Source organism: Anabrus simplex, chromosome 4 (assembly GCF_040414725.1).
Source record: "Anabrus simplex isolate iqAnaSimp1 chromosome 4, ASM4041472v1, whole genome shotgun sequence".
NCBI lineage: Eukaryota > Metazoa > Arthropoda > Insecta > Orthoptera > Tettigoniidae > Anabrus > Anabrus simplex.
The window spans coordinates 88239791-88311879 of record NC_090268.1 but is presented as its reverse complement, the minus strand read 5'-3'; positions in this window follow the sequence as shown (position 1 = coordinate 88311879).

Genomic DNA, 72089 nt, shown 5'->3' with positions numbered 1-72089 from the left:
GTTTAAAATCATGCCCATCGATTCTGGTAGCGACCAGAAACCTAGGGAAGCTGGATCCCATTCCTTCACGCTGCGCATTTTCCCGGGGAGTTGAACCTCTCAGGGAAGCAAAAGTTAAAGACTTAGGTGGGGGACCACCTTGAGAGGGGCGACTTCGTTTGGAAGCCATGCCCGAAAACTTCCTCCCCGAATGCCATCCACTCATATCAGGCGTCTCTCTAGCCGAACCAAGCAGCCAAGGCAATACCCACCTGGTCATAGCAGGTACTGCCCGGTGTCCGATGTTGAACGATGCCTAATACGGGATGTCTGAGGGAATGAGCATTAGGACTCCCTTCCTCCAGTCACCCGCAATAGCATGTACCTCTTAGCGTGTACAGAGCACTAAATATAGAGAAGGAAAGATATAACAATAATAATATGTCCTTCTGGCATTCGGCTGTGCGGGGACCTGTGTTGTCAGTTGGATACTACTGCCAATGTACATGGCGCTCCCACCCGCAATGTTCCTGGGTGGGCAATTGCGGGCTTTTGGGTGTAATCGCACACGTAAGAGGCCAATCTCCGGGCAGCACGCACATCAAAATTTTGAAATGATCTTCATCTGACCCTCTGAAAAATAACAAATATAAAGAGGGGACCATGGCTACATGACCCTTTAGTCGCCTCCCATCCACAGGAGGTCCAACACATTATACCAAACCGAATTCCATATCTCCGCCTAGGTCGCCCCTTTTAGTCGACTCATGCGACAGGCAGGGGATACCGAGGGTGTATTCTACATGTGCGTCCCCCACCGGCAGGGGATAGTGTGTTTGTTCTGCGAGAGATATTTTATATCCCTCAAGTCCGCTGTCAAGCCGGTTAGGACCCCCCTATCCACCACCTGGGTCGCGCCACTTGGGAGTATCACCTCTCCCCCTGCTACGACAGCGTAGTAGGTTCGTGGGTGAACGATCGTGAGAATGAAGAGGTGAAGAGCAGTGTGATCAGAGGTATTTGTAAAAGTGTAGAGAAAACGTAGAATTCTAAGAGACCTTGGCTGTATATATTTCGTATGTGAATTGTAATTTGGTGTCGCATTTTAAACCTAAACTTAGCGAATGGCTGCGTGGTGTGAGTCACGTAGCTGTCAGCTTGAATGCGGGAGATAGTGGTTTCGAACTCCACTATCGGTAGCTCTGAAGGTGGTTTTCATTGATTTTCCCATTTTCACACAAGGGAAATACTGAAATTTTACCTTAATTAAGGCCACGGTCACTTCCATCCCGTTCCTAACCTTTTCCCGTCCCATCGTCGCCGTAAGACTTGTTTGTGTCGGTGTGACGTAAAGCAAATTTTAAATGAAATTACGTCCATTGTTACGTAACTAGCCCTTTCAGACCGGGTACGCACAATTGTGCGGGTTCGTATTTTCGTTATCCCTGACCGTATTTGATGTTTTTTCGGCGCTACACCGGACTGCAGTGATTGTGCAGGACACGTGGCGTGTATTTCAATTGATTTTAGTATGCGCTTGACCGCCAGGGCGAAGGAAGAAGATTTTAAAAAGCACAGTTGATCGGCGAGATGGCAGGAAGCAGTAGTGCCGAAAGTAAGTATTTATTTACTGCGTTTATATTAATCTAGAAGCTTTACTGAATACCGGAATATATTCAATGAAGTGTGTACATTGGTTAGTGAACGTAAATTTTGAAGCTACACCATCGTACGTGATACAACGAGGTTTTGAATTTTGATACGCACAATTGTGTGGGTCCTGTTTTTCGGATGTTAGTTTTTATTTTGTAAAATGAACTATTAATATGTGTATTGAGGAGCATTTTAGTCAGTTCTTGACGTACAAACAAAAATTCACACCTCCAGTTTTCTTTCCGGTCTGAAAGGGCTAGGGTGATATGCTTAATGAGCAGATAGATACGTCAGTAGAGATGATGATGATGCTTGCTGTTTTAAGGGTCCTAACATCTGGGTCATCGACCCCTAATGGAACAAAGTGAGACAGAATGGAAGGACATTTTAAAAGTCAAAAATCATACACTGACCAGAATTTAAAACGTGATGATGAAGAATGAAACGATGAATATGAATTTAAAAGAATCATTGGATCCGACCCGCAATTCCACTTATTTCCAGAAACTATTATTAAACAATAGTATTATTGATCAAGGGACCGCTTGTAAAGCACAATCCTAAATCGATGATTGTTGTCTAATGTGGGCCAAACTCTAGGTCCACGGCCCCTCATTATGGTACTAGAAAGAAGAACCATGGTATTTGTCATCTTGTGGTACTAATCAAAACTAGCGTAGACTCACTGTGTTCCACACATTATGTTACTACTCACAAGCATTGTACGTCGCACAGGTAACGCAAACCCATGGTGTTCCTCACGTGGTGGGTACTAACCACATGCAACGCCCGGACCCGTGGTGTTTCTCACATAATGGTACCAACCACAGGCAACGCCCGGACACGTGGTTTTTCTCACATAATGGTACTAACCACAGGTACTGTAAACACACAGTGAACCACTCTATGCTGCTACTAATAACTAACCTATCGTGTACCTAACATAGTGGCACTACTCGCAAGTAAATGCGACTCATGGTCTTTCCAGTGTGATGCTACTAAGCACAAGTAGGTTCATTGTTCTACTACAATCATCCCTTTGTCGCCCCTTTTTGTAGCCTCTTACGAAAGGCAGGGAATACCGTGGGTGTATTCTTCATTTGCACCCACCACCCACAGGGGTTGTCGGTAGAGAATATTTATGTGGGGTTATGGTCAGGTAGCTGCACTTTTCTAGATTGAGGATAAATTTCCAAGTACGGCACCAGTTCGAGAGGACGTTGAGTGTTAAGTCTAGAAGAGCTGCATCTGCTGGATTCGTGATCACTCTAATGTGTGTAATAACATAGAATACTAGGATATGTTTCATTCTTTCTTGGTATGCACTCTCAGGATTCCGAAGTAACCGAGTGAATTGGCCGTGCGTTTAGTGTCGCATAGGTGTGAACTTGCATTCGGGAGATAATGGGTTCGAATTCCACCGTCAGCAGCCCTGAACGTGGTTTACCGTGGTTTCCCATTTTTCACACCAGGAAAATTCCTGGGCTGCGCCATAATTAAGGTCTCGGCCGCTACCTTCCCAATTCTAACCCCTTCCCATCCTCGCGTCGCCAAAAACCTTCGATGTGTTAGTGTGACGTTCAACCGTAACAAAAAGAATCCAAATTAGGGGATGTTCTGTTATTGTAAGTTCTCAATATCACAAAATTACAAACGCCTAGTAAACGAAGTATTATGAGGAATATTTAGGAGTGCGGCAAATAAACTAAACTGAAAAATTAGAGAAGTTGTCCGACTCCTTGGCTGAATGGTCAGCGTTGAGGCCTTCGGTTCGGAAGGTCCCGTGTTCGATTCCCGGCCGGGTCGAGGTATTTAATCGCGTGTAATTAATTCTTCTGGCTCGAGCACTGGGTGTTTGTGTTTGTCCCAACACTCTCTTCTTCATATTCACACACCACACCACACTACCAACCACCATAGGAACACGCAATAGTGATTATATCCCCCATATAGGGTTGGCGTCAGAAAGAGCATCCGGCCGTCAAACAGGGTCAAATCCACATGTGCGACACGGTTCGCACCCGCGACACCACAAGGTTTGTGAAAAACGGTAGGAGGAGAATAGGAAGAAGAAGAAGAAGCAGGAGAAGAAGAAGAAGAAGAAGAAGAAGAAGAAGAAAGGAAAATTACAGAATCTATTAGTTTTAGTCAGTATACTTCACAAATACGTACGACCGTTCATTGTACATGAAATTTTATTACGTGATGATAATAATAATAATAATAATAATAATAATAATAATAATAATAATAATAATGTCATTTGTTTTACGTCCCACTAACTAAGTTTGCGGTTTTCGGAGACGCCGAGGTGCCGGAATTTTGTCCCACAGGAGTTCTTTTACGTGCCAGTAAATCTACCTACACGAGGCAGGCGTTTTTGAGCACCTTCAAATGCCACCGGACTGAGCCAGTATCGAACCTGCCAAGTTAGAGTCAGAAGGCCAACGCCTCAACGGTCTGAGCCACTCAGCCCTGCATGTTATTATGTTAGGCTGGTAACATATATAATAACCATATTTTCTAGTATTGAAGAGGTCTACAGCTTAGATTCCCAAAGATTATTGTAAGGAACATTGACATGTGGGTTTAATGGACTGATGACCCTAACATCATCAACATCAACAATACAATCTATCTATAAGACTACGGGCCGAATTCATAGATATGACTTATACATAAGTGCCCCTTATAAGCCAGGTTTCATTTCATATTACCTATTTAAGTGTCCCACTTATTGCTATAAGTGGACCTCCCACACACTCTTAAGTGACTCACTTACGTTGCAGCAAGATGGAGGATAATGTTTTTACTGAATATGTTGCATTTCATTCACAGAATGCTTTCCGTGCACACAGTAGAGATGGAAAATCCTGTCAAAATGTAATGTAACCAACAATTTAAAGAAGGTTTCGTTTTAGTAAAGTGAGAGTTATGAATATTCATGTTTCTTTGATTGAGAGATTGAACATAACCTCTGGAGGACTCACTACCGAACCATTAATGAGGATATTGTTTTGATATTTTATGCCACCTCTTAATTTCAGGTTACACTAGCCTGAAAAATAAAACTTTTTTGGTGCGGTAAAAACAAAACTAGGTGGGTTTTATGAATTTATTAACGCAGAATTCGGGAAAAAATTAGTTTTGGCGAATCACGTCTGGTTTGGTGGCAATTGTACAAAATATTATTTTGTTCTTACGTAAAATTGTTGATACTTAGTATTGATTAAATTTGGTGTATTAATGTAAATTTCTGCTTGCAAAACGTAATCATATTTTTCATGCACTGAATACACATAAATGCTGCTTTGTAACCAAGTAGATAGTATGTATTATATTTTTAATGTATATTGAAATTCGTGAAACTGAAGCATAAAGCACCTATTTAGTTTCGACTGTACAGTTGATTTTAAATTAATATAACCGCACCTTGAATAAAAATTACATGGTTAAACATACATAGTTTTGTTACTTACATTATGTGCACGTTAGACTCACACCTCCGTCTTTTCCCGTTTTCCGTGGAAATTCCGGGTTTTTGAAGTTCTTGAATGATCTCTAGAAGGGTCGTCTCGTGCAATCGACAACAGTAATCGACCATCATATTCACATCCCAACGTCCCTGATAGCGTCGTTCTGCATCTTTGAGATCCTGGTGAAACCTTTCACTTTGTTCTTCACTGACAGCTCCTAAATTTAGAAGGAAATAATCCAGATGCGAAGCTAAGAAAGGAAGCTTAAGTCTCATATTACAACCGAGTTCCTTAAACTTTACCAACATTTTCCTTACAATTTCTTTGTATTGAGGGTCCTTAATGTTGCCAAGGAATTTAGTCACTACATCTTTGAATGCGTTCCATGCCTCTTTCTCAATTTTGGTCATCGTGTCTATGAAAATGTTATCCTTCATCTGTTTACGAATCTGTGGTCCATCAAATACGCCTTCTTTGATTTTTGCACCTAATAATGAGGGAAATTTAGTGGATAAATATTGGAAGCATAGGCTACTTTTATCTAATGCCTCGACAGTTTTATCAATCCAAATTTGATGTGTAAGGGTGAAGTAGAATTTTTTCACGGTCAATAGGACTTACATTCAAGACATCTTTGGATTCTGGTTGTAGTTGTTTCCTTTCTGTCCAATTCACTGTATCCCAATGTTTATTCCGTGCCCTGCTATCCCATTCGCATAGGAAACAGGGAAATTTTGTATAGCCTTTTTGTTGTCCCAACAACAATCCAATGATCTTCAAATCACCGCAGATTTGCCACCCATGCTCATGATATTTAATTTTTTCAAGCACCAACTTTAAGGTCTCGTATATTTCAGACATTTTTGTGGAGTGTGCAAGTGGACGGATGCCAGAACATTTGTATTATGAAGCAAAACAGCCTTTAAACTTATTTTGGAAGAGTCAATAAAAACATGCCAGTTACTAGGATAATACTCTTTCTCTCCCAATCGACGTAGAAGATTTGAAACATCCGTACAAAATACAGTTCATCTTCTTGAGTATAATACTTTCGGACTGTTTTCTTTGAAAGGAAACTGCTTTATCAGTCCATCATAAACATTGCATAAGGGCTGGGGCTTTTAACACGTCTGATTATTCAAGTGGTATAAGATGAAAGACAAACTCTCAACTGTCTTATCTTCAAACCTACATACCTCGCGGTCTATTGCGTATCTGGAGGAGTTTGTTATGAATTTACCAGGAAATCCCCAACTACAAAACGAAAATTTAGACAGCAATAAACCTATCATAAAATGCAAACAATAACAAATCAAATCACATAATTGTACTGTAAAAAAAGTTGCGCGAGAACATCTCACATTACATCTTACGAATTCATGCAGATACTAAAACACCGAATTGCGTCAAAACTAGACGTGATAGGAAAAATAGCATCATTTTCGGAATCAGGGCAGCGATTTCCATAAGAATTACATATTTTCTATTTTACCGCAAAATCATGTTGGCTATTATTATTATTATTATTATTATTATTATTATTATTATTATTATTATTATTATTGTTATTATTATTATTATTATTGTTGTTGTTGTTGTTGTTGTTCCGAGGTATCTGTGGAACAGCAGAGGTGAAAGAAGGTGCGGGCTGGAACAAGTTTCAACTACAAAATTAAAGTTAATTTTAAAACTTTAACAAAGGTTATATCTTCTTTTCAAAATCAACTAATAACGGATAACAACATTTAACAATTTCCACTAGGTAAAAAACAACGAAAGGCAGGTACAAAATAATTTTACCCGTTCAGGGTTTTTTTACAAGGTTTTGGGCTTCGAGCCCCGCCGTCAGAATCCTTGAGCTATTAGCCCAACTTTACTAAGGTACAAAATTGAACAAAGGGGCAGAAAACCCCATCATGCCAAGGAGCACTTGCTCCTAATTACAATGTTAAGCCTCCTAGAGGCACTTTCCAAAATACCAGAAAGAGCGGACCTGCTCTCAATTTTACAAGCCTATCCAAGGCCACAACAAACTTCACTTCTAACTGCCCTCAAGGCACACATACACTGACTGACAGAGCAAATGCAACACCAAGAAGGAGTGGTTCGAAAGGGATGAAAGTTGGGGAAAAAACAGAGACGGCACGGACGAATAATTGATGTTTATTTCAAACCGATATGCAGGTTACACAATGCGCACGGCATCGACTCAGTAGGATGTAGGACCACCGCGAGCGGCGATGCACGCAGAAACACGTCGAGGTGCAGAGTCAGTAAGAGTGCGGATGGTGTCCTGAGGGATGGTTCTCCATTCTCTGTCAACCATTTGCCACAGTTGGTCGTCCGTACGAGGCTGGGGCAGAGTTTGCAAACGGCGTCAATGTGATCCCACACGTGTTCGATTGGTGAGAGATCCGGAGAGTACGCTGGCCACGGAAGCATCTGTACACCTCGTAGAGCCTGTTGGGAGATGCGAGCAGTGTGTGGGCGGGCATTATCCTGCTGAAACAGAGCATTGGGCAGCCCCTGAAGGTACGGGAGTGCAACCGGCCGCAGCACATGCTGCACGTAGCGGTGGGCATTTAACGTGCCTTGAATACGCACTAGAGGTGACGTGGAATCATACGCAATAGCGTCCCAAACCATGATGCCGCGTTGTCTAGCGGTAGGGCGCTCCAAAGTTACTGCCGGATTTGACCTTTCTCCACGCCGACGCCACACTCGTCTGCGGTGACTATCACTGACAGAACAGAAGCGTGACTCATCAGAGAACACGACGTTCCGCCATTCCCTCATCCAAGTCGCTCTAGCCCGGCACCATGCCAGGCGTGCACGTCTATGCTGTGGAGTCAATGGTAGTCTTCTGAGCGGACGCCGGGAGTGCAGGCCTCCTCCAACCAATCGACGGGAAATTGTTCTGGTCGATATTGGAACAGCCAGGGTGTCTTGCACATGCTGAAGAATGGCGGTTGACGTGGCGTGCGGCGTGCGGGGCTGCCACCGCTTGGCGGCGGATGCGCCGATCCTCGCGTGCTGACGTCACTCGGGCTGCGCCTGGACCCCTCGCACGTGCCACATGTCCCTGCGCCAACCATCTTCGCCACAGGCGCTTCACCGTGGACACATCCCTATGGGTATCGGCTGCGATTTGACGAAGCGACCAACCTGCCCTTCTCAGCCCGATCACCATATCCCTCGTAAAGTCGTTGATTGATGATTGATGAGTGTTGTTTAAAGGGGCCTAACATCTAGGTCATCGGCCCCTAATGGTACGAAATGAGACGAAATGAAATGACATATAAAAAAAGTCTAAAATTCTCCACTGACCAGAATTCAAAAATGTGACAACGAAGAATGAATGGATGGACATGAATTTAAAACAATCAGTGGTTGCGACCCGCAATGTCGCACAGGCACATAAACGGACGTGACAATATCGTATTACTGACCAAGGGACTACTGCTACAGCATAACACTGAATCGATTATGCATGCAGTCAAAAGGGGGTCCTAAATCGAAGTTATCGGCCCCTCATAACGGTACTGATCGCTATCAAAATAGAACCATGGTAGCTGTCCTGTTACGGTACTAATCAAACGTAGCAGAGACTTGCGGCATTCCACACATTATTGTACTACTCAGAGCTTATGAAATTCGACATTTAACACAGACCTATGTTTTCCCACTTTGCGCCGCCATTTACAGGCAACGCAAACCTATGGTGTTCATCACAGAAGAGTACTAACCACAGGGACCTCTCCCTATCCCGTGGTGTTCCTCATATAGTGGGTACTAATCATAGGCAAGGCAGAACCATGGTAGCTGTCATCCCACGGTCCTGCTCATATGGTGGTACTAATCACAGGTACTGCAAAAGCCGATCGCGCGGTGCTCCTGTGTGCTATTAATCACAAACCAATTTCGTACCTAATGTAGTGGTACTACGCACAAGTAAAAGCAACCCTTGGTGTTCCCCGCGTGATGGCACGAATCAAAAGCAGTTTCATGGTTCCAATTTAAACATCCCTTGGTCGCCCCTTTTAGTCGCTTCTCACGACAGGCAGGGGATACCGTGGGTGTATTATTCGTCTGCCTCCCCCACCCACAGGGGGTGTGTGTTTGGTCCGCGAGAGGTATTTTATTTCCCTCAAGTCCGCCGGCAAGCCGGTTAGGACCCCCCTATCCGCCACCTGGGACGCGCCACGTGGGAGTATCACCTCTCCCCCTGCTACGCCTGCGTAGCAGGTTCGTGGCCTCGTAAAGTCGTCTGTCTGCTGGAAATGCCTCCGTTGACGGCGGCCTGGTATTCTTAGCTATACACGTGTCCTGTGGCACACGACAACACGTTCTACAATGACTGTCGGCTGAGAAATCACGGTATGAAGTGGGCCATTCGCCAACGCCGTGTCCCATTTATCGTTCGCTACGTGCGCAGCACAGCGGCGTATTTCACATCATGAGCATACCTCAGTGACGTCAGTCTACCCTGCAATTGGCATAAAGTTATGACCACTCCTTCTTGGTGTTGCATTTGCTCTGTCAGTCAGTGTACATTGAAACAGGGGTATCCAATACCCAACCTACAGGGCCCTTGCATGAAGAAAACAAAACATCAGGATGAGTGACTGGCCCAAAGTACAGAAAGAACTGGCGGCGTGAACTTGCGCTCCAAAATACACCTTTTAAAACCTATGTGGCTCTAGGCCGATACACAGGGGCTAATCCCAAGCTAGGGAGGTGACCCGTATGAGAAAAGGTTAATACATTAAGGAAGAGAAGAAACGGTTATGAAAACGTAGTCACCTAAATTTCAAAATGAAGGGGAGTTCGAGAGGGTAAAGCACTCTCTATCCCCGCTTTACAGTGAAAGTGATTTGTAGTTTTCACATAAACAGAACAGGAATTTACATTTTAAAGTGGTAGGTTACATATTAAAGGTTTCGAACCCTCCCCGAGAGTTAAACTGCTGAGCTAGCAAGAAATAAAGATGTTAAAAAGCCATTACCTTGTTGAAGAGCTGCTGCTACATATCCACACACTGAGTTAGATGTTATACTAGTGGCCCGGAGACAAGAAAATCAGCAGTTTTTATACCCTCGTGGAAATTTCGAGACCTTTAAAGAATGAGTAGACACACCCCCTCAACTTTATTGGATAGCTTAGAGCTACATATCCACATCGAAGAAGACATACATGATTGGCTGAGAATTAATTAAAGAAATTCGGGATTGGCTAAGTTCAAACCTGGCGGAAGGAAGGATTAATATTGCCAACCCAAAAATAAAAGAACAAAATTTAGTAAAGACAACAACTTTTGAATACAAAATTTCTTCAAGAAGGTTCATTCCTTTGCACCAGAGTGCATGATCATAGTTTTTTTGTAGAGACATCTGGTAGAGAACGTCCACACTTCTTGATCAATGACAAACAAAACACATCAAAATTCATCTTCGGAGAAACTGTAGAGTTAATACAGTTTTTCAAGGTTCAGGCTTTCTCCTGTAGAGGAGTTTCAATTGGCGCAATATTTGAACAAGCGGCGTGGAGGTGTACCGCCCGGTACAATTATTATTATTATTATTATTATTATTATTATTATTATTATTATTATTATTATTATTATTATTATTATTATTATTATCATTACCGGTATTTCGCTTAATTAATTGTAAACGTGTTACAGTTGATAAGTTATCAAGACTGATGATGATGATGATGATGCTTGTTGTTTAAAGGGGCCTAACATCGAGGTCATCGGCCCCTAATGGTACGAAATGAAAGAACAAAAATGTCAAATTCATCCACTGACCAAAAAAAATAATAATGTCGTCATGAAGAATGAATGGATGGACATGAACCCAACAACAACAACAACAACAAATAGGAAACAAACAACCAAAATACAGTGGATCAGACTCAAAGTTCATACATAATTGATTACTGACCAAGGGACCACTCAAAAAGCACGATGATGCTTGATGTCGAAAGGGGTGCAAAATCCATGTCTAAGGCCCCACAGAATGGTACATGTCCCGATTAAAGTAGAACCATGGTATTGGCATGGTGGGGTACTAATCAAATGCAGCGAAACTCACGGTGTTCCACACAAGACGGTACTACTCACAAGTATTGTGCTTCGTACAGGTAACGCAGACCTATGGTGTTTCTCACACAATGGCGCCACTCATAGCCAACGCAAACCAATGAGTTTCCTCACCTAGGTGTACTAGGCACGGATGCCGGTCCCACGGGCCCCGTGGTGTTCCTCACAGAGTGGATACTAATCAAAGGCAACGCAGACCCACGGTGTCGCTCATATAGTGGTACAACACACAGGCTACGCCCAGACCCGCGGTGGTGCTCACATGGGTACGACGCACGGGTACTGGAAACCCCCAGGCCACGCTCATGACTACTACTAAACACGAACCCATTTCGTACCGAACATAGTGGTACAACTCGCAAGTACAGGCAACCCTTGGTGTTCCCCGCGTGATGGTACGAATCAAAAGTAGTTTCATGGTTCTAATTCAATCATCCCTTGGTCGCCCCTTTTAGTCGCCTCTCACGACAGGCAGGGGATACCGTGGGTGTATTATTCGTCAGCCTCCCCCACCCACAGGGGGTGTGTGTTTGGTCCGCGAGAGGTATTTTATTTCCCTCAAGTCCGCCGGCAAGCCGGTTAGGACCCCCCTATCCGCCACCTGGGACGCGCCACGTGGGAGTATCACCTCTCCCCCTGCTACGCCTGCGTAGCAGGTTCGTGGTTATCAAGACTGTAGCCCTATAAAATAGTAAAGAAGTTTTAAGAAAAATGAACGTGTTGCATTACCACCATTTATTTTAAGGTTGATTTATGCTAATTATATCAGGTTATCAACCAATCATTTGCCGGATTATATCAGAAGTTTCTGAAATTATGGCATCGCACATCAAAACATGCTATTTACGTTTTGTTGAAGAAGTACGCCTAATTAGCCTTATTACAATATGCCTATAACGGTTACGGTATGGATATACTTGTCAAATCGTTAAAAGCGTTGCAAGGCTAGATATTCTACATTTGTATGAATATTTGTATATGTTCGAGTACCTGGATAACTATAAACATTATATTAAGAAGAAAATTAGACTGGGCATTTTCGTAGTTTGCATTGTCCACAACAAGTTTTTCCCACGTCATTCATATTCTGATGGTAAACTGCGTCGGTCTGCTTGTTCTATATTATGTGCATGTTCTTGCAGGTGCCGTCTCAGCTCGTTGTTTTGTTATCCATTCTGATAACCAAATACAATATAGACGATCTTTTAACCTCAAAAATGTCGCGCTCGGTCGTGCGATGTCCTTCGATAAGCAAAGCGCAATAGATCATCCCACTATTCGGTAGCCAGAACTACACGATCCAGGAAGGACGGGAGTAATATACAGCATTGCCACATCTCCAGTTATATTTACTGTATCAATGAGTGTGCTCTTTAAGTGCTGTCTATGAAACGTAAACTCACATTAGTGAATACTTATTATAAGTGATTCCTTATTACTTAAGGGTTCCACTTATACATAAGTGATGACTATGAATTCGGCCCTAAAAATTGTTGCGGACGTAAGCTGAAGATACCTCCGTTCCTTTGTTTCTGTGCATTAAAACAAGAAAACTTACTTTTTGACTCAACCTCGTATTGTGTTATTCGAGCTCGAGGTGACATTTAAATTTTCCGGATATCATGGTATTTACAGAACGATACTGTCTTTTTTTTCAGGGGGTTATAAAACTTTCTTCCGTTCTTTTCCTTAGCTTTGACGGTTCAAGAATACCTACAGACGCCTTGCATGACGTCAGACGTTACTAGGGAAACGAAGTGCTGAGGCCTCACTTCGCAGAGGCTTAATGTAAGTTGAGATTCGTGAAGCGACTGTACTAACATCTGCGTCTGCGGTTCTTTTCTCCGTTTGATTGGGAGACGACTTTCTTCTCTACTCCTCTCTCTCTCCAAATCCTCCTCCTTTGGTTAAAGGCAAAGAGCACTTCTTTTCCTTCGCTCCCGTCTCGTTTATTTCAATATATCATACAGACCTAGAGGCTGATATCCAAGATTATTCTTCTTAATAATATTATTATTAAGAAGAATAGGTATTATAGATAAACAGATAAGCAGAACATCTAATATGGTAGGTAAGGGTTATTCTGCCCGAAGGCAGGTCCGAACCTCCGCAGAGGTGTTCCTGAGCCGGAATTTACGTGCGGTAGGGTGGCCAGTTCCTTTCCGCTCCTCCATTCCCTTACCTCCCCACCACCACTACCACCACCACCACCACCAACAACAACAACAACAACAGCGCGTGGTAACCCATCCAACTCTTGACCACGCCCAACGTTGCTTAACTTCGGAGATCTCACGGGATCCAATGTTTCAACACGGCTACGGCCGTTGGCATCTAATATGGTTTGCTACGAATATACAAGGTCTTTCACTCAAAGTGGGGCCGGCCCGTCGAACGGCGCGGCGCAGCGCGGCGCAGCGCAGCGGGAAGATGGGCGACCTGAAGGACAGACGAGCACATGGCAACTCGCTGACCTTGGGGCCGGGAAAATGCCCGTATGTAAATAACAAGCACACATAATAACCCATAATCAAAGTAGAATAATTTTGCACCTAGTCAGAGAAGATGTTGAATATGTCCTCCATCTGCATCTATATATTTCTGGCTTCATCTAAGGAAATTTTTATTCGTACTCATTACTTCATCTACGAGATAGCCTCAGTTTATCTCGTGATATTTTATTTGAGTTCATCTAGAGTGTGAGGGTTCGTTGCATAAGCCTTATTTTTCAATTTTCCCAATCCCATAAATAAAAATCGCAAACCGCAAAATCTGGGGATCTTGCGAACACAATGGTTTACTTATTACCCTGTTGTCAAAAATTTCCTCAATTAAAATTAATGACTCGTTAGCCGTATGCGCGGTTGACGAGTCTTGATTGAAATATCCAGACTGGCATTCATTGTTCGTGAATTGTTAAAAATGGTACGAGAATGTTCCTACATTGCTGCCCAGTGACTGTGGTTTCAAAAACTACAGACCCTGTTATCCTGTCTGCAGTTACTGCCGCCAACGTTCCCACTTTTACACTTTAGATGAAGTCAAACAAAATATCACGAGAGAAATTGAGGCCATATTGGTATATGAACTAATGCATATTGTGCCCGTCCCTACACCTAATGGCTCCGGCATGATGTCTACAGGGCGTTAACGGGTTGGAATAAAACAAATGGGCGCTTAACTCGACTAAGCTTAAGGGCATACAGGGTAGGAGACGGGTCATACCTAATTACAATGAGAACACATTCGGGTTAAAGATTAGATTAATACACGTGGTTTATTAGGCCTTAATGATGATGATGGTAATGACGCATTTATATACAAATGAATTACATGGATTATTATCAATTGTTGTTGTTTGTTATCGACTTTCAGTCGTTTGTGATGGATCCGAGTATTATCTATCGCAGAGCGATCCATTATGACGAGATTCGAACGGGAAAACACTTATCATAGACACTGAGGCTATGTGATATCATTGACCAATAGGATTAACATGCATGCAACGAATCTGAGCAATCCCTATACTAAACACACAGCTATTCCCCAACGAAGTACCACGAAGGAACTCATAAAAATGTGGAACAAACGCCCGGGTTTGAACCGACCCTCACTTGTAAAAATTCACCACCCCGATGGTCAACACCATCGGTAACTCAATTATAATCACAACAAGATACATAAACCCTTAAAGAACACAAATTATATACAGTAAACACGTGAGACATCCAGCCTTCGGTTGAGCATTGGGGTACCAATGCCGCTGTCGGGAACTGAACTGACACCCGTTGGGATGGAAGTGGGACTCTGAAAACCCTAAACTACGTTATACTCAAGTGTGTAATGGCAGTAAACTAACAAGTACTGGTAACAATCGCCGTGTCATTTATTAGCGACTACATCAGTCTGGCGTGTTGAATATTTCATTATTAAGCGATTCTTTCGCCCTCATTCACTTCAACTCAAGGCTCCCTCTTACACGAGCGGACGAGAATACACAAAAAACCGACACTTCTCCTCAGTAGGTCAACTGCCCACAGCCCCCACACGGCGGGTGGTCATTGGCCTCGGCCTTCACAGGCATAACGCCCTTTCTTAACAAAACACCCCATCTCGGGGATCGTTCACTAATAAACTGAGCCTCATCGTTCCTTAAACAAAATTACATTGGCTCTCAATACTTCACTTCAATTCAACACACACATTCATTTACAATATCATGATCCCGCGACGCGACATCGGTTCCTATGATACCAATACTTGTTTGATTACCATAACTACAATTTATTATTATTATTATTATTATTATTATTATTATTATTATTATTATTATTATTGGGTTCATCATTACACCATCTCCCTACACGACTTACCTGGAAATTAGACCATACTGCGTGATCATAATTAACTTCCTCGTAATGACGGTGTAATTAATCCATATCTAAATTGTGATTTCTGATAAAATCGTCACACGGTAATACAATTATGAATTAAATATTCCTCAATTTGCACTTAAAATTGTGATAAGCCTTCCAATTAAAATCGTACACTTCCTATCTAAATATATGTCAGTGGAGGCCTGGGTGTCAGTTCCGAAGTCACATCTCGTAGTTCTGGGTGCTCACGGAATAAAATTACACTATTTACCAGCCATGCATAATCATCGCTGGACTAACTACAGCCTAACTTGAATTACTCTGAATTACTAAAAAAATTGGTCTCCTGACGCATCAATAATTACAAGTTTTCCCAAATAAAATGATTAAGTCAATCTATTACTGCATGCAAACTTATCGTGTTACCCCTTTATTTACAATTGATTGCTCAGACGTGTTACTAATTAAATAAAGTAAATAGAAGCTACGTGTATCATGGTAGCACATCTACATTACTGAAGTTACAATCTTTAACATTATAGCGTCAGGTAATGATAACTGTTCCCCGCCCAATCTGATTACGTCATATTAATTATGATTTATACTCATCTCCATCTCGATGACCCGTTGTCAGCTCAGGGAGTCCATTGCTGGCTTAGTGCTGACCCATAGGCACCACAGCAGTTACTGGAGGCACCATTCTTCTTTCCAACTGGGAGTCCATTGTTCTAGGTTGACGAAACCGCTGGCAATATTCCTGAGGCACACAACACGTCACTATTTATTCCAAGATTTATTTAGTTACATTCGGTGTGAACGTCCAGCCACGATACCGGACCTCACTCCGCAATCCGCGATTCAGTATCGGATTCCGCGTACCTTTGTCACTACTCGACACAGTAGCGCCGTAGTAATAATAATAATAATATTATTACAAATTATATTTAATGTTCGCGACACGTCTCTGATCTTTAAAGTTTAGACCCTAGCATCACGTCTATCCAATCTCTGCAATATTTACGCACAGTACGCGATTTCACTTGTAAATTAAATTGAAATTCACTCCAACAAAAGATCACTGGCAGCTCGACAACACGTAGCTTCGCCGCCTGTAAGCCACAAATCCCGACTGACGCTTCTCCCTTTCTGCAGTAGTTTTTACTAGGGAGCGATACCCCTTCCACTAATTTGCGTATCGCCTATTCCCGGCGTACTCGAGGTAAAATAGTACGATTGATCAGTGACCAGTATCTAGTTGGTGCGATTGAGACATAACCACTCAATTATCCTTCGGTGAATCTCTTTAAATTAATTAAAATATGTTCTGCTTCCCCCACCACACGGGGTGAAGTCCCGGTCTCGAGGAGCTGTCATGACACTAACCAGATGGCCCCAGTACTTTTCCACGCAGAAACAACACAGTATTCTTTCTCCTGCTGAAAGTTATCACGGAAGAGGACATTAAACACTCTAAATAAATGTCCCAGTAGCATTCATCCCTTTTAAATCGGGAGATGAGCCCCTAATTCGAGTTTTATTAATTTTCTACCTCGTCGGTAATTAAGTTGGCCAGTCCGATTCCAAGATGGCTCCTATATTCCGTTTCGAAAAAGTTAGTTTCCCCTCATTCTGTGAGCCTTGAGGAGGGATGTCTTCTCTCGAGTGATGTCATAGGGAATCCCCATTCGTAACCCCTCCCGGGTCTAAGTTGGCTTGGCTTCATCTGCGGGGCCCCCGCTACACAAAGGATAATACTGCGCAGTAAGTCGCAGACAAAGAAATCTCATAAAATAATTTTAAAATACACAATTTATCTATCTCAATGGTATGAATATTAATTAGTTCCGGCATGACCTCTATTAATGATATGAATATTAATCATTTTCAGCGTTCTTTCCCTTTAATAGCATTGCGTGCGTAATTACTGAGATCGATATCAACCCAAGGTCCTTGGATCATGCCCCTGTCGGGTTCATATTCCCCTCTCCCCGAGAAGAAATGGGTACAGGCACTGGACACATTTCGTCGCTGAATATTAAATTGGCAATATCGATTCACAACTGTTTCCAAACCTTTGCTTTCTGGCGAAGTTCCTGGTTCTCTCTTTCCAAATAATATGCTATCTGACGCAATGCTTCTCTGTAGTTCTCCAGGTACTGACATTCTGGACATTCTTCATCCCCAAGATCTCTCTGTGAAAACAAATTCTCCAAATAATTGACTTCTTCGGCTTCCTCATTTGGTCCCGACTCTTCATCTGACACGTCACGTCGATCTTCTTCTCCTTCTTCCTCATCGTCTTCTTCATCCGTTGCCCCAAGTTCTTCTGCGTTGTTCACTTCTTCTTGGATCTTGTCACGTTCGGGTAATTAATGTAATTCATCTGCTGCGCCTGGATGATAATATTTACAAATATTTACATACATAAGATGACCGTCGATAAGTTAGGTCTGCCTTCATTAAGCCACAGAACATCCTCCTGGATCCTCTGTAGTCTCGTCAATTTCCTTCAGGTTCTTCCGGCTTGAGTCCCCACGTGCTACGAACTCAAGACTTCCACTTCTTCTTGTTACTTGTAATATTGCCAAGGGCTGGCCCTTCTTGCTTCCTCGCTTACCTTTCAATTGCTCTACGTAGCGTTTGGGTTTCAGAACTCGTTCATCTCTCATTTCGTCTCTCCAGTTCACATGCTGTAGCTTCGAACCTCTGGTATCACGACGTCTTCTTCTTAAACATGTCCCTCTTTCACTGGTAAGCCATCCATACTTAATTCGGCGCTGCTTGTTGCGTTGTCGTCTCTTGTATCGACCTGATGATCTCTTCCTTTCTGCTCCGTCCTCAGCTTTCATCTCGTCTTCCATATTCTCCATTTTGAAATGTGGTTCGTCCTGAATGTCTAATTTCTTCATTCCCTCTATTTCTTCGCGAAGCGCGTTAATTTGTTCTTCGTGGATCTCCAATTTCACCATCATTTTCGAGCCTTTCTCTTCGCTCCATTCGTGGATCTGTTTAGCAGTCTCTCCTACTATTTGTCCTGACACTTCCTTCCGTAACCTGGCAAAAGTTAGTTTCGTATCGGACTGCGCTGCTTGCGATACTGACGTAATCTTTTCGTCTAGGGCCTCAATTACCACCAAGGCTTTCTCCGTCCTTTCTTCAACGATCCTGATATTTATCTGGTTGTCCTTGACCTGCTCCACTATCTCTTCGATCTTCGTGTCGCGGTCATTCGCTTTGGACCTGACCTGTTCCATCTCACCATTCAGCCGATCGATTTTCTCATTTACATCCACGATTTCGCCATTCACGCGAGTTATGTCTCTCTCGATACCGGTCTCAACCTGACCAAGCCGCTCAACTATTCCCTCGACCTTTATTTCAACAACGGCATTGAGCTGAGAAACCGCGTCTATTTTATCGCTTAGTTCCTTAGCCCCCTTTTCGCATTGTTGTTGAACCTCCTGAATTTTGTTCATTAAACTACTGCATTTCTCCTCAATCATCTTACTAGTCTCGGTTCGGTTTTCTTCCAATTTAACCTCAAAATGTGTTAATTTACCGTCAAAGTTCTCTAGTTGTTCTCTGACCTCCGCGCGCCCCTGTTTGCATTCATTTTCAAGCGTCTTAATATCGTCCTTCATTTCCTCCCGATTCGCCTTTAAATCGTCCTTCACACCGTCCTTCATTTCCCTAATCTGCGCACTGTTATCTTCCATCCTATTCTCCATCTTATTTTCAAGTGTCTTAATATCGTCCTTCACACTGTCCCTAATCTGCGCACTGTTATCTTCCATCTTATTTTCAAGTGTCTTAATATCGTCTTTCACACTGTCCCTAATCTGCGCACTAATCTCATCCATCTTATTTTCAAGTGCCCTACTCCGCGCACTGTTCTCTTCCATCTTATTTTCAAGTGCCTTAAAGGCGTCCATCAAAGCCCGCATGGCTTCACTATCCATGTCGCTATCCTTTGAGATGACAGGACCCCCCTCGCTAACGTCGGCGTCAACAAACCACAACAATATATAATTATTATTGATTTTAAAAGAAAGGATTCCTCTATCCAAACTTTACGTTCTTCCAGCTTCAAATAATTTTTACTTTAATCATCATTGCAAATTAAGCCTCAAAAACGGCTATCATTGAAGCTGCCTAACCGCCTAACATCATTAAGGTTCATGAAATTTATATAAGAAGGCAACGGGAAATTTCCGAAAATGATTATAACATTAGCCCTCAAATTCAGTTCATAAAGTTGCCGGTTGACCTGTGATTTTAAAATTGGGCTCGATTTTAAATACCAACACATGTGGTATAGTGCCAGTAAATCAACCCATGCCCTCAGCATTGAGGTCCTTCAAACACACAAAGTCCATCAGAATCTCAAACTGAACCCATGAAATCAACCTACTGCCACTCGAAACAGAAAAGTAGGCGTGAGGTTACCTCTTCTCATCCACGGTTATACTAACGTACAATATATTTCCTAATAGCAGGTTGTTTGGTGACGAAACACGCACCACTGGCTAATATCCGTGAATAGATATGCACTAAGAGAAAGCCACTATTCACTTCAAACCTCACTTATGGGAAATTCATTTCATTGTTTCCCGGGATTCGAACTAATCCCCTTAAATTTTGGATACGCCCCTGCTTACGCGAATGTCATGGCTCTGCCCATATCATTGGACCATGACTGTGTTCTCATTCATAAAACGATTTAATATTGACATCAAGGTATCACTTATTCAACTATAATGAACTGGGCCTCGCGTGGAAATGTCAGAAGCAGACATGGGTTACCAAAATAATCGTGCCCACTCCTGGTAGCCGCACAAGTATGCCTTGCCTAATACACAACACAACACGCCCCTATCTTTGCATTAATGGTATGCAATAGGTGGGATAATTATGCGCCTATTAAACATCAAAATACGCCTACTAAACCGTAGAATATGTCCCACCTTGGGCCGTATTTATATATCCAGACATTGGATGTCATTCTATATGGCGCTAAATTTCCTAAATCTGGGTAGCCCTTATTTACGGACATATCGAGCCCCCACAGTTCACTTACGCCCTTTTATCTCGCCCCACTTTGGATGCGCCATCTTAAGTATGTGCCCGTCCCTACACCTAATGGCTCCGGCATGATGTCTACAGGGCGTTAACGGGTTGGAATAAAACAAATGGGCGCTTAACTCGACTAAGCTTAAGGGCATACAGGGTAGGAGACGGGTCATACCTAATTACAATGAGAACACATTCGGGTTAAAGATTAGATTAATACACGTGGTTTATTAGGCCTTAATGATGATGATGGTAATGACGCATTTATATACAAATGAATTACATGGATTATTATCAATTGTTGTTGTTTGTTATCGACTTTCAGTCGTTTGTGATGGATCCGAGTATTATCTATCGCAGAGCGATCCATTATGACGAGATTCGAACGGGAAAACACTTATCATAGACACTGAGGCTATGTGATATCATTGACCAATAGGATTAACATGCATGCAACGAATCTGAGCAATCCCTATACTAAACACACAGCTATTCCCCAACGAAGTACCACGAAGGAACTCATAAAAATGTGGAACAAACGCCCGGGTTTGAACCGACCCTCACTTGTAAAAATTCACCACCCCGATGGTCAACACCATCGGTAACTCAATTATAATCACAACAAGATACATAAACCCTTAAAGAACACAAATTATATACAGTAAACACGTGAGACATCCAGCCTTCGGTTGAGCATTGGGGTACCAATGCCGCTGTCGGGAACTGAACTGACACCCGTTGGGATGGAAGTGGGACTCTGAAAACCCTAAACTACGTTATACTCAAGTGTGTAATGGCAGTAAACTAACAAGTACTGGTAACAATCGCCGTGTCATTTATTAGCGACTACATCAGTCTGGCGTGTTGAATATTTCATTATTAAGCGATTCTTTCGCCCTCATTCACTTCAACTCAAGGCTCCCTCTTACACGAGCGGACGAGAATACACAAAAAACCGACACTTCTCCTCAGTAGGTCAACTGCCCACAGCCCCCACACGGCGGGTGGTCATTGGCCTCGGCCTTCACAGGCATAACGCCCTTTCTTAACAAAACACCCCATCTCGGGGATCGTTCACTAATAAACTGAGCCTCATCGTTCCTTAAACAAAATTACATTGGCTCTCAATACTTCACTTCAATTCAACACACACATTCATTTACAATATCATGATCCCGCGACGCGACATCGGTTCCTATGATACCAATACTTGTTTGATTACCATAACTACAATTTATTATTATTATTATTATTATTATTATTATTATTATTATTATTATTGGGTTCATCATTACACCATCTCCCTACACGACTTACCTGGAAATTAGACCATACTGCGTGATCATAATTAACTTCCTCGTAATGACGGTGTAATTAATCCATATCTAAATTGTGATTTCTGATAAAATCGTCACACGGTAATACAATTATGAATTAAATATTCCTCAATTTGCACTTAAAATTGTGATAAGCCTTCCAATTAAAATCGTACACTTCCTATCTAAATATATGTCAGTGGAGGCCTGGGTGTCAGTTCCGAAGTCACATCTCGTAGTTCTGGGTGCTCACGGAATAAAATTACACTATTTACCAGCCATGCATAATCATCGCTGGACTAACTACAGCCTAACTTGAATTACTCTGAATTACAAAAAAAATTGGTCTCCTGACGCATCAATAATTACAAGTTTTCCCAAATAAAATGATTAAGTCAATCTATTACTGCATGCAAACTTATCGTGTTACCCCTTTATTTACAATTGATTGCTCAGACGTGTTACTAATTAAATAAAGTAAATAGAAGCTACGTGTATCATGGTAGCACATCTACATTACTGAAGTTACAATCTTTAACATTATAGCGTCAGGTAATGATAACTGTTCCCCGCCCAATCTGATTACGTCATATTAATTATGATTTATACTCATCTCCATCTCGATGACCCGTTGTCAGCTCAGGGAGTCCATTGCTGGCTTAGTGCTGACCCATAGGCACCACAGCAGTTACTGGAGGCACCATTCTTCTTTCCAACTGGGAGTCCATTGTTCTAGGTTGACGAAACCGCTGGCAATATTCCTGAGGCACACAACACGTCACTATTTATTCCAAGATTTATTTAGTTACATTCGGTGTGAACGTCCAGCCACGATACCGGACCTCACTCCGCAATCCGCGATTCAGTATCGGATTCCGCGTACCTTTGTCACTACTCGACACAGTAGCGCCGTAGTAATAATAATAATAATATTATTACAAATTATATTTAATGTTCGCGACACGTCTCTGATCTTTAAAGTTTAGACCCTAGCATCACGTCTATCCAATCTCTGCAATATTTACGCACAGTACGCGATTTCACTTGTAAATTAAATTGAAATTCACTCCAACAAAAGATCACTGGCAGCTCGACAACACGTAGCTTCGCCGCCTGTAAGCCACAAATCCCGACTGACGCTTCTCCCTTTCTGCAGTAGTTTTTACTAGGGAGCGATACCCCTTCCACTAATTTGCGTATCGCCTATTCCCGGCGTACTCGAGGTAAAATAGTACGATTGATCAGTGACCAGTATCTAGTTGGTGCGATTGAGACATAACCACTCAATTATCCTTCGGTGAATCTCTTTAAATTAATTAAAATATGTTCTGCTTCCCCCACCACACGGGGTGAAGTCCCGGTCTCGAGGAGCTGTCATGACACTAACCAGATGGCCCCAGTACTTTTCCACGCAGAAACAACACAGTATTCTTTCTCCTGCTGAAAGTTATCACGGAAGAGGACATTAAACACTCTAAATAAATGTCCCAGTAGCATTCATCCCTTTTAAATCGGGAGATGAGCCCCTAATTCGAGTTTTATTAATTTTCTACCTCGTCGGTAATTAAGTTGGCCAGTCCGATTCCAAGATGGCTCCTATATTCCGTTTCGAAAAAGTTAGTTTCCCCTCATTCTGTGAGCCTTGAGGAGGGATGTCTTCTCTCGAGTGATGTCATAGGGAATCCCCATTCGTAACCCCTCCCGGGTCTAAGTTGGCTTGGCTTCATCTGCGGGGCCCCCGCTACACAAAGGATAATACTGCGCAGTAAGTCGCAGACAAAGAAATCTCATAAAATAATTTTAAAATACACAATTTATCTATCTCAATGGTATGAATATTAATTAGTTCCGGCATGACCTCTATTAATGATATGAATATTAATCATTTTCAGCGTTCTTTCCCTTTAATAGCATTGCGTGCGTAATTACTGAGATCGATATCAACCCAAGGTCCTTGGATCATGCCCCTGTCGGGTTCAATATGAATGAAAATTGCCTTAGATGAAGCCAGAAATTTGTAAATGTAGGATGAGGACATTTTCGACATTTTCTGTGACAAGGTGAGAAATTATTTTACTTTGATTATGCATTATTATGTGTACTTGATACTTAAACGCGATACATACGGGCGTTCTCTCGACCCCAAGCTCAGCGAGTTACCATATGCTCGTCTGACTTTCAGCTCGCCCAAATACCTGCTGCGCTGCGCTGGCTGACCGGCCGGCCCCACTTAGAGTGAAAGACCCTGTACATATTTGACTTACAAAGATGGCAGTCATGATTGGTCGACTATAGGCCAAATATGTGTACAAGTAGATCCACGAAGAAGTAATACGCCTGCTTTCAAGTGTTTAAGAAATAGAATAAACGTAAAAATAAAACAGTATTAAACAAGAATAAGAAAAATGATAATGAGACTAAGAAAACTGGAATAACAAACTAATATGTCAATGTTTTACTCATTTCTTCAGTATCACTTTCCCGGTTTTGTATTTGAAAGGGAATTTGTTTCTGGCACCTAGTGAAAATCTGAAGTGGAATCGCCGGCATTAATATTCAGGATATTTAAGTTGAATTTCTAAGTTACAGATAGCACTTCTCCACATCATCAGTCCTATTTCGCTAATGAACTGCAAATATAGTACTTCAAAATAATATATTACCCTGTCTACAATAATGACACTAACTCAGAAGAGGCATGTGTCATTATGTGAATTTTTGCTGTTCATAGATATGATGTTCGAAGTCTGACACTGACGTTAACCGTCTTACAATTCCGTGGGTTTTAAAAAGCATGTACGTAACATAAATCGAAAGCAATAGATAACATTTCATTGACACTTTCGTGGGTTTTGTGATATCACATTGTAATGTTTACCTCTCGGAAACTCAGGCAGAAAGGACTCCAGCTGCGATGTTCAATGAGATGATGATTATGGTTGTTGTTTAAAGGGGCCTAGCAGCTAGGTCAACGGCCCCTAATGGTACGAGTTGCAACAAAAATGCAAATTAAAACTTTAAAATTTATCCACCAACTAGAATTTAAAACGAATGGTGATGAAAAAATAAACGTGAAACGAAAATCATCAGTGGATCCAATTCACAATGCCTTAATTACTGGGATGATACGTATTATGTACAGGGGTCTAATATCCAGGACATCGGCCCCTCACAATTGTACAAATCACTGGTAATGCAGAACCATTTTGTCCCTCCTATAGTGGTACAATTCACAGGTAACGCAGACCCATGGTGTTTCTCGCATGGTGGTATTAATGACACGAAATAGAGGCCCCCTGGTATGTCACAAACAATGGCATTATCCACAGGTAACACAAACCAATGGTGCTCCTCACATACTGGGATTAACCAAATGGGTCTGTATTTCCGTAGTGTTCCTCATTTAGTGGAACTAATAATGACGCATGTTGTTTAAAGGGGATTAACATCTAAAATGGATGGATGGATGGATGGATGGATGGATGGATGGATGGATGGATGGATGGATGGATGGATGGATGGATGGATGGATGGATGGATGGATGGATGGATGGATGGATGGATGGATGGATGGATGGATGGATGGATGGATGGATGGATGGATGGATGGATGGATGGATGGATGGATGGATGGATGGATGGATGGATGGATGGATGGATGGATGGATGGATGGATGGATGGATGGATGGATGGATGGATGGATGGATGGATGGATGGATGGATGGATGGATGGATGGATGGATGGATGGATGGATGGATGGATGGATGGATGGATGGATGGATGGATGGATGGATGGATGGATGGATGGATGGATGGATGGATGGATGGATGGATGGATGGATGGATGGATGGATGGATGGATGGATGGATGGATGGATGGATGGATGGATGGATGGATGGATGGATGGATGGATGGATGGATGGATGGATGGATGGATGGATGGATGGATGGATGGATGGATGGATGGATGGATGGATGGATGGATGGATGGATGGATGGATGGATGGATGGATGGATGGATGGATGGATGGATGGATGGATGGATGGATGGATGGATGGATGGATGGATGGATGGATGGATGGATGGATGGATGGATGGATGGATGGATGGATGGATGGATGGATGGATGGATGGATGGATGGATGGATGGATGGATGGATGGATGGATGGATGGATGGATGGATGGATGGATGGATGGATGGATGGATGGATGGATGGATGGATGGATGGATGGATGGATGGATGGATGGATGGATGGATGGATGGATGGATGGATGGATGGATGGATGGATGGATGGATGGATGGATGGATGGATGGATGGATGGATGGATGGATGGATGGATGGATGGATGGATGGATGGATGGATGGATGGATGGATGGATGGATGGATGGATGGATGGATGGATGGATGGATGGATGGATGGATGGATGGATGGATGGATGGATGGATGGATGGATGGATGGATGGATGGATGGATGGATGGATGGATGGATGGATGGATGGATGGATGGATGGATGGATGGATGGATGGATGGATGGATGGATGGATGGATGGATGGATGGATGGATGGATGGATGGATGGATGGATGGATGGATGGATGGATGGATGGATGGATGGATGGATGGATGGATGGATGGATGGATGGATGGATGGATGGATGGATGGATGGATGGATGGATGGATGGATGGATGGATGGATGGATGGATGGATGGATGGATGGATGGATGGATGGATGGATGGATGGATGGATGGATGGATGGATGGATGGATGGATGGATGGATGGATGGATGGATGGATGGATGGATGGATGGATGGATGGATGGATGGATGGATGGATGGATGGATGGATGGATGGATGGATGGATGGATGGATGGATGGATGGATGGATGGATGGATGGATGGATGGATGGATGGATGGATGGATGGATGGATGGATGGATGGATGGATGGATGGATGGATGGATGGATGGATGGATGGATGGATGGATGGATGGATGGATGGATGGATGGATGGATGGATGGATGGATGGATGGATGGATGGATGGATGGATGGATGGATGGATGGATGGATGGATGGATGGATGGATGGATGGATGGATGGATGGATGGATGGATGGATGGATGGATGGATGGATGGATGGATGGATGGATGGATGGATGGATGGATGGATGGATGGATGGATGGATGGATGGATGGATGGATGGATGGATGGATGGATGGATGGATGGATGGATGGATGGATGGATGGATGGATGGATGGATGGATGGATGGATGGATGGATGGATGGATGGATGGATGGATGGATGGATGGATGGATGGATGGATGGATGGATGGATGGATGGATGGATGGATGGATGGATGGATGGATGGATGGATGGATGGATGGATGGATGGATGGATGGATGGATGGATGGATGGATGGATGGATGGATGGATGGATGGATGGATGGATGGATGGATGGATGGATGGATGGATGGATGGATGGATGGATGGATGGATGGATGGATGGATGGATGGATGGATGGATGGATGGATGGATGGATGGATGGATGGATGGATGGATGGATGGATGGATGGATGGATGGATGGATGGATGGATGGATGGATGGATGGATGGATGGATGGATGGATGGATGGATGGATGGATGGATGGATGGATGGATGGATGGATGGATGGATGGATGGATGGATGGATGGATGGATGGATGGATGGATGGATGGATGGATGGATGGATGGATGGATGGATGGATGGATGGATGGATGGATGGATGGATGGATGGATGGATGGATGGATGGATGGATGGATGGATGGATGGATGGATGGATGGATGGATGGATGGATGGATGGATGGATGGATGGATGGATGGATGGATGGATGGATGGATGGATGGATGGATGGATGGATGGATGGATGGATGGATGGATGGATGGATGGATGGATGGATGGATGGATGGATGGATGGATGGATGGATGGATGGATGGATGGATGGATGGATGGATGGATGGATGGATGGATGGATGGATGGATGGATGGATGGATGGATGGATGGATGGATGGATGGATGGATGGATGGATGGATGGATGGATGGATGGATGGATGGATGGATGGATGGATGGATGGATGGATGGATGGATGGATGGATGGATGGATGGATGGATGGATGGATGGATGGATGGATGGATGGATGGATGGATGGATGGATGGATGGATGGATGGATGGATGGATGGATGGATGGATGGATGGATGGATGGATGGATGGATGGATGGATGGATGGATGGATGGATGGATGGATGGATGGATGGATGGATGGATGGATGGATGGATGGATGGATGGATGGATGGATGGATGGATGGATGGATGGATGGATGGATGGATGGATGGATGGATGGATGGATGGATGGATGGATGGATGGATGGATGGATGGATGGATGGATGGATGGATGGATGGATGGATGGATGGATGGATGGATGGATGGATGGATGGATGGATGGATGGATGGATGGATGGATGGATGGATGGATGGATGGATGGATGGATGGATGGATGGATGGATGGATGGATGGATGGATGGATGGATGGATGGATGGATGGATGGATGGATGGATGGATGGATGGATGGATGGATGGATGGATGGATGGATGGATGGATGGATGGATGGATGGATGGATGGATGGATGGATGGATGGATGGATGGATGGATGGATGGATGGATGGATGGATGGATGGATGGATGGATGGATGGATGGATGGATGGATGGATGGATGGATGGATGGATGGATGGATGGATGGATGGATGGATGGATGGATGGATGGATGGATGGATGGATGGATGGATGGATGGATGGATGGATGGATGGATGGATGGATGGATGGATGGATGGATGGATGGATGGATGGATGGATGGATGGATGGATGGATGGATGGATGGATGGATGGATGGATGGATGGATGGATGGATGGATGGATGGATGGATGGATGGATGGATGGATGGATGGATGGATGGATGGATGGATGGATGGATGGATGGATGGATGGATGGATGGATGGATGGATGGATGGATGGATGGATGGATGGATGGATGGATGGATGGATGGATGGATGGATGGATGGATGGATGGATGGATGGATGGATGGATGGATGGATGGATGGATGGATGGATGGATGGATGGATGGATGGATGGATGGATGGATGGATGGATGGATGGATGGATGGATGGATGGATGGATGGATGGATGGATGGATGGATGGATGGATGGATGGATGGATGGATGGATGGATGGATGGATGGATGGATGGATGGATGGATGGATGGATGGATGGATGGATGGATGGATGGATGGATGGATGGATGGATGGATGGATGGATGGATGGATGGATGGATGGATGGATGGATGGATGGATGGATGGATGGATGGATGGATGGATGGATGGATGGATGGATGGATGGATGGATGGATGGATGGATGGATGGATGGATGGATGGATGGATGCTCCTAAAGCACAATACTGATCGATGATGCTGGTAGTCTAAATGGGTCCAAAATCCAAGTCATCGGTCTGTCATAATGGAACTTACCGCTAGGAAAGTAGAACCATGGTATTTGTCATGTTGCGGTACTTATCAAAAGTAGCTGAAACTCGCGGTATTCCACACATAATGGCACTACTCACAGGTAATGTATTGTGCACATGTACACAGGCCTATGGTGCTTCACAAATTGTTTCGCTATTTATAGACAACGCAAATCTATATGAACAACGTAAACCTATGGTGTTCTTCACATAAGAGGACTAACCACAGGGACTCGCACTATCCCATGGTGTTCCTCACATAGTGGGTACTAATCGTAGGCAAGGCAGAACTATGGTGTCGCTCATATTTTGGTACGTATCACAGGTACTGTAAAATGCATCCACTGTCGCTACTGATCACAAACCTATTGTGTGCCCAACATAGTGATACTACGCGCAAGTAAAAGCGACCCATGGTGTTCCCTGCGTGATGGTACTAATTACAAGTAGTATCATGGTTCTAATTTGATCATCCCATGGTCGCCCCTTTTAGTCGTCTCTTACGGCAGACAGGGGATACCACAGGTGTATTCTTCATCTGCGTTTCCCACCCACAGGGATTCACACATGTTGGCAATGCTCACAGGTAACACAAACTCATGGAGCTCCTCACATAATAGCACTACTCTCAGACCCATGGTTTTCCTCACATAATGGTACCAATCACAGGCAATTGCCAAACCCATGTTTTTTCATTTAATAATAATAATAATAATAATAATAATATTTGTTTTACGTCCCACTAACTTCTTTGACGGTTTTCGGAGATGCCAAGGTGCCGGAATTTAGTCCAGCGGGAGTTCTTTTACGTGCCAGTAAATCTACCGACACGAGACTGACGTATTTGAGCACCTTCAAACACCACCGGACTGAGCCAGGATCGACCCTGCCAAGTTGGGGTCAGACAACGTAGACCCATGGTGTTTCTCATAATGTGATATTACACATAGGTAACGCAGAACCATCCTGAACACAATGGAACCGCCCGGTGGAATTTACACGATGATACTTATCACAAGCAACGCCCAGACCCGTAGTGTTCCTCACATAATGGTACTAACCGCAAGTAACGTTGACTCATGGTAATCCGCACGTAATGGTACTAATCACAGGTAATCTCATGGTTCTAATGTCATCATCCCTTGGCTGCCCCTTTTAATCCCCTCTTACGACAGGTAGAGGATATCGTAGTTATGGTCTTCATCTGCGTCTCCCACCCACAAGGGGTGTTATTCATTGAGACTTGCGTAAATTATTAATTGACCATGAAAGTTATTTACTCCTACAGAGATATCGAGGAATACATCCAAATATCGGTCGTGCAATAAGCAAATTATTTTACTTCCTATTGTTCTAAATTATCAACTTCGTCATTAGCATAGCATGTGTAAAGTTTTGTTACGCTGTGAGGACTGCATAAACGGCGAAGTCTGTTTTCACTTGTCTGAGCATACGCCATTAATGAACTCACACGTCGTCTGAGACTAACACGCTATTAAGATTCATTAGCGACAACGAAAGTGAGAACGTCATCACTCTAAAAATGGGTGTGCGCTCGCATTCATATAAATGGCGTTTAAAGAGCAAAATATGGACAGTTTAAAAAATATAGACCGAATATGCAAAATACAATGTTAAAGGGAAATCTGTTGGTGTAAAGTTTCCTTCAATTTATGCTTTATTCATCATACAAATATTACATTTTATTTATATACTCTACCGGTCGTCAGTCTATAATCAGCCCGAACGAACTAGGTATAGTACTTATATAACCACCTCTTTGAAACTTGTTATGTGATTTCTCATACCTAAGGTGCTTAACTTGAAATTATTAATATTGACTAGGACACTGTTCATCTTACCTTTTTATTGACTCCACATGAATCCACCATTCAGGCCAAGTTTCACTGAACCTTTTCGTAGAACTCTCAACATTATCTCATTATTTTACGAACTATCCTCCCGTTATTATAATCTATTATATTGTAATGACTACCTTCATGCCTATATGGGATAGGAAATCGTTAAGGTCTATTTGTTAAGTCTTCAGCTCGAAGGCTGGTTGGATCCTCAAAATAAAAACTATAGAAGTTTATGCAGTTATAGGAAAACGGCAAACACCGATGGCAGTGCCATGAGGCTGGCAAAGCATAACGCAGTGTGAGGTAGTTTACCCTGCTTATTTGTTTTTACGTCCCATTAACTACTACCAAGGTGGCGGAATTTAGTCCCGCATGAGTTCCTTTGCGTGGCAGTAAATTTACCAACATGAGGCTGACGTATTCGAGCACCTTTAAATACCACGGGACTTAGCCAGTATCTAACCTGCCAAGTTGCGTTCAGAGGGCCAGCGCCTCAACCCTCTGAGCCACTCTGCCCGGCATTTATCATTGCTTTCCCTACTGGGTCGCAAAGGGCTATTGCAGCACGACTGGCCCTATGAGTATCAACTTTCGTAACATCCATATCCAGTAGTCGTGCCCAGAATGTCATTATTAGGAACCTCTGGTGCCTCAGGAACTTCTATACTCCCAAAGCTATAAAAAAGCCTGGGACTTTAATGAAGCCACATATTGTTCTCGCCTGTGCCAAGAGACAGATGAATGCTGCATCCATAATAAATAGCGACAGGCAATTAATTATTAAAGGTATTACAAGCTATTATTTGCCTAATGTAAATATATATATATTTAGAACTTGCTTTACGTCGCACCGACACAGATAGGTCTTATGGCGACGATGGGATTGGAAAGAGCTAGGAGTGGGAAGGAAGCGGCTGTGGCCTTAATGAAGGTACAGCCCCAGCATTTGCCTGGTGTGAAAATGGGAAACCACGGAAAACCATTTTCAGGGCTGCCGATAGTGGGGTTCGAACCTACTATCTCCCGAATACTGGATTCTGGCCGCACTTAAGCGACTGCAGCTATCGAGCTCGGTCATTTATAAACTAGCAGAGTTGTTTTATACTACAACTGACACTCTCACATGTGTAAAAGAATTAAAATGCCTTTGCTGACGAGACCCAATGGCCTGTCTTCTGGCATGGGATACAGCAGTTTTGTTACTTTCATAGATATTTTGGCAATATAAAAGTGACTGCGGTATGAGCAATGCTAGTAATGCCATTCTTTATGCAGCCAGTTTCTGCTGTCCCTATTACGCCTCATCCAGTGACGCCTACGCCATCTATGACAACCAATGGTGGAGCTGTTGCGGATCCAACCAAACTGTGGGTTGAGGACTGCCCATACAATGTACATTAACTGATATGAAATAATATAGCTCAAAGGCACAAACATACATAAGAACCTTCCTCAGTAATTTGTTCCAGGAGATGATTTTGTATTCGTATCTTTCTTTTTGCTATCGTTACTGATGTTAATAGACGTGATAGCAATCTCATTTGTTTCTTGCAGTTGTTGCAATTTAACCCACATTCTAAGGATAATACACAGAATAGGTGCTTAACAGGAGGCACTGAAATATGTGCTTATGCGACTGCCAGCTCACAGGAAGCCCTTCCTACGTTTTCAGGGAGGGACGAGTGAATCATTTCTGGAAACTCCCAGTCGGCCTGAGGTAATGTGTCGACCACTACTTCTATTATGATTTTCGTCTCGTGTCTCCGTGGATTTTCTGGAAGGCGAAATCAGAACGCACCTATTCTAGACGCACTCGGAGGGTACTGGAAATGAATCGCCAAGTAAATGAAAGAATTTACCTGGTTTGAAAATAGGAAACCAGGGAAAAACACCTTCCGCCCTGCTCCACGCACACACCTATCACTCGGCAAGACACCAACACAACTCAGCACCAACCATTAAACCAGGGCATCATATTCCAACCTACCATTTCTGGAATGCAAACTCACACGACTGCTACACCCTCGGCTCGTCTTTAGACAAGACCAATAATTTCGATTCGAACCTAACTACAGGGAACTGCGTGTGAAGTGACAGGTGACACCTGCCAATCAAGATTACAGCGTCACCCGTTCCAGATAAATACCAGCCAGCCGGAGACCCACTGTGGGTTAAATTACTTTTGTAAATACCCACTAATTAGTTCAGTGTTGTAATTCAATGTCCAGTACAATGGTGTGTATGTGTGTGAACTGACTGGGTCACTTAGTCCAATAAAACACGCAGTAATGTACCATTTTCCTGAATTGTTTCACCAGGGTACTTGTATTATTATTATTATTATTATTATTATTATTATTAGCGTCATCTTTTTCCCACTTCAAGTGTTTGTCAGGTAGTATCTATCTTCAAAAGTATGTAGTTTCAACAAAATAGTTTTACATTCGTAATACTGTATAGATAATTTTAATTTCGATTTCTTTGTAATACTCTCCTATAGATTATTTAGCACTAAACCAATAAATAATCAACGAAATGCTTATGGAATTCCTTGCTAATCAAACTGCATTTAATCTATTATTCATTCTGTAAGCTCGATATACCTGTCCTTTTTTTTTGTTCTTGATAAATTAATAGTCGGCCAATCCCACGTGTGTTAGATTAATGAGCGTACATATTATTCTATTATTATGAGATGAAGCTGGAAGGCAATCCAGATTAATTACCTTCTCCAAAACTTTACGTTGGAAACAGCAAGGTGTGAAATCCAGTACAGGATGTCAGTCAAAAGTAGGAGAGGGTTTGAAATCTGTTCTGAAAATTTTTTATTGTTATTTTTTATTGTTATTAAAATACCTTAAGGAAACAGACGAAACAAGGGAATTGATCAACACTGTAGAAAAGAGGAAAACCGAATTCCTTGGCCACATACTTCGACGTAACACATTCCTCCCGACTATTCTGGAAGGAAAAATTATGGGTAAGACGGGAAGAGGAAGGCCGATGAAGAAGTATCTGAATTCCGTGATGGAAGGCTGAGTTTGAAAAAATATGTTGACCTGAAACGCTCAGCAGAGGAGAGATAAATGTGGTTACAGCGACAAGGCCTTGCCCTTAGGATATGAATGAATGAATGAATGAATGAATGAATGAATGAATGAATGAATGAATTAAAAAAAACATCGCAATTGGAAAATATCCCGGTGGCAATGGTCACTTGCAGTAGTGTGTTAATAAGGTAAAGCTAACACATTATTACGCAACAACAATAGCAACAACAACAACAGATTGTATGACAATATGGTACGCTAATATCAGAAATTGGAAGTATTGAAGCTCTTAAGGTTTCGCCCAAGTGTGGCACTGAGTTCATCAGTTGGAATTCCGCATCTCTCTGAGACGCTGGTGGTTTTTACGTCGTTCATACATAACTGCAAGCCATTTTTGGAGCACATGCAGTAACTGTGCGCTAGAGGAAATAATGAACGTAAAAACCACATCGTACTACAACCCTAACGAGCCTAGGACTACCAGTGATCACTGCTCAACTCGATGGCCAGAAGATTGCGAGGTGACGCGTGGTCAACGTAACGAATCATCTCGACCGTTATTGTTGGCTTTCTAGATTGGGGCCTACATCTCGCCGTGAGGTAACTGTTCCATTGTTTACAAGTAATCTGAATGAGCATCGAACCTTCCCTCATAACCGCGCAAAAATCTCTTACAAATGACTAGTTTACTTCTGCATATGTCTTGTTTTCTTTTTACAGAATTTTGTCCGTTTATTAGTGATACATCTCAGTATTTTTGTAAAGAATATCAAAATCCATCAATTTTCAGTCACAGAGCCTTCAAATTTATTTTCATTTACATTCACATTTCAACTTTTCTGACGTTATCTGATATATCTCCATGAAGAGAGTCAAATTACATCTCAGTCGTCTCCATGCTAAATCTACGCGCCAAGCTATACCGCGCGGTAACTGACATTCGGCTGCCAAAAACATATGTGAAATGGATGGTGATCTTGTTAGGACGTTATGCGTAATATGTCAGCTCTCACGGCCATATCTTGTGTAATCATTCTTCTAAGTTAAAGTGATGTATAAACCAGAGCTTTCAGATGGGGTCACCTCAAATATCTTCTGATCCGTTAAAATACAGATATTCTGTTTTAAAATTCATTAATTTCATCAAGGTTCTCATAAAACACTGTTCAGTTTGTGTCCATTATGTACGTAATTACTGAGAAACCGGTAGCAACTTCGTCCTTTTAAATAGGACTATACTAATTTCAGACAATAGAATAACTAAGAATCGAGCGACAAGTTCAGTAATGTGCTTAGGCCTATCATGGAAATTCGAAGAGTACTTTTGTAGATATTCAAGGGTTTTATATGTGAAGGCATTTAGGTCACCACACAAAGAAAGCTATAATAAGCTACGCTATGCTAAGCAATGTCAAGTTATGTTGTGCATGAATAAACAGATAAGCTAAACCAAATACTTTAATACACCAATACCGGACAGCTGTATCTCAACAGCATTGAGTGGAGTGCGAACAGCGATGGTGGTGACATCTAGCGTGTTGGTGTGAACTACATACTTGTCTGTGCTACAGCTGAGAGGAATGCACTACACTCATTGGAAATATTTTTGTTAAAATAATTGAATAATCACAATAATTAAGAATGAAATTTTAAAATATGAAATTTCTCCTTCATAAACCTTCAAACGAGCATTATGTTAGCCGTGCCTTTCGCTATGTCTTAAAAATTATAAAGCAGAATCTGTTTGAGGATCCACCCAGCCTCTGGGGAAATACTTAATAATTACACTCTCCTCTTCTTTCTAACCTTTTCTCAATTACCTAGCGCAGGATTTTGTATGGACTTAGCCTAGTTTTCCGGCCGGATGCCTTTCATAACAGCAATCATATGTGGAGGGATATATACCGTACTCACTAGTGTTTTTGTGGTTGTTTTTTGCATGTGTTGTATATACTTGAAGATGCGTATGAATACGAACACAAACCCATAGCCCTCGATCTACAGGAATTAACAGACGCGATTAAAATCTCCGACTTAGCCGGGAATCGTACCAGGCCCTCTGAACCGAAGGTCAGTACGCTGACCATTCCGTGGTGGTGATTATTTTAAAAGGAAGTACAACTGGACAGTCATCCTCTATTAACACTAATCAGAAGGGAAATGGGCCGGCCCCGTGGTGTAGAGGTGGTGTGCCTGCCCCTTACCCGGAGGCCCCGAGTTCGATTCCCGGCCAGGTCAGGGATTTTTGCCTTTACCTGAGGGCTGGTTCGAAGTCCACTCAGCCTACGTGATTAGAACTGAGGAGCTATCTGACGGTGAGATAGCGGCCCCGGTCTAGAAAGCCAAGAATAACGGCCGAGAGGATTCGTCGTGCTGACCACACGACACCTCGTAATCTGCAGGCCTTCGGGCTGAGCAACGGTTGCTTGGTAGGCCAAGGCCCTTCAAGGGCTGTAGTGCCAAGGGGTTTGGTTTTAGAAGGGAAATGGAAGAAGTCCAACACTCTAAAGAATGAAGGTATCATAAATGGGGGGGGGGGGGGAGGGCACGAAGAGCTAACCAATCAGCCAAAGAGCCAACGGGGATAGATAACCTAACAACATCCATGATTTATTAAGATTTTGGGAAAGAGAAGAAGCTGTAATTAAGAAACAGTAGTTTGGTCCATTATGTTGACTTCTTCTTCTTCTTCTTCTTCTTCTTCTTCTTCTTCTTCTTCTTCGGTACGGCCGATCTTTCCGAACTCTACAGAGCAACTCAACCTCACGCTGCCATCTCGCTTTTGCCGTTCTTTGAATTTTCTGTTTTACCTCTGAAGACAAAAATACATACCGGTAATATATAACACATATTGGGGTTACGTGAGTGAACTACGATGTTCCTGACAAGGATGAAGGGTCCAGAATTTCCTAAAGTCTTTTTCACAAATTAATGCATGAAGAATTAGCATACACACGTTTTAAGTTAATTGGACTGGTGCTCAAGCCTATGCCAATAATGCACTGAAATAATTTTCTTACGCCGGGCTGAGTGGCTCAGACGGTTGATGCGATGGCCTTCTGATCCAATTTGGCAGGTTCGATCCTGGCTCATTCCGGTGGTATTTGAAGGTGCTCAAATACGTCAGCCTCGTGTGGGTACATTTACTGGCATGTAAAGGAATTCCTGCGGGATTATATTCCGGCACCTCGGCGTGTCCGAAAACCGTAAAAGCACTTAGTGGGACGTAAAGAAAATTATTATTATTTTCTTACAGTAAAAGAAAAGGTGACTGGATTCGAAACTCATGGCTTTAAATTTTCAATTTCAAGACTACCACGATAACCATTACGCTACAGACCCGCAAGTTTTCGATTGTGAAATTTATGGCACTGTTTAACAATATGGACCCTCAAGCTTGAGTATACTAGAGTTGCATATTTGTTAATATTATTGGTTTTACGTCCTACTAACATTTCAGTAGGGTATTTGATTGAATTTCTTAATATAAGGGGCATAGAATGTAACCTCAACACAGATGGAAGGTCATTACTTTTTGTAATACTTGCGGTCCTTATCATTTCCCACGCCCATTATCTTGCTGGGTAATTTGTTCAGCGCATAACACTTTTCTTGGAATATAACTGCAATGTAAGATTATTTAGTGACAAACACTGATACATTATAAACAACACGGCAGTGCGCCAAGAATCATGCAGATGGCAATATATTTTTGAAGAGTTGGTCACACCAAGCCATGTAGGTAGCAGCACTATCGGCTTTCTCGCTGAAAACAGCAAGCTGTCCGGTATTATCATATTAAAGTATTTGGCTAAACTAAGCTAGGCAGCAGTTTAAATATGGCGGATTAATTGAAGAGGCTTTTTTACTGGCCTCTGTCGTGGAAGATGAAGAAAGGGAAAAAACGCAAAGAGCAGACGGTTATGTATACGTGAAACTGGAAGGAGAATAATTCATGGTGAATTCCATCATTTGATTCACGCATTGCATGGAAATGATGAATTAATTTTTAAAAAATCTAAATTAAGAACAGTTTTAATGAACTTCTCTCTATTACTGAGTATATACCGTATATACATCTACTGTATATACAAAATGAATATAAAGTACCCAATTATAGAATGCGGGGTAAAAATATATGTAAAAGCAATAAATAATACGTAAAATAAATTTCCAGATCTCCATTTATTTCTTGCCAATAGTTGTCTTTCATGGTTATCTTTAATAATTTGACAGGCAAGTATGCGATATTTTATACTACTTCAAACAGTCTTTCTTCCTTTCGTCTACCTTCCATGATAATTAACAAACAGAACAACACTTAAGCAATATCATGGCTACTGCATTAATGTAATTCAAGAAAGCCACATACATGAAACGATTGTTGGCTAGATGTCGGCCAAAAAAGTGATCGTGCGCATGCGTGAAGCCAGCCACAGCTATGAACATCCCCTCCTTGGCGATCTGTACAATTTAACTTGGCACTGCTTAGGTTAGCGTAGCGGTGTTGTGTGTGCCATTCCATGTAACTTCATTGGAGCCACATTTTTCGTTGGTTTACTTAGCATAGCGTAGCTTAGCTTAGCTTTCTGTGTGTGGTGGCCTTTAGACGGAAAGCGATGCACCACTCGCTGTGATGCTGCGTGACTCACGCCTTGTTGATAAACATATACACGTTGCCCTTATATCGAGCGGGCCCCGAGAAACTATAGTATGATGTACAGTATTTCCAAGTTACAAAACTTTTGTTTCGTTGACGATGAATCATAAAGACATGAGATAACACAGGGAAATTGTTGTGATTCAAGTGCGTTATTGTCCTTCTCATGAGTACACTGTACATGAAATGAAATCAACAACTTCAAACTCCGTGAAGAACATGGTCATTGGAAAAATTGGCTGCAAAAATTAACGGACAAAGTTATTGTTAGGCTCTTTGCTCTTCCTTAAAGCCAACATGTAAAATTGGTGTACTTGCAACAGGCAGTGGTCGAGCTCAGAATAAATTATGCTGGTATGCTAACACACACCGCTGTTTAAACAATATGGTTAAGATATTTTTAGGAGCATTGTTTCGTTCAGAGCGAGTGTCGCATCGCTTTCTAATGAATGCACACATGAAATCATTTAATATCTCCAAAAGTACCGGTCGGATTTGCAAAATAAGCTTATTGCTCGATTCTTAGTTGTTCTATTGTGTAAAATCAGTATATTCCCCATTAAAAAAAAAAAAAAGATGCAGTTGCTACCCGTTTCTCGGTTATTTCGTTCGTGATGAAGACGTGTTGAACAATATTTTAACAGCCCCTTAATACATTTTAAGAATGTGAAATCAGAATGCCTATATCCTGAAAGAATCAGTGAACAACTTAGCTGAATAACCGTGTATATTACAAGACGACTTCAGTTCACAAATTGTGAGTGACCACAGGGATTCTAAAGGAAATGGAAGCCAAATTTCTAGAAAGGTAAATACTATTGTACAGAATACAATGACCCACAATAATATTGTGAATAGCACAATTCGAAATCTGCAAAAATGCCGTGACTAATGTGTAGTAGAAATAGTGATTTAGGATGCTGACTGAGTCTTTTATGACATTTACTACGATATTCTCTTACGAAGGGTGATGAATACCCAAGCACCTCCATGAGACTCCATGTGCACTTGTTACACTGCCTCTGCTACCGAATAAGAAGCCTATTACATACCATCCGTCTGGACGGATGTAGTAGTGTTTACTGAAGTACGGTTTGTAGATGTTCTTCTTTTCATCTTCGAACTCACTGACTTATTTAACGTCGATTTAAAACCGGACAGTTCGGTCTACCACCACGGCACAATGTGTTTGACCATGGATCGCAACGATGTCTGCTCTTATGACAGGTCAAGTAAAAGATAGACAGTACAGTGAACTTCTTCACTAACTTGCCAACTTCATTCCCGCATTACAGAAGCCAAAGCTGTTCTTACTGCTGCAATCCTAAAATATCAGAGTCTCAAAATATCTGAACTTGAAATTGACTGAAAACAGTGTAAAACTATCCGCAAGAAATATGTAGCCGAACTAAGGCTGTGAGTCTCAAAATATCCGAGAGGTGTCGGTAGTAGGTGACATTGACTTTAAAAACAAACAGTTTTTAAGTTTCTTAGCTGGATATTCGTATGTTGCTACGGTAATGTTGATGATGATGATGATGACGATGATGCTTGTTGTTTAAAAGAGCTTAACATCTAAGTCATCGGCCCTAATGGTACGAAAAGAGACGAAAAGTAATGACAATACATCCACTGACCAGAATTCAAAACGTGATGATGAAGAATGATTATGAATTTAAAACAATCAGTGGATCCGAACCGCAATACCCCACTTTCCCAGACACTAACTTAAAACAATGGTATCTACTGACCAAGGGGCTGCTTCCAAAGCACAATCCTCAATCGATAATGTTTGTTTGTCTAAAGAAGTCCAAATTCCAGATCAATGGATCCTCATTATGGTACTTATCGCTGGTATAAAGTTGAACCATGGTATTTCTCATGCAGCGGTACTAATCACAAGTAACCTAGACTCACGGTGTTCCTCACATTGTGGTACTAATCACACAATGTACCAAGCACAGGTAACGAAGACCTACGGTGTTTCTCACATAATGGCGCCGCTCATAGGCAACGCAATCCCCTGCATGGTGTCCCTCGCATAGTGGTACTATTGATAGGGACCCATACTATCCCATGGTATTCCTCACATAGTGAGTACTAATCACAGGCAACGCAGTCCCACGACGTCGCTCATATAGTGCTACTAATCACAGTCAGCGCCCAGACCCGTGATGTTCCTCGAAATGCAAACTCATGATGTCCACAACCACATACAGGAACACCCCAGCGAGGACAGCCCCTTTTTCCTCCTTGGGGTATTCCAAACGAACCTGGACAGAGAGGAACCTCCGTCATAGTGGCGGATTCTATACACGGGTACTGTAAACCCACAGTGATCAACCCACAGACCCATGGTATTCCTCACATAGTGGTATTAATCGCAAGAAAAGTGGACTGATTGTGTTCCTCGTCTGATAGTACTAACGACAGGCAATCTAATGGTTCTAAATTCAGCATCGGTTGGTCAACTCTCTGGTTACCTCTTACGACACGCAGGGGATACCGTGGGTGCATTCTTCGTCTGTGTCCCCCACCCACAAGTGCTCTGTGTTTGGTCCGCGAGAGCTATTTTATTTCACTCAAGTCCGCCGGCAAGCCGGTTAGGATCCCCCTAAACGCCGCCTGGGACGCGCCACGTGGGAGTATCACCTCTCCCCCTGCTACGCCAGCGTAGTAGGTTCGAGGTAATCTGAAGTTAGTCCATGATCAATCCCAATTTATGAGATCGCCACTGTCCCAAAAATTAGTGAATGACACTTCATATAGGTTACAACTGGTTTACCGTAATATGAGGCTTACTCATCTTGGTATCACTGTCTTCGTTTTCAGACTTTATTTTTTGACTCAAACTACCCACTTTCAAACAACGATCCATCTTTCTCGGTGCTGATGCTTCTGATGATGGTGATGTTTGTTATTTAAAGGGCCTAACAGCTACTTCATCGGCCCCTAATGGTACAAGGGGCAACGGAATGAAAATTAAAACTTCAAAAATCTATACACTGACTAGAATATAAAACGAATGATGATGAAGAAAACGGAAGCGGAAACTATCATTAGATCCAGTTCACAATGTATCAATTACTGGGATGACGTTCATTATCTAAAGGGGTATAAAATTCAGGTCACCGGCCTCTCATATTTGTACAAATCACTGCTAAAGCAGAACCATGGTGTTCCTCCTATAGTAGTACTACTCACAAGCAACGCAGACCCATGGTGCTCCGCACATAGGGGGACTAATCACGGGCGCCGGTATTCCCGTGGTGTTCCTCACTTAGGGAATTAATCACAGACCACGTATACTCGTAGTGTTGCTCACATAGTGCTACTAATCATAGGCACTGTAGACCAACGGTGAATCACACATTATGGCAATTCTTTAGCAAAACTAATCAATTAATTACGTTTCGTGATCCTCAGATGACCATCCAAACTTTTTCCAAATAAAACACGACAAAGAGCATGTTCTTTCCACCTTAATATCAAGCAAATTTTATTCCAGGTTCTTTACAGAACGCTTAGTTTTTGAGATGCTGCACAGTCTCAACTTACGTTGTCCATCCCGTATAAACACCATAATATTTTCTCTGTCATTTATTTATTGGTCGACTGGGTGACCAAGTTGAGAATATTCTTACTTATCACATAATATCCGAATGACATAAAACCCGTTATGATATAATAATAATAATAATAATAATAATAATAATAATAATAATAATAATAATAATAATAATAATAATAATAATAATAATAATGGCGTATGGCTTTTAGTGCCGGGAGTGTCCGAGGACATATTCGGCTCACCAGGTACAGGTCTTTTGATTTGACTCCCGTAGGCGAGCTGCGCGTCGTGATAAGGATGAAATGATGATGAAGACGACACATACATCCAGTCCCTGTGCCAGCGAAATTAACCAATGATGGTTAAAATGCCCCACCTTGCCGGGAATCAAATCCGGGACCGCTTTGACCAAACGCCAGCACGCTAACCATTTAGCCTTGGAGCCGGACATAACAATACTAATACATAATAATAACAAAGAGTCACCTCTGTCATTTCCACAGTAATCGGGAGATAGTGAGTTCGAACTCCACTGTCGGCAGCCCTGAAGATGGTTTTCCGTGGTTTCCCATTTTCACACCAGGCAAATGCTGGGGCTGTACCTTAATTAAGGCCACGTGCGCTTCCTTCCAACTCCTAGGCCTTTCCTATCCCATCGTCGCCATAAGACATATCTGCGTCGGTGCGACGTAAAGCCACTAGCAAAAAGGTCATTTCCAGAGTCCCGATTCGATGATCATTAATTGTAGTTGGTGCATCACTACCAGTGGCTCTACCTGGACTCACAAACTGTTGCAAGTACAATAACGACAAATACCAGGAAACAGTAGGGGCTGCCTGGCCGAGGTGGTAAAGGCGTGCTCGGTTCACCCGGAAGGACGTAGGTTCGAATCCCCGTTAGGAAGTCGTAACGAGGCAGGTGCATCTGAATATCTGTAAATACAAACACCCACGGAGCCAAGATCAAACCCACCAATTTGTGCACATGAGCTAAGCACTCTACTGATTGAGCTAATCAGTTCTGTCTGAAGACTATAACTATGCAGCCAGCAAATATGTCGTATTATTAGAATTAGCGGCTCATGTCTAGTTTTATTTTTTGACACGAAGCTTAGATTTGTATCCTCCATCCTAATCGATTAAATGGTTTGTGCCGGATCCAGAGCAATCTAAACAAACCGTTTCCGAGAGAGAGACACATGGCTCTCCTTCGCTTCCTACCACAGCAAATCGTCCTTCGCCGGCGTAAATTAATTAGTGGCCGGATTTGGGTCCTAACTAATTTTCGATCTATAGCTCTTGCGGTGGATGCAAACCTCCGCTTTGTGGGGCGTGTTCAAATCGCAAACGTGGCGTTTTAGAGTCATTATTCCGCTTTGCTGGAGCAGTGAAAGTTGAACAGGTCGGAATTAAGCGTGGTAGAAACTTGCTGCGTCTAGAAAATTTTATCCTGCAGACATAATAATAATAATAATAATAATAATAATAATAATAATAATAATAATAATTAAAAGAAGTTGGATTGAGTGGCTCAGACGTTTGAGGCGCTGGCCTCCTGACCTCAACTTGGCAGGTACGACCTTAGCTCAGTCCGGTGGTTTCTGACGGTGCTCAAATTCGTCAGCCTGGTATCGGTAGATTTACTGGCACGTAAAATAACTCTTGTGGGACTAAGTTCCAGCACCTCGCCGTCTCCGAAAACCATAAATGCTCAGTGGGACGTAAAGTTGATAACATAGAAATTGTCACTGAAATAATAAAAAGCCTCAGCGTGTGCAGACATTTTGATATGGGAATTGGGCTGCCTTTATGTCAATTTCGACATTCTGTTTTGTTCTACAAGTCGACAGAGAAAATGTGACTATCGGGGAAATGTCAGAGAATTTCAGTTAATATTGTCGGCTGAACATCGTAACCTTAAAAAACAACAGTTCTCAGGGATTCATGTTAGATCCGACTGTCAGGTTCGAGCACCATAGCGGTCAGCCAGAGGAGGTCAATCTAGAAAAGTACAAACCCACTATCCCTTTGTACAAATCTAAATACTTCCTACACGAAATAGAAATAATAGGGACAACGGTCGGAGCTCGTAGTAGCGTACCTCGTCACTTTGTCGCCACGTGGAAGCGCTTCCAACTTCCAATGAAGCTTATCCCCGAAATTTTGTCTCTGGTCTTCCTAGGTTCCAACAGTATCCTGAGACACCACCTCTACAGCTATAGCTCTGAAATGCCGCACTAATTATACTATTTCTTTATAATTCAGAGTTTTTAAATTAATAGAACTATATAGAAGAAAATTATATGTTTTACCTTGTTCTTAGTGGCAGCCTGTAAATACCGGAGATTGTTCCCAAATAAATGGAAATGTATATAAATCTCCTGAATTCGTTTACATGCCGACATCGTAGCGCATATTAATGTCCTTTTCAATGCTTCTATGCTGTACAAAATGTGGTAAAGCAAATCAAATAGGAATTAGGAAAGGGAATCATCATCCAAGGAGAGGAAATCAAAACTCTAATATTTGCTGATGATTTTGCTTTTCATGTGAGTCTACAAAAGATCTAGAGAAATTCCTGAATGGTACAGATACAGTCTTGGAGGAATACAAGACAAAGGTAATGGAGTGCAGTCGAACGAAGTGAAAGGTAGCAAGAGATTTAAGAAGATAATATGAGGTATTAAAGGAACTAGATGAATATTGTTACTTGAGTAGTAGAATAAGTAACAATGGCAAAAGTAAGGAGGACATACAATTCAGACTAGCACAAGTGAGGAAGGCAAATCTCAAGGGACATGTTCTCACTACGAACATTGATATAGGAATTAAAATGATGTTTAAAATATTTCATCTGGAGCGTGGCATTATATGGAAGTGAAACATGGCAATACCTAGCTCAGAAATAAAGAGAATAAGAGGTTATATATGTGGTGTTAAGGAAGAATGCTCAGGTCAGATGGGTAGATCGAATCGAATTGGTAAGAGTAGAACGATTTTGCAAAGTTCGACGAGAAGAAGATGTAAAATGATGGGGCGCATCTTAAGAAACCCAGGACTTATTCGGTTTGTTTGTGCTAATAACTGTAGGGGTGGACCAAGGAATGAATACGAAAAACTCATTACATTAGATGTGGGATGTAGTAGGTCTGTAGAAATGAAAAGGTTAAAACAGGATAGGATGGTACAGAGGGCTGCACCATTACACTCTGAGAACTAATGACTCGATAGCAGAGATATCAATATGCTTCTCTCCTCCCCCAAACAATCTTGATTAGAACTAAAAATCATGAAACCTGGTGGCAGACACTTCACCAAAAAAGGTAAATTTAATTTAATATTGCACGATGATTGAAAATAATGATTCGCGGGAAACGTACGTAAATTGTATGTTTAATTTTTTCTTCTACTACTTCGTCCTATTATTATTATTATTATTATTATTATTATTATTATTATTATTATTATTATTATTATTATTATTATTATTATTATTTCGATATTTTTCAAGAACCTTGATGGGATTGTGGATGGAACCGACCTCGCACACCTAGACTTCGTCTAGTTTCACGACCGGTTGCTCTAGTTAGCGCCTATATTTTGTTGAGGCGTATATCCCCTACTGCGAGATTCAGTGGTGGTTGGCAGTATGAGTATTGAGTATATATGAATCAATATGTATTGAGACAGATATAAATACTCAGTCTGTGAGGCAGATGAATAAAGCAGATTAGACTTAAATTCCAGAGCCGACCGGAAATTGAAACTAGGCTCTCTGAACCTATGAACGAGATGCTGACCATTCAACCGAAGAGACGGACATAGATATGCATAGCAATACCAATCAAAACACGTAATGTCACAATGTTTAATAATATTAAATTAAATTTGACACTGCACGCTGATTTACAAAAAATGTTCATGATTTACGGGGAACTTACGTAAATAATCTCTTTCAGAAGATAGTCTGACGGGCATGGTAAGGGTAAGTCTCTTTAACTTGACAGTAGACTTACAACACTTTCAACTTTCTTTGCAGGACTCTCCATATTGATGATGATAATGACGATGATATAGTTTGTTGTTTAAAGGGGTCTAACAGCTAGGTCATCGGCCCCTAATGGCACGAGGTGTAACGAAATGAAAATTAAAACATCGAAATGTATCCACTGACTAGAATTTAAAACGAATGGTGATGAGAAAATGATCGTGAAACAAAAACAATCGGTGGATGCAATTCACAATGTCTTAATTAGTGGGATGGTGATTATTGTCTACCCCTCACAATGGTACTAATCAATAGTAAAACAGAACCATAGTGTTCCTCCTACAGTGGTACTAACCACAGGGAATGGAAAATCATGGTATGTCACACACAATGTCATCACTCGTAAGAAGTAACACAAACCCATGGCGTTTCGCACATAAGGGCACCACTCACAAGCAACGCAGACCCATGGTGCTCCTCACCTAGGTGTACTAATCACGGGCGCCGGTATACCCGTGGTGTTCCTCACTTGGTGGAAGTAATCACAGGCCACGTATACTCATGGTGTTCCTCACATAATAATACTACCCTCTAGCAACGCTGACCACTGGTTTTCCTCAAATAGTGGTACTAATCACGGACGCCGCTTTTCCCGCAGTGTTTCTCACATGGTAGTACTAACCGCAGACTACGTACACCCTAGGTGTTGCACATAAAGTGGCACTACTCATATGTAACGCAGGCCATACTGTACACATTGGAACGGACCATTGGAATACATACGACGACCTTTTTCACAAGCAACACTCAGAGCCATAATGTTCCGCACAGAATGGTACTGCTCATATATAACGTAGACCCTCGCAAGGCGGTACCGGTCGCAAGTAACTTCAACCCATGGTATTCCGCATGCAATGATACTTATCAAAAGTAATCTCATGGTTCTAATGTCATCATCCTTTGGTTGCCCCTTTTAGTCGTCTCTTACGACAGGCAGGGGTACCGTGGGTGTAGTCTACGTCTGCGTCCCCCGCCCACAGTGGTTAGAGAGAGAGAGAGAGAGAGGGAAAAAGGAAAAATGATGAATTCGACACTTCGAAAAAGGTCCAGACAAAGAAGGGCTAGGGCCACGATGGGCGTGAAAATGAAAGATTCCCTAGGCCTCAAAAGTTCTAATACCGTCGGGGTCGGAAAAGAACAAGAGTTGACCAAGGGAGATCGGACAGGATAGATTAACGTTAGGAGCCTGGCACAAGTAAGTGTAAGCAATGCAAGACTCAGCTGAGGGCCCCGTGGTCGCCAACACAGACTACCCTGTTGTGAGCCCCTGAGGCCCCTTTTAGTCGCCTCTTACGACAGGCAGGGGATACCGTGGATGTATTCTTTATCTGTGTCCCCTACCCACAGGTGGTACTCTCCATTTTCTTCAGAGGTGGAGTTGTAAGCACAGACTTGCTTCGCCCCAAAAATAATTGTTAAGTTCACTTAAATATATTTATGTACCAAAAAGGTGATGAAAATTACCGTAACATTAACGTACATAACATTAAAAATTCAACGATCACCTATGGTTTCTGCAGATATTGAATTGAACACTGTAATCAGCGTTGCCAACCGTACGGTTTGAACCATACATTGCGGTTTTTTGCACTCAGTGTAGGGTGTACGGTTCGAATGTCAAACCGTACGTGTTACATACCGTTCTGCGAAATGTTTAAATGAATATATTTAATTATTAGGGGCTCGCAGTTATGAGCTTGCATCCGGGAGATAGTGGATTCGAACCCCACTGCCGGCAGCCCTGAAGATGGTTTCCCGCGGTTTCCCACTTTTACACCAGGCAAATGCTAGGGCTGTACCTTAATTAAGGCCACGGCTGCTTCTTTCCCATTCCTAAGCCTTTCCTATCCCATCGTCGCCAAAAGACCTATCTGTGTCGGTGCGACGTAAAGCAACGTAAAAAGAGAAATGTTCAGATTTTGTATGCAAAATCATTTTTTTTTCTCCTGGACATGTATGACGTGGCCTCCCATTTCTTCAGGGGACTCCCATGCTTTGAATGTTGTGATTCATCTTTGAGCTACTTTCAGATTAACCAATGAAGCGCCTGAATAGTCTGACACGTGGGATTTTTCTGTCCCACTCTGCGGCCGTAATTACTCTACTTCAAACTTTATCAACTGTGGATCTTGTAGTCGTGTATTTGTTCACAGTCACACCCAGACGGCATTCGAGGTTGAGAGGGTTCGAACACTGCATTACTAATAAAGGAGGGTGGAATTTATTTTAGATAATCAGACACTTGTTCCGATAGGACAGACGTTTGTTGAGTAACTGCAGACTTCCTACTCTCAGCAGACCTACTAGAGTCCTCTTCGGTAGCCAAGTTTACATTTGGAACATGGTCACTTTTAGCACTAGCGGCCCCGGACAACAATTGACTAACCCTATTAGACATGTCGGAAAAGTGTTTCAATAAATTAGTAGCTTCCTTCGCATGATCCTATTGTAAAAATGTAACAGTATAGCTTAAACGCAGTTACGTTGATTAGTAGAAGGATCACTTACTTCAAAGAAACTTACAACGGACACTAAGTCGGTGGTATTATCAGTGATGGTGGACAGAGCCTCATCAGTATCTTTCTCCCCAAATACCGGGATACAGATAGGAAATTCTAAAGATTCCTTAAGTTTGGCAATATCTGCCGCAACCGTGCCCCCCAGACTGAACGTTCCTAATTAAGAGTTCATAGATTAATTCCTCCTTGCGCAGGTATCCGGGTGCAAGGACTTCACGAGAAACAGACATAGTGATAGAAAAACTGACAAAATGTAAAAAATTCCAGCAACCAAAATTTTTTTTTAGATTTCGGCGTTGATTTCTATGAGGTGCCGTCAAAAGGGGCTTTATCCAGATCCATTCAACCACGCTCTGCTACCACTTGTTCCGGCGATTCTATGGACCGCAGAGGCGATAGAAGGTGCGGGCATGAATGGGCGGATATGGAGAACGCGAAAGATTAATTTAAAACTTTGAAATTGGACCGATAATTCTTCCTTATATTTTTGGGTTTCTTTTCAAAAGTTAGACTTTACAATTCAGGTACAACATTTTATCTCATAAGCTAGGGTAACAATTTTAGAAAATCAGAACAATCAACTAATAACCAGTTAGCAACCTTGAGCTTGAAGCTCTCTAATTACATATTTTACACAAGCGTGCGGCTCCCTTAAACCAATTGTCAAGGAGACGAGTCTCCTAGTTTTTACATCAGAAGGAAGAGCATTATTGCTCTAAAAATTTACACTATTTTCTATTTTCGAAAATTCACACTTTCCACGCCTATCAAATGCACAAGCCACATTTAACAAAATTAAACAGTGCTCACTGTCTAAACTGCTCAACAGTCTGATATCTTTAATATGAAATGAATGACAGAGAGTTTGACAGGGGTAACAAGAACCCATTCTACATGGCCTTTGGTAAAACCAAAAGGTTGGCCGCAAATCAAAATGGTAAGGAGGTGAACACTTGCATTCCTCGAAACATACATAAAGTTACAGAGGCTATACTACGGAGGTGACTAGATGGAGAAAAATACACTGACTGACAGAGCAAATGCAACACCAAGGAGGAGTGGTTCGAAAGGGATGAAAGTTGGGGAAGAAACAGAGTCGGCACGGATGAATAATTGATGTTTATTTCAAACCGATATGCAGGTTACACAATGCGCACGGCATCGACTCAGTAGGATGTAGGACCACCGCGAGCGGCGATGCACGCAGAAACGTCGAGGTACAGAGTCAATAAGAGTGCGGATGGTGTCCTGAGGGATGGTTCCCCATTCTCTGTCAACCATTTGCCACAGTTGGTCGTCCGTACGAGGCTGAGGCAGAGTTTGCAAACGGCGTCCAATGAGATCTCACACGTGTTCGATTGGTGAGAGATCCGGAGAGTACGCTGGCCACGGAAGCATCTGTACACCTCGTAGAGCCTGTTGGGAGATGCGAGCAGTGTGTGGGCGGGCATTATCCTGCTGAAACAGAGCATTGGGCAGCCCCTGAAGGTACGGGTGTGCCACCGGCCGCAGCACATGCTGCACGTAGCGGTGGGCATTTAACGTGCCTTGAATACGCACTAGAGGTGACGTGGAATCATACGCAATAGCGCCCCAAACCATGATGCCGCGTTGTCTAGCGGTAGGGCGCTGCACAGTTACTGCCGGATTTGAACTTTCTCCACGCCGACGCCACACTCGTCTGCGGTGACTATCACTGACAGAACAGAAGCGTGACTCCTCGGAGAACACGACGTTCCGCCATTCCCTCATCCAAGTCGCTCTAGCCCGGCACCATGCCAGGCGTGCACGTCTATGCTGTGGAGTCAATGGTAGTCTTCTGAGCGGACGCCGGGAGTGCAGGCCTCCTTCAACCAATCGACGGGAAATTGTTCTGGTCGATATTGGAACAGCCAGGGTGTCTTGCACATGCTGAAGAATGGCGGTTGACGTGGCGTGCGGGGCTGCCACCGCTTGGCGGCGGATGCGCCGATCCTCGCGTGCTGACGTCACTCGGGCTGCGCCTGGACCCCTCGCACGTGCCAGATGTCCCTGCGCCAACCATCTTCGCCACAGGCGCTGCACCGTGGACACATCCCTATGGGTATCGGCTGCGATTTGACGAAGCGACCAACCTGCCCTTCTCAGCCCGATCACCATACCCCTCGTAAAGTCGTCTGTCTGCTGGAAATGCCTCCATTGACGGCGGCCTGGCGTTCTTAGCTATACACGTGTCCTGTGGCACACGACAACACGTTCTACAATGACTGTCGGCTGAGAAATCACGGTACGAAGTGGGCCATTCGCCAACGCCGTGTCCCATTTATCGTTCGCTACGTGCGCAGCACAGCGGCGCATTTCACATCATGAGCATACCTCAGTGACGTCAGTCTACCCTGCAATTGGCATAAAGTTCTGACCACTCCTTCTTGGTGTTGCATTTGCTCTGTCAGTCAGTGTATTTACGTTACAGAAATTACAAGACAGATTTTAAAGGTTACAAAATCATAGTCACCTCAAAATCAAGTTGAGAGGGAATGTAAGAGGGTACCTCACTCTCTATTCCCTGATTTACGTTAAATTCTTTCGACTTGTTTGAAATTTACATATAGAGTTTGAAATTTACATTCGAGGAAATAAAATTTATAGTACTAACGATTTTAAACCTTCCCCTCGAGCTAGCTTTCAAAGACTATCACATAGTTAAGCCGAAACTGCCATTACCTTGAGCTCCAGAAGATGGACGAGGGAGCCTTTGCGCCCTACCTCCGTTACGTACACACTCTACACTGGAGCGATGACTAAGACAACCTGGTCCTAAATGTGCCAGCTTTTATAACAGAGGGAAAAGTTCCAGAAAACTCCGGGCCAAGGCTCTGAAACATTCCCATTTCTCATTGGATAGTCAAATAAATATCAAATTTTACCATTGGTGATAAAATAAATCTACACAATATTTGATTGGCCAACGCCTTAAGTTGGCGGGGAGATATAGAAGTGTTGATAACTTTTGAACACCAAAAACAAACACTAAACATTCCAGTTTAGCAAACCTTGACATAGCAAATTAATTTATAAATTAATAGTTCATCTTCACCACAGAGGTCACACCATAAGTTGATAGTAGAGACATCTGTCGAAAAATGTCCAAACTTCCTGTACAAGTAGTTTCAAAGTTTATGTTGCAGACGGCCTCCAAGGCGCTTAATTTAAATGCGCGGGGTGGGTGTACCTCCGGTACAAACTTTATCGTGCTCATATTTTGTGTGCTTCCCTCCTGCATATACAGTACACTTCAAACAAAACAAACCCCATAGTGCAATAGCCATGATGGGCTTTGGCCAACCAAGCAGCCGCTCTTCATCCTGTAGACCTGCAGATTACAAGGTGAGTCGTGGTGAGCGTAACGAATCCTCTCGAACGTTAAATTGATATTCTAGACCCCCATCGCTATCTCACCGTCAGATGGATTTTTAATTATTCTCACGTAGTTTGAGTGGACCTCGAACCTGCCCTCAGATCTTGGTAAAAAGATCCCTGACCTGCACGGGAACCGAACCCAGGGCCTCGCGGTAAATGTCAAGGCTCGCTACCCCTAGACTGCGGAGCTGGCGCATATACACTTCAGATTACGTATATTAGGCTAAAGAGAGTGTTTACATTCCAAGAAATAAAAGTCTAAGTCAAATCTCCTGAACTAGCACATGATCTAACTTGATTGTTGTCAGGGCGATCCTCCATCGAATGACTATACTCGTACTGTGGTTCGTTTGTTTCTATGAAGTATATTTCTGGGAGAGAAAGCCAAATAAACTGTATATTTCAAACTACGAGATTAATATTCTTGACATTCGCGCTGCAGAAACTATTAATTATCAAATGGTTTTTCTAAACGTCGCGCCGGATTAACTGTCTCCTCATGACACGTCCTTAAAGCAGTTATGAAGAATAATGACTGTAGAATATTAACTGCCTACGTACTGTGTTCAGTTTTTCTCATTTTCATCAGAAAGTGTGGAGTCGTCAACTAATCCAACGTTGGTGGAAGGAACATTAATTATTTCTTTTGAAACTTATACTGCTTGATGTACGAAGCGATGTGAATCACTGAAAGTGTCCGACCTCCGAATTCTAAGAACATAGGTTCAAAACCCTCCAGGGTTGATTTTTCCTCGGACATAGCGAGGGATCCTACTACCTCAAGGGCAATGTCCTCGAGCGTGAGACATTTGGTCGGGGATACAACTGGGAAGGAGGACAAGTACCGCACCCAAGTAGCGTTGGCAGCTATGCTAAACAGGGGCCATGTGTGTGGGGGGGGGGGGAATGGAAAGATGGGAGGGGATATGCAAGGAAGAGAGAGGGAAGCGGCCGTGGCCTTAAGTTAGGTGCCATCCCGCCATTTGTCTGGAGAAAAAGTGAGAAGCCACGGAAAACCACTTCGAGGATGGCTGAGGTGGAAATACAACCCCGCTCTACTCAGCTGACCTCCCGAAGATGAGCGGAACCCGTCCCAGCCCTCGTACCACTTTTCAAAAAATTCATGAGAGAGCCGGGAATCGAACCCGGGCCTCCGATGGTGGCAGCTAATCACAGTAACCACAGCACGACAGGGGTGGACACGCTCGCTATCTAGTGGAAAAATTCACTTAAAAACAGCCGTAATTTGCCCTACAGTGTTCCAGTAGAGTGAAGTAGAGTAGAGTAAAATGATGATGATGATGATGATGCTTGTAGTTTAAAGGGGCCTAACATCAAGGTCATCGGCCCCCAATGGTACGAAATGAAATGGTAACAAAAAATTCAAAATCATCCACTGACCAAAATAAGAAAATGACATGAGAATGAATGGATGAACACGAACCCAAGAAAAAACAAAGAAACAGTGGATCCGACGCAAAAAAGATCATCTATAATAAGTACACTGACTGACAGAGCAAATGCAACACCAAGAAGGAGTGGTCAGAACTTTATGCCAATTGCAGGGTAGACTGACGTCACTGAGGTATGCTCATGATGTGAAATGCACCGCTGTGCTGCGCACGTAGCGAACGATAAATGGGACACGGCGTTGGCGAATGGCCCACTTCGTACCGTGATTTCTCAGCCGACAGTCATTGTAGAACGTGTTGTCGTGTGCCACAGGACACGTGTATAGCTAAGAATGCCAGGCCGCCGTCAACGGAGGCATTTCCAGCAGACAGACGACTTTACGAGGGGTATGGTGATCGGGCTGAGAAGGGCAGGTTGGTCGCTTCGTCAAATCGCAGCCGATATCCATAGGGATGTGTCCACGGTGCAGCGCCTGTGGCGAAGATGGTTGGCGCAGGGACATGTGGCACGTGCGAGGGGTCCAGGCGCAGCCCGAGTGACGTCAGCACGCGAGGATCGGCGCATCCGCCGCCAAGCGGTGGCAGCCCCGCACGCCACGTCAACCGCCATTCTTCAGCATGTGCAAGACACCCTGGCTGTTCCAATATCGACCAGAACAATTTCCCGTCGATTGGTTGAAGGAGGCCTGCACTCCCGGCGTCCGCTCAGAAGACTACCATTGACTCCACAGCATAGACGTGCACGCCTGGCATGGTGCCGGGCTAGAGCGACTTGGATGAGGGAATGGCGGAACGTCGTGTTCTCCGATGAGTCACGCTTCTGTTCTGTCAGTGATAGTCACCGCAGACGAGTGTGGCGTCGGCGTGGAGAAAGTTCAAATCCGGCAGTAACTGTGCAGCGCCCTACCGCTAGACAACGCGGCATCATGGTTTGGGGCGCTATTGCGTATGATTCCACGTCACCTCTAGTGCGTATTCAAGGCACGTTAAATGCCCACCGCTACGTGCAGCATGTGCTGCGGCCGGTGGCACTCCCGTACCTTCAGGGGCTGCCCAATGCTCTGTTTCAGCAGGATAATGCCCGCCCACACACTGCTCGCATCTCCCAACAGGCTCTACGAGGTGTACAGATGCTTCCGTGGCCAGCGTACTCTCCGGATCTCTCACCAATCGAACACGTGTGGGATCTCATTGGACGCCGTTTGCAAACTCTGCCCCAGCCTCGTACGGACGATCAACTGTGGCAAATGGTTGACAGAGAATGGAGAACCATTCCTCAGGACACCATCCGCACTCTTATTGACTCTGTACCTCGACGTGTTTCTGCGTGCATCGCCGCTCGCGGTGGTCCTACATCCTACTGAGTCGATGCCGTGCGCATTGTGTAACCTGCATATCGGTTTGAAATGAACATCAATTATTCGTCCGTGCCGTCTCTGTTTTTTCCCCAACTTTCATCCCTTTCGAACCACTCCTTCTTGGTGTTGCATTTGCTCTGTCAGTCAGTGTATTACTGACCAAGGGACCACTTATGAAGCATAATCCTGAATCGAGTATGCTTGATGTCTAAAGGGGTCAAAATTCCATTTCTAAGGCCCCCACAGAATGGTACATATCGCGAGTAAAGTAGAACCATGGTATTTTGTCATGTTGGGGTACTAATCAAAAGTAGCAAAGACTCACGGTGTTCCACACAAGATGGTACTACTCACAAGTATTGTACTTCGTACAGGTAACGCAATCCTATGGTGTTCCTCACACAATGGCGCCACTCATCGCCGACGCAAACCGATGAGTTTCCTCACCTAGGTGTACTAGTCACGGGTGCCGGTATTCCCGTGGTGTTCCTCACATAGTGGGTACTAATCACAGGCAACGCAGACCCACAGTGTCGCTCATATAGTGGTACAACTCACAGGCAACGCCCAGACCCGTGGTGTTGCTCACATGGGTACGACGCACGGGTACTGGAAACCCCCACGCCACGCTCATGACTGCTAGTAATCACAAACCTATTTCGTACCTAATATATTGGTACTACTCGCAAGTACAGGCAACCCATGGTGTTCCCCGCGTGATGGTACGAATCAAACGTAGTTTCATGGTTCTAATTCAATCATTCCTTGGTTGCCCCATGTAGTCGCCTCTCACGACCGGCAGGGGATACCGTGGGTGTATTTTTCGTCTGCGTCTCCCACCCAGAGGGGGTAAAGAGAGAGATAAAGGAAGAAAGAAGGGACCCGTCACTTCGAAGGATGAAGTAACGGACGAAGAAAGGCAAGGGCCACGAAGGGCGTGAAAATGAAAGTCTCTCTAGGCCTCGAATGCTCTTATACCGTCGGAGTCGGGAAAGAGGTAGAGTTGACCGAGGGAGGTCGGACAGGATACACGAAAGTGACGAGCCTGACGCAAGTAAGTAGATGCAATGCCAAGACTCAGCTAAGTGCCCCGTGGTCGCCAATCCACACTCCCAAGTTGAGAGCCCCGTGGGCCCCTTTTAGTCGCCTCTACAACAGGCAAGGGATACCGTGGGTGTATTCTTCATCTGCGTCTCCCACCCACAGGGGGTTAGAGTAAAATGGATTACTGAAAGTGGCACACAAACCGCCTATAAGTTATTGAATCAAAAATACTGGCGCATGATAACTGAGGATACAGAATAATAATAATAATAATAATAATAATAATAATAATAATAATAATAATAATAATAATAATAATAATAATAATAATAATAATAATAATAATTGTACTGGGCGGTACACCTCCACGCCGCTAATTCAAACTTTGCGCCGGTTGAAAATCCTCGGCTGGAGGAATTCCGAACTTTTTCTAATGTATTAATTTTCAAGTTACCCAGAAGATGTCACTACTTGGAAATTTTGAAGTTTCTGAACTGGGTCGTTTTCGACGTATTTTTGTTTTGCTTGTAGTAATAAGTGTGAACCTTCTCTTCTAGAGGACACTACTGAAGAACTACAATAGTGCACCCTAGTGCAAGGTGAAAGAACTGTTTTTGGAGAAATTTTTATTTCAAAAGTTTGTTTCTTGTTAAATTTCTTTGTGGTATTGTTTAAGTTGGCTGTATCCCCCTTTCTTTCTCCTTGTTTTGAATTTAGCCAATCCCGAATTTCTTTAATTAATTTGTGACCAATAAGGTGTTTCTTCTTCAAATTGGATATACTGCTTAACCCTAACCAATAAATGATTGTGGGCGGGTGTTTTCTTTCCTGAAACGCCTCGAACTTTCCGCGAGAGCATATAAACTGCTGATTTTAGGGTCTCTGCGCCACTTTTCTACCATCTTTCAGTGTGTAAAGTACATAGCAGGGGGCGGGAAGCGCCTCTTTCTTCGGGCAACTGTTCAACAACCAGGTAATGGCCGTATAATAACTTCTTTTCTTGCTAGCTCAGCAGTTTAACTCTCGGGGCGGGTCCGAAGTTTTTCCACCATGTAACGTTTCCCTAAAATGTAAAGACTCTTTGTATCTATTCTCTTGTAAGCTACATATTGGGATAGAGAGTGCTTAACCCTCTCGAGCTCCCACTCATATTGTTTTGAGGTGAACTTATTTCTCACAACCGATTCTTCCTTAATGTAATGTAAATTGTTCTTTTCTAAAGTCACCTCCGTAGTATGGGATTAGCCCTTGCATTAGCGACCTAGAGCCAGATTAGGTTTTAAACAAAATGTATTAGGAGTGCAGATCGCCTACTCTCAAATTGTTATTTTAGAGGTCATGTAATTAATCTTTTTCTCACTTAATAGTCCTCAGTAGGTTGGGTATTTTACCCCTGTGTCTATGTCCTTAGAGGACAACTTGAAGGTCGAGTTAGGTGTGGCCTTTTTTATAGGCTTAAAATTTTGAGAGCGGATCGCTCTTTTGAAATTTGTTTCTGCGTGCCTCTAGGAGGTCTTACTGTGTAATTTGGAGCAAGTGCTCCTGGGCATGATTGGGGTTTTCTGCCCCTTTGTTAAACCTTATGTACATGTAAGCTTGGGCTAACTGCTCAAGAATTGTGAGTTCGGGGCTCGAAGCCCAAAGCCTGTAAATACTGTTGTTGCTCTTTTGTTGCCTTGCTACTCTGTACCTTCCATGCTTGTTATTTCTTGATTTTGAAAAGAGAATATAACCTTGTTAAATTTTACAGTAACTTTAATTTCGTAGTTTGAGACCCGTTCACCCCCGCACCTTCCTTCACCTCTACCTACCACAAAAATACGGTAATAATAATAATAATAATAATAATAATAATAATAATAATCATAATAATAATAATAATAATAATAATAATAATAATAATAATAATAATTGAGAATGCGATTTTATTTGTCTTATGTCAAGAGTAATTACAGTATATTTAGGGTTTTATGAAACGCAGATATGCCGAATTAAAATCTCAACGCAGTTTTTTGTGCCCTTAAATCTACCGACGTGACGCTAACGTACTTGAGGTCCCTCAACTATCACCCGACTGAGCCAGAATGGCACCTGCTTACTTGGGCTCATAAAGCTGAACCACTGTTCTCGGGTATTATTATTATTATTATTATTATTATTATTATTATTATTATTATTATTATTATTATTATTATTATTATTATTGTTGTTCGGGGTTATCTGTGGAACGCAGAGGTGAAGGAAGGTGCTTGTGGGTGTGGGTCTATCAACGATATCAAAGAATATAATACTTTAAAATGATGGTTATATTTCTTTTCAGATCTCTAACTTAACAAAATTCTTCACTATGTAAAGAGGCAAGTTATCAGGTACTATAACAATTTTGATGCAAGAATAGAACAACCCAAAAATTGGGAATTTACCAGTTTTGAGCTTCAAGCTCCAAATTTACAAATTTACCGCGTCGCAAACATTGCGTTTAGTTAGATAAGGAGAGAAATCTCCCAATACACCATTTTCACGAGCACTTGGCTACAACAGCAATAATTTACGTACTTCCAAAGGCACCACTCGAAAATTAAACAAATATCAGAAAAGAGCTTACATGCTCTACAAATACAACCAAGGAGGCTGCGCTCCCAAACTCTTATAGCCTACTCAAGGCAACTTCAGAAAAAAACTTTACAAACTGGCCTCTCTAGGCACAACCTACAATTTACAATCTAGTTAATACAGGGGTATATAGTATCCATACTTCTGGGTCTTCGTGAAAATAAGAACAGGTTAAATTGCTGGTCCCAACTCAAAAATGTATGGAGGCGTACACTAGCTCTCCTTGAAAACTGAGTTTCAAAACTCTACTGGGGCTAGTGGCCCGATGATGCAGAGGCTAACACCAAACTACTGAGGTGACTCGTAGGACAAGTTAATTTATGATTTACATGAGAAAAAACCGTTACAAAATCGTATTCACCTCTAGATAAATTGAAGGGGAACTCGAGAGGGTAACGCACTCTCTATCCCCGATTTATATTTTAAGACTTTATGAAATTTTACATTAGAAGAAGAAGTTTACATTTTAGAAAACAGATGGTTACATAGTTTAAAGATTAGGTACTTCCCCTCGGGTGAGTTTGCGGAGATAGCTCCAGAGATAGAAAACTGTTGGCCATTACCTGGGCTGATGTTCTGCCTGCCGAAGAATGAGGCGCTCCGCCCCCTATCTTAACACACACACTCAGTAATTCGACGATCAATAAGACAAGGTAACTTGGAAAAGCCGCAGCCTATATACCTGAGACGAGGGTTCGAGAAAGCTCTGAGCTAAATCCGGACACACCTCGTTTTTACTGGTTATACAAAAAGCTACAAGAAGCCTATGATTGGCTGAAAAATAATTACAGAAAATTTGTAATTGGCCAGACTCAAAAGCTGGAGGGATGAGAAGGAAGTGATGCTACCTTGAAGTACCGAAATAAATGAAAGTCAATTTAGTTGAGAAATAAACAAAGAACTTCTTCAAATCATTAATGAATGCTGGGGCTGTACCTCAGTTAAGGCCACGGCCGCTTCCTTCCCATTCCTAGGCCTTTCCTGTCCCATTGTCGCCATAAGACCTATCTGTGTCAGTGCGACGTGAAACAAGCAGCAAAAAAATCATTAATTATTCCACCTTGCACCAGAGTGCATTACCTCAGTTTTTATAGTAGACACATGTATGGAGAAAAGTTTAAACTTCTTGATGTACACCTTAACAAAACAAAGAAATCCAGTCAGTTTAGAAAACTCCGAAATAACATATTACTCAGTTATTTAGAAGTGACATCTTCTGATCAATGTCCCAACTTTATGCATTAAGCAGTTTCAAGTTTGTTCGATAGATTTCCTTAAGGCGCTTCTTTTAAATGTGCGGGGTTGAGGTGTACCTCCCGGTATAATAATAATAATAATAATAATTATTATTATTATTATTATTATTATCATTGCTACGAAAATATCGTGGAACAGAAAAGTGTAAGAAGATGCCGGGGAGAATGGGCGGACAAGGAAGTGACCAGAGCATAAGTTAAAGCACTAAACGTTGAAATTTTACTTCTTTCCTTTTCCTTTTTTTTTTTTTTGGTTTTAAAATTTGATTACTACAAAACTTGGGCATAAACATCAACAAATGAGCTCGACGGCTCTGATAACAATAGCGGACTGTAAGTCCAAAAATCAGGTACAAAGTAGACAAAATTATCGACACGGTAATCTACAAGGGATGCGCAATATAGCTCTAAATTGGTACACTTTTACAACAGCATGTTTGCTCCATCCTGTTAAATTCCAGGAGACTGAGGTCCAAAAGGCACTATGGTTCAGGAAAAAGGAAATAAATGTTAAACCTCTTAATTTTTCATACCTGCAAAAATCCGATGTCCTTTTAATATTACTTTTTTGTTTACCCCAATGTACTCATCTCTCCTGAACTGGTACTACAAAAGGAACAAATAAACAAACAAAAATAAACAAACAAACAAACATAATCCATGGAGCAACAGCACCGAAGGGTCTTGGCCTACCAAGCGATCGCTGCTTAGCCCGAAGACCTGCAGTTTACGAGGTATCGTGTGGTCAGCATGACGAATCCTCTCGGCCATTATTCTTGGCTTTCTAGACCGGGGCCGCGACCTCACAGACAGACGGCCCCTCAATTGTAATTAAGTAGGCTGAGGGGACCTCGAACCAGCCTTCAGATATCCCTTACCTGGCCCATAACCGTGGTGTTGCTCACATGAGGTTACTACTCGTAGGTAACGTAGAACCATAGTGTTCCTCAGATGGTAGTACTAATCGCAAATAACGTCGACCCATGGTGTTCCTCACGTAATGGTACCAATCACAAGAAGTCTTAGGGTTCTAATTTCATCATCCCATGGTCGCCCCCTTTAGTCGCCTCTTACCATGGGTGTATTCTTCGTCTCCCCCCCCCCCTCATAGGGGGTGATTTACATTTTAAAGCCGACCGCGTAGTCGACGGTTGGCGAGCCTACATTTTATCGGGAGTTTCGAATCCCGGCCAGGATTGTTTCCTGATCTGAGGACTGGTTCGAGGTCCGCTCAGACCACATGAGAACCTTACGGAGATAGAGACCCCAGTGTTGAAAATCGAGAGGTTTCGTAGCACTGACCACTGTCACCTCGTATTCGGGAGGACTACGGGCTGAACAGCTGTCACTTGGTGGGCCAAGACTCGTCACGGTTGCAGTGCAGAGGGATTCTTTTGTCATTTTAAAAGGACAGCAGACACGACAAGGACGTATGTTTCGTTTGTGGCTCTATCGTCCATCTGTCATATATTATTGTCTACTTGGAAGCACATTACTTCTCCGGAGAGTCCTCGACAAGAAATGTTTTTCTTGTAGTAAGTACGTAGATATATTTTCCCAATAACGTTTGTGAGTGCTCTTGGACTCGCCCACACTTATTTTATATTCATATTTTGCATTCACGGAGATATATAGGATACGTCTCTTCACATCCAGCGTTAAGTTTTCATTTTATATACATGTCTCCAGAATGCTTCTTGCTCTGTAGTTGCTCATATTGTACCAGAAACTTCCCTCTTCCATTTTCTCCGATAAACTCATCTCCTTTCACGATCCAAACATTTTAATAGTATTTCGTAACATGATAATAATAATAATTTTATTATCATCATCATCATCATCATCATTAAAGTGCCGGAATGTCGTCCTGCAGGAGTTATTTTACTTGCCAGTAAACCTACCGACATGAGACTGATGTATTTAAACAACTCACTGAGCCAGGATCGAACCTGCTCAGTTGGGGTCAGAAGGCCAGCGCCTCAACAGTCTGACCCACTCAACACGGCTGGCAACTTGAGATTTACAGTTCGTGAACAGTTGGTTATGTACATATATAGTGAATCCGAACCCGTAATCCAAGCTGTGGAGGGAAAAAAGAAGAGAATTAAAAAGGGAAAACTTTCTCAGGAAATTATATCAATACGAAAGGAGGAAAAGTATCAGAAAAGACGAAGAAATATCCACATAAAGCTTGATGATGACGTTGATTATGACGACGATGCTTGTTGTTTAAAGGGGCCTAACATCTAGGTCATCGGCCCCTAATTGTACGAAGTGATGATGATGATTATGATAATGCTTGTTGTTTAAAGGGGCCTAACATCGAGGTCATCGGCCCCTAATGGTACGAAAAGAAATAACTAAAAGTTCATCCACTGATCAAAATAAAAAAGTCATGAAGAATGAATGAATGGGCATGAACTCAACAAAAAACAAACAAACAAAAACCAGTGGATCAGACTCAAAAAAAGGTCGTAAATAATATTATTACTGACCAAGGGACCACTTATAAAGCACAATGATGATTGATATCTAAAGGGGTAAAAAATCCACGTCTAAGGTCCCGCAAAATGGTACATGTCGCGCGTAAAGTAGAACCATGGCATTTGTCATGTTGGGGTACTAATCAAAAGTAGCGAAGACTCATTGTGCTTCACAGAAGATGGTACTACTCACAAGGATTGCACTTCGTACAGGGAAGGCAGACCTATTGCCCCCATCATGCTGGGCTCAGCTCGCCGGTGAGCAAGAGTCTCAGAGGTAGACCATTCGCTTATCGGCTGTGCGGAAAATTTTAAAGGCAGGAATAGATGAAGGACTAGCGACAAATGAAAAGAAGCTAAAATAGGTTTATACATTTATTAAAAACTATCACTCTTCCAATAAACAATTAAATTTACAAAATCGGGGACTAATTCTTGAAAATCTTTTCCTCCTCGTGCTATCGTCTATAAGGAATCTTGATCAAATTAAAGCTCAACGAATATTCTTGTCTGTAATAATAATAATATGGATCATTAATTTACTATAAACTGGATTGAAAATCAAAATACTATCTGGTATCACTCTCTCCAATAATGATAATTAAATTGCTGAAATTAAAATATTCCTTCTGGATCTCACTTAATTCTACAAGAAAATGATCATTTTCTTTCCCTTATTAAAATTATTGAAAAATGTTTAATTCAAGAAATTGTGGTTAATAAGTCTTCTTTAGACTTTCCCTTCATCAATCCATTCATTTTTATAATTATTAAGTGACTGAACTTCTCCTAATTAATTCTTATTTGATCTCATATCAACCTAAACGTTACTCGTTGTTATGCAATAAGTGACTGTACAATAACTAAAAATTCAGCCTCGTGACATCAATCCACGGACGTTGCCTTCTCTTATTCAATTTATTTTAGTGAATTAGATCCTAATCTACCTTAAATTATAATAAAATCTTCTAAAGATACATAATTCATCAAATCACGGACACGCGAAAATAACGTAAATCGGTCAAAATTTGACGCGCGCAGTGGAGAACATCATCATAAAACCATTCAAGAAAATTCACAAAACACAGAATATAATCAAATCACACATCACACATTCACACATAGGTACACGACAATATTACAATATTATTTACACGAACACTAACCCATTATTATTAAATTTTGGATTTATTCCAAATTAGGGAAATCATTCTCTAGATGACAATATCATGTATATTCCAGGTATCGATCTAAGACGTGATAGAGTTGAGGTTATCACTTTTATGCAGAAATTCATTATACAACGATGTTCAAGGGAATCCTTTAAATAGAAATCACTCAAAATAAGCAAGTAAAATACCTACAGCACAGGTCAAAATATTAGAATACGCGCTTACGGTACATGAGTTGCGGCATTTATTCTTATTCTCCTACTATATCGTGGCTCTCGATTAATCTGCACTCAAGCTCTAAGAAATCATGTCCAGTGACACATTTCTTCCAAAAATGACTCTAATGGATGCATAAATCATCACACAAAATATAATGTTCATCTGCAAGTCATAATCAAATTAATAGCACAGTAAAATATACGTATAATTCATCATTACTCCGTCCGGAGGATGCCATGTTCCAGGCCTACTTTACATAAAGTGAGCACACGATAATTCTTTCCAAGAACAAACCAACATTAAACCCATAACCTTATTCAAATTTTAGCCCGTAATTAGGTTTAATTATTTTTACTCATTATTATTATTATATTTATTGACCGTGCCTAATCACACTTGCAAAGCTATCGTACTAAATTATTCAGATGACTCTAAACGAACTAAAGTCCACAGAAATGTCGTATAATCATAGAATGAAATTTGACACTTAGAAAAACACTAGAACACTGTCCTAATCTGTCTCAATTAATTTTCAAACTATTTCAAAATCATTCAAGATTAACGCGGAGGTCATTTACTTTTATTTCTCCTGCCGTCTTAAATTTTTAGGACAGTTGAGGTCTCTCTCGATGACATTCACTCTTATCTCTAACTAATAGAACCGAATACACATTCATTCCAGAGCACAAACTACCTCCCACCGAGGAAAGAAGAATGAAAAGTCAAACTACTGCTAAACTAATAGAAAATCTAAATGAATAAGGTAAGGCTACGTTTTACAGACATTTTACAGAAAGATAGAGAGATGAATTATTAAAGAATACTCATGTGGCTGGTGTTAACTGGATTCTGGCTGATGACCTAGTACGTGGTCACATCACCTTCCATCGAACAAAGTCTTGCCCATGTCCGACGCCTTACATAATTAGTGACTCATGGAGGAGATGAAGATGCACGGGAAACAGTAGGATTCATCTCGGAAAGGGATAGCCGCTACGGTTCCTCACCTACATGTACTAATCACGGGCGCCGGTATTCCCGTGGTGTTCCTCACATAGTGGGTACTAATCACAGGCAACGCAGACGCACGGTGCCGCTCAAATAGCGGTACATCTCACAGGCTAGACCCAGACCCGCGGTGTTGCTCACATGGGTACGACGCACGGGTACTGGAAACCCCCCAGGCCAGCCTCTTTACTGCTACTAATCACAAACCTATTTCGTACCAATTTAGTGGTACTACTCGCAAGTACAGGCAACCCATGTTGTTCCCCGCATGATGGTACGAATCAAGAGTAGTTTCATGGTTCTAATTCAATCATCCCTTGGTCTCCCCTTTTAGTCGCCTCTCACGACAGGCAGGGGATACCGCGGGTGTATTCTACATGTGCGTCCCCCACCCGCAGGGGGTAGTGTTTGGTCCATGAGATGTATTTTATTTCCCTCAAGTTCGCCGGCAAGCCGGTTAGGACCCCCCTATCCGCCACCTGGGACGCTCCACGTGGGAGTATCACCTCTCCCCCTGCAACGCCAGCGTAGTAGGTTCATGGCCTCTTGTTTCTCCTAGCCAATTTATTTCCCTATTTCGGGAATTGATTACATAAAATAACATATTTGTGTGTCTATTATTATGCATAATTAAAATGTGTCCAAAAATATCAAACGTCTCCTCTGTACAGTGTTGATGAAATTATCTTTGTAACTATAGAGGTCTGAAGTTCGCCTTTCGATCCAAATCCCATTTTCATGTATGGGGCCGAGAACTTTCGTTGTTTTCAATATCTGATATTTTAGAATGACCTCCTTAAGTTAAGGTTTATGATGCATATAGAGCTTCCGGTAGAAGAAATATTTTGTAATATTTCAGATAAACATTAAAGTGACATTATTCGTTTATTGTAGTGATTCCATGTCAGTCTAAATGCCCTCTGATGTTTTGAGGCCCTTTCTGTATTTGCCTAATTGTCTAATCCCGAAGGAAGAATTATTTCTCCAAGGTATTAAAAATAGATACCTGTGGAATTGTTGGATATGCAGATTAAATTTGATCATTCTTGCACTTTTGCTGAAAATTCTGTATATTCTTGGTCTTCTCAGATGTTATCTGAAGGCCTGCCTGTGATGTTATTCTGTGTAATGTCTCGATGCCATGTTTCCTCCTTGTTCTTAGTGATGATAGCAGGGTCATCTGCGAAAGCCAAGCATTTCACTTTGATTTCTTTCCCACCAATCCCGATGGTTAGGTCTGTGATATCCTTTCCCCACTCTCTGATGACTTTATTAAAGCCAAGGGAAACAGAAGAGTATTATTATTATTATTATTATTATTATTATTATTATTATTATTATTATTATTATTATTATTATTACTTTATTATTATTACCGGGATTTTGTGAATCACAGAGATGTGAAAGTAGGTGTTGATTTGAATGGGTCTATCTACGGTGGTCAAAGTTTACTTTAAAACATTAAAATAAAGTTTATATTTCTTTTCCGATATTAAATTTTAACAAACAACAAGATTTCAGGTACAGAGGTAGTTTTGTTACAAGGTAGATAAAAAAACAGAAAACTCAGGAATTAGTAAGTTACAATTTGAGCTTCAAGCTCATAATTTACAAAGGTCCCAATCACTAATGTTGCATTTAGACAGATAGTCAAGGAGACGAATCTCCCAATTTCTTTTACAGGATATTTAAAACAAAATTTTCAAGAGCACTTGCCCCAACGGTTACAGGTTACTCGAAAAGGCGTCAGATTTTATCCCTGGAGGAAGGTTCGAGAAGACTCTAGACCGAAACCAGACACACCCTCTCACTTTATTGGCAGATAAAATAGGTCCAAGAAGCGTTTGATTGGCTGAAAATTAAATAAACAAAAATTTTTGATTGGCCAAAATCCAAGGTTGGCGGGATAAGTCAGAAGTGTTGCAAACCTAAGTATCAAAAACAAGGGAATTCAATTCAGTTCAGAAAACCTGTAAACACAAAATTTCTTTAAATTTCTAGTTGTTCCACTTTGCACCAGGGTGCCTGACATCAGTTCTTTAATAGAGACATCTATGGAGAAAAGTCCAAACTTCTTGAAATAGTTGTTGCAAACTGCGACACACACACACACACACACACACACACACACACACACACACACACACACACACACACACACACACACACACACACACACACACACACACACACACACACACACAAAAAAAGAATCCACTCAGTTTAGGAAACCTTAAAATAATACATTACTCTATCACTTTAGTACAGACATCTGTTGATCAACGTCCCACCTTCTTGCACTAGTTTCAATTTTTTGTGATAGATAGCGTTCTTCAAGGCGCTTCATTTAAATGCACGGAGCTGAGGTGTACCTCCCGGTACAATTATTATTGTTATTTTTATCATCCGCAGCTTCACCCGCGACGACCTGCTCTTGCGATTCAAGTCATTGTGTCCTTTCAGTTACATAATAATAATAATAATAATAATAATAATAATAATAATAATAATAATAATAATAATAATAATAATAATAATAATGCTACCGAGTGGAACATGAGAGCGTTCCAGTTTTAGCTACCGTAGTGAAATGGATCTGAATACGCCTTGAGTAAACTTGACTGTAGGAGGCTAGATGAAACCAACTGGGGGGTAATAATTCCAGCGCTGAATAAAATTAAATAGATGTAGCTGTTTTTGTTCGTTTATTTGTCACTCAATGACGAATATTATATTTCCGAAAATGTAGAATTTGGAATGATATTTTTTGCAGTTGATTAATATTAGCTCCTCTTCTCGTCTCCACTTGCCATGGAAATACTGATCCTGCTCCTATCATTGATTTAAAGCGGAAGTTTGCTAACTAATTAGGTTACCGAATATTGAAAAATACATAATGACCATCAAATCATTTTTGGTGCGATTTCTATCATTTGCAAAGATAAACATTTTATACTTGGAATCACCATCAGTCGATACCAACTGCTAAACACCCGCATAATTTTAACCACGATGACGGCTTCATATTGTACGAGTATATCATGGCTACCCTCGACAATTAATTCGTCATCATCTTTCTCCTTGACTATGGAGGCCATGGAATGAGCTATATTTCTAACAGGGTCTGGTTACTATGGAGTTATTGTTCTGAAGAAGATCCTGGTCGCAGAATCGAAACGCGTCAGCAGATTATTAATATTGCGCGACCTAATATCCCCAAATTATTATTATGTCATTTAGTGGTCGTGAAAGTCTACGTCTTATGATTATTTTCTTTTTGTGGATGTGGTGTACGTTGTTGACTGAATCGGAATGTCTTGTGTTGAGATGACCAAAACGTCGACAGGGCTTCATAACTTCATTTTCTAAAATAGTAGCGCAAATGACACATTGAGATCGTGCCAACTAGTCATTATCCGGATATTGTACGAAACCATACCAAGTAGTTGTATGTGTATCTACAAGTAAACGCAGACATTTTCCTCTGTGTGCTGGTAGTTTCCTTATTCTGGAGATCGCTCTGTGATCTTGAGGTGGATACATCCCTAGCTGTTGTGACAGAAACATCTTCAGTACGATTTCCTTTAATACCAAAATTAAGCAAAGTGCCTTGACTTTTATTCATATTACTATTTACACCTGTACGCCTATGAATTCAAAAAGCACCAGTGTTTTGAAACAAGCACTTACACACTGCAGTGTGAACTTGCGAAGAGATGGTGTTCATTATGACTATTCATCTCTAGAACTGGATGCGCACTGCCTTAATCTTCACTGCTAGTAAAAATATTTGTTTATACTTCCCAGCTGACATCTGCAACGCAGATTTTATTTCCTACGATTCTGAGAAAATGAGATTCGCCATAAATTTTTTACTATCGGCTTGCGGACAGTTTTTATGACCCGTAATAAACAGCGGTATTCCCTTTCCGAATGCTGAAATATTTCTGTCTAAAATTCCTGATATTTCAAAAAATGAGTGGCTTGCGTACTGACGTTTCTTACACATATGTTATTTAGTAACCTAGTTATTTAGTTAGATTCCATAATTTAGAGACGATCTGGTTCTGCCCTTTTCGACATAGTCATGAAAATTATTGATTTAAAAGTATTTTCACTTCTGACTTTTGTCCCGGTGTTCTCTCCAACTTATTTGAGTGGGCACTTGACAAGGAGTTGTTCCAGTTTTACGACCGCACACCCTTTCTGATTTCAACGCCATGCGAAGGAATTCATTCTCTGTTACGTGTAGTGTGTTGCACGTCGATAAAGAGTGGTATTAAAATGGACACGAATACCAAGCTTCGAGTCAGAAGAATTAACCCAACGCAGTTAAAATCGCCGGCTCGCCCGGAAGTCGAAGCGGAGGCCCTCTGAACTGAAGTTTAATACGCTGACCATTCAGCCAAGGGGGTGGACACCTAATAACATTTCCACAATAAAATACGAATTCATGAAAAATACCTAGAAAAGTAAAACTGCAAGTTCCAAGAGAATATCTCGTGGCCGGGCGGCTTAGGAACACTGGCTTAGACAAAACAGTTAGGAATTTAAAATTCAGCGCGTTCTAGCTGGATTTTCACGTTTCGAAAACGCCAGGACATAGGGAATCTTTTCTTACGCCCATGCACTTTCAATGCACCATAATAAACGTTTGTTTTTTGCTGATTTTGTGCAATTTCTACTCTCTTTGGGTTATTTCATTTCATCCTGAATGTTGTTTATCCCCCCTCAGCTAGTCCAGATTAATAGAGTCTACTGTATTATTATTATTATTATTATTATTATTATTATTATTATTATTATTATTATTATTATTATTATTATTATTATTATTATTATTATTGTTGTTGTTACGGGGTTACCCGTGGAACAGCAGAGGTGAAAGAAGGTGCGGGCTGGAATGGGTCTAACTACAAAACCGAGAAATTTCATTAAAGGTTATATTTTCAAAACAGCCAAACTTAACAGATATGATATAGAATTTCCAACTTTAACCAATAACAACAAGTAAAAAGTACCATTAACAAAATTTAAGCCTAGGAATGACAAAATTTGGTGGTATAACAGAACTTAGGCTTCAAGCCTTCACTTTACATTTCCTGAGCTCTCAGCTCCCAAACACATATTTACCAAAGGGCAGAAAACCCCTAATAACATGGAGCACTTGCTCCCACCTTCACATCTCAAGCCTCTCTGAGGCACTTTTACCACAAATAAAAGAGCTACCCCGCTCTCAATTTTCTGAGCCTATCAAAGGCAACAACCAACATTACTATCAACTGCCCTCAAGGCACATCTACAAAGAAACAGGTGTATCTTGTACCCAACCTACTGGGCCTTCGTTGAAAAAGAATAGGATAAGTAAATGGCCCAAAATGCAAAGCAGAATGGAGGCGTGTACTTGCACTCCTACATGAACACTTGTTAAAACCTAAGGGGCACTAGGCCAATTAAACAGGGGCTATTCTCACACTAGGGAGGTGACTCGTATAAGAAAATTTTAATACATTAAGAGTAGAAAATCGGTTATGAAAACGTAGTCACCTCAAATCAAAAATGAAGGGGAACTCGAGAGGGTGAAGCAATCTCTATCCCCGATTTGCAGTTAAAGTAATAAGAAAATTTTACATAAGCCGGCACTTAGTTACATTTTTAGACAGGTAGGTTGCATTGGAAAGGTTTCGGACCTTCCCCGAGGGTTAAACTGCTGAGCTAGCAATAAATAAACTACCCTCAAGGCACATCTACAAAGAAACAGGGGTATCTTGTACCCAACCTACTGGGCCTTCGTTGAAAAAGAATAGGATAAGTAAATGGCCCAAAATGCAAAGCAGAATGGAGGCGTGTACTTGCACTCCTACATGAACCTTTGTTGAAGAGCTGCTGCCCGAATGAAGAGGCGCTACCCGCCCCCTGCTATACTTCCATACACTAAGTTAGATGTTGTTGAAGTGGCGACGAGCCGTGAAAATCAGCAGTTTTTAAACATTCAGGGAAGATTCGAGACCTTTCATGAATAATTAAGACACTTCCCCCCCCCCAATTTTATTGGCTGGCTAAAAGTTACACGTCACCGAGCTCGATAGCTGCAGTCGCTTAATTTCTGCCAGTATCCAGTATTCGGGAGATAGTAGGTTCGAACCCCACTGTCGGCAGCCCTGAAAATGGTTTTCCGTGGTTTCCCATTTTCACACCAGGCAAATGCTGGGGCTGTACCTTAATTAAGGCCACGGCCGCTTCCTTCCCACTCCTAGCCCTTTCCTGTCCCATCGTCGCCGGAAGACCTATCTGTGTCGGTGCGACGTAAAACAACTAGCAAAAAAAAAGTTACACATCAAAATAGAAGAAGAAACCTTGGATTGGTTGGAAATTAATTGCAGAAATTACTGATTGGCTAAGTTCAAAACTGGCGGAAAGAAGGATTAATATTTCCAACCCACAAATGAAAGAACAAAATTTAGTAAAGACAAAAACTTCTGAATACAAGATTTCTTCAAGAAAGTTCATTCACTTCGCACCAGGGTGCATGATCCCAGTTTTACAGTAGATACATCTATGAGAGAATGTCCACACTTCTTGATAATTAGTAAACAAAAGCAGTTCGAAATTAACACAGTGACATCTTCTGAGAACCTGTTGAGATAATTCAGTTTTTAAAGTTCAGAGTTTCTGCTGTAGGGGAGTACTTTAAGGCGGAAAATTCAAAAGCGCGGCGTAGAGGTGTACCAACCGGTACAATTATTAACATTCCATTTTTATTCCCGTCATCACCATCATCATCATCATCGAGGTTCAGAGTTCATTGCCAACGTAGGTACCAGCATGTATCTTA